At 40.3% G+C, this 72089-nt stretch overlaps 1 protein-coding gene and 1 pseudogene across 1 annotated transcript; one reads left to right on the forward strand and one right to left on the reverse strand.

Moving 5' to 3' along the window:
• Nucleotides 1–19916: 19916 nt before the first annotated feature.
• Cd200r1 (CD200 receptor 1) lies at nucleotides 19917–53463 on the reverse strand. The gene is made up of 7 exons (XM_045147614.1): nucleotides 53223–53463; nucleotides 34162–34227; nucleotides 31590–31904; nucleotides 31156–31404; nucleotides 23365–23464; nucleotides 22622–22667; nucleotides 19917–20926 (listed from the first exon to the last, which is right to left on the reverse strand). The coding sequence occupies exons 1-7, from the start codon at nucleotides 53287–53289 to the stop codon at nucleotides 20786–20788; spliced, it is 984 nt and encodes a 327-aa protein (XP_045003549.1). The 5' UTR covers nucleotides 53290–53463; the 3' UTR covers nucleotides 19917–20785.
• Nucleotides 53464–57461: 3998 nt separating this feature from the next.
• On the forward strand, nucleotides 57462–57966 carry LOC105945036 (annotated as a pseudogene).
• Nucleotides 57967–72089: the final 14123 nt, after the last annotated feature.

Raw genomic sequence — 72089 nt, forward strand, 5'->3', positions numbered from 1 at the left:
GAGGAACAGAACTGCTAGAATGAATTATTTTGAAAAGGGAATTTATTGGATCAGCTTACAGTAGTCCAATAGCAGTTGCAGGCCCGAGAATCACAGAACCTGGTAGCTGCTCAGTCCACGTGTTCAGAAGCCTCAGCAGTCCCGACCTGGCACTGCAGATGGTGCCGGAAAGCCTGGAGGCTTCCTGAGGAGCCGCTGGGTTTTGATCCACGCGGGTCTTCAGTTGATGTGGGTCTTTAGTCCACACTGGTCTTCAATCCATGCTGAAAGGTAGCGAGCAGCTCTGGCAGCCAAGTGGAAGGAAGGAAGGAAGGAAGAAAGGAGGAACTCTTTTTACCCAGAGCTTCCTTATATCAAGTCCCCCTCTGAGCGGGGTGCCCACTCTGGGGGAAGGACTTCCTCCTTTAGTTGATCCTTCCTAGAAGCAACCTCCGAGACTCACCCGAAAGGGATTTCTGTGGATTACTAAACAGATCAAGTTGGCAATACCTTAACTATCACAATGGTTAAAATTACGTGCTTGTAAAGCCTGACAAGTCCGGTTCGAGTCCCCAGCATTCACATGAAACTAGATGCTCAAAGTGGCACATTTGTCTGGAACTGGCTTGCAGTGGCAGGCAATCCTGGTGTGCCCATTCTCTCTTTTATTCTTTCTCTAAAATAAATAAATAAATAAATATTTAAAAAAAAAAACAGAAGAAAAAATTAAACAAACTACATGATGCGGACGTCAGAAAGAACCAACCCTCCTAACCCCTTGACTTGAGATGCCTAGCCTCCAGCACAGTTAGACAGTACCATTCTGTTCATGCCATTTACCTGTGATTCTTTGTTATGATAGCCTTAGTAAATTAATACACTCCCAAATTAGAATTGTGTATCAATGTATGTACATATTCATAGTTATTATAGCACACATGTTATATATACATAGTCACCCTTTCTAGCCACTGTAGCTCTTTCTTTCAGTTATTATTTACATAAATATATTTTCTCATCCTTCCATTTTCAACCTATTTGTATCTTTAGACTTAAAGTTATTCTCTTGCAAACAGCGTATAATCAGATCATGATTAGTTGCCTCTCATTCTGCTAACCTCTGACCATTACTTGGAGAGTTTAATCCATTGCACTTAAGATAATTGCAGGTCTACCTTCTGCTGCTTTTTCATTTATTCTCTTAGTCTATATATCATGTGGTTCTCAATGCCAGTGATTTCATCTTTTACACAATGATTGTCAGTGATTTCTTCTTTTACTCAGTTTCTTCTACTGTAATGTCTTGTTATCTGTCTCATTTCCTGTTTGCATATGTTGAGGTTTAGTTGTTATGCTAGAGATTAAAATCAAAATTAAATGTATAGCCGTATGGTTGCAATTAGCATTGACTTGGCTTCAATAGTAAAAGAAAGAAAAGCTCAGCTCCTACAAAGCATCCCCATTACCCCTTCCTGTTGTCTTTGTCACAGATCTTTTATGTGTGTGCTTATGTAGCATGCTTTTGTGATTGTTTCTATGCGCATTTTTCTTTTTACAAAATTTATGGGGAAAATTATAAATGAAAAGTTAATGAGTCATTTAAGTACACCTGAAGCTATCTTTACCAGTATTCCTCATTTCTTCATGCACCTATGGGTCTCTGGAAATGCCTTGATTTCTCCTTCATTTTGAAAGTTATCTTGCCAGGCGTGATGGCGCATGCCTTTAATCCCAGCACTCGGGAGGCAGAGAGGTAGGAGGATTGCCGTGAGTTCGAGGCCACCCTGAGACTCCATAGTGAATTCCAGGTCAGCCTGAGCTAGAGTGAGACCCTACCTCGAAAAACCAAAAAAAAAAAAAAGTATCTTCACCAACTGTGGGATATTGGTCTATAATTTGTTTCTCTCACCAGTCTACATATGTCACCCCACAGGTATGATCTCCACTTGGATATGATGAGGCGCTTCTCTTTTACTGATCTTAAGGCCTCTCTTTGTCGTGTTGCCCTTTGATAATATTATACATTAATGTGTATTTGAGGTCATCACACATGAAGTTCATTAAGATTATTTTATGTGAAAAATCACACCTTTAATCGAACTTGGGAAAATTTAAACCATTATTTCTTCAAATTTCTTTTCCCTTTTTTCTGTCTACTCCTTCTAGGACTGTCCTTGTGTGTGACGGGACACTTGATGACTTTCCACCACCAATTAGGTTTGGTTGTTTTCCTTCCCAGCTGGGGTGGGGCTGGCAGACAGGGGAGTTAAGATACCATTTCACTGTCTTACTGGACCTTAGCAGATACTTTATTCATTAAGCCCTTTCGTGATTGTGGCTTTTTTTTTTTAAACTAAATTTCAGAATTCCAAAGACTTCAATTCTGAATGGTTTCGCCAACTTAATTGCTACATGAGTGGAGAAAGGGAGTTTCAGAGCTTCCCACTCCATCATGTTTGCTGATGTCACTCAGTAGATTTGCTTTGAAACAGTTCCTGATCATTTCTCTATCATAGTTTCCAAACTCATAGATCCTGTCCTCCAAAAGCTAAGCGCTGCTGTTTATATTTTAGGTAACCTATTTCCTATGTGGAAAATGGGGTCCCTTTCAAAGCTACTTTTGGATGGCTGGGGAGATGGCTTAGCTGTTAAGGCACTTGCCTGCAAAGCCTACAGACCCATGTTTGACTCCCCAGATCCCCACGTTAGCCAGAGGCACAAAGGAGAGGCAAGCGCAAGGTCACGCATGCCCACTAGGGGGTGGAAGCATACAGACTTCAATTGCAGTGGCTGAAGCCCTGGTGCTCCAATTCATTCCCCCCCCCCCACTCTCTCTTGCTTTCTCTAAAATAATAATTTTTTTAAAAGAGTTAAAGCTACTTTTGGAGATTTTACAGCTTTTCACTAATAGGCCTCTTCTGCTGGAGCATGTCAGGGTCTCCAGGTTCTCCGTCGCCCTTTGCCATCAACATCTTTCTCCATCCTGCGCTGCTCTGGTCAGCCCTGTTGCTCTTCCCCTTCCCCTCCCCTTCTACAATGCAGATTTAACACCTAAATAGTTACCCACACGGATTTCCTGCTCAGGTTGATGTTACCACAGATATTTCCATCACTAATAAAAAAAAACCATCTCATAAAATGCCAGTCATTGCACAAATGCAAATATTACATGTACGTGCAAGGCAAATATTAAATTCTCACAGTGTGGTCACTTGTGGTTATACGACTCAGGTTAACTTTGAATTACTAACCTTTGTATGCTTCCCGTCTGAACCACAAAGAAGCTTGTTCAAATGGTACAGATTCTATATCTGCACAACAGGTGACCAAAAAATTGTTGAATTGATTGTCTCCAAATGACTTTTGTAATAAGTCAGAAGTTGGCTTGCTCCTGAGGGCTTGGAGGATTTTATTTTGTTTTGTTCCTTAGGATCAAAACTAGCTCTGTGATCACTCTATGATTATATTGTCAGTTCTTACCACATCAGAATCATATCCAAATAATGAATTCAATCTCCAATGTCCAGCTCCCACCAATCTTGGACTGCAAGAGAGCCTAAACCTATTAAATTCTCTCTAAACTAACAATGGTTATCCCATTTAACCAGTGCTGACTTCACTCTCCATTGGAGAATCTGTTTCTCTTTTCAGATGGACGCAGAACCTGAGGAGAGAATCAGCCCATTGCATCTCACCAGGGGCCCAGCTGAAACCATAGAGGAATTGGGGAAATGAGTAAGAGTGCTGCTTTCTTGGTGAACCTGGTACCAGCACAAGGGTGAAGGAGACAGACACAGAGAACACTCAACTCCTACCAAGCCAGAGATCCAGAGACACAGAGGCTCCCAAGACCTCATCACTGAAGTAGACCTAAAACAAATCAAACATGGCTCAGGGAAATTTGCGGAAGAGTGGGCAGAAAGATTGTTAGAGCCATGTGTTGGGACATTATGCACAAAGATATTGCTTCTTACCCATAACTGATGGCTACCCCCACAATATACAACCTATAATCCCCATGGGGATAACTGGTATCCCCAACAAGGAGGGTTCCTTAAGAGGGGGACAGGGATGAGGTTAAGGACGATTCCAACATGTACTGCCTACAACTATGTCCATAACTAATATGTATGTGTATATATGTGTGTGTGTGTGTAAAATTTTTTAAAAGACACAGATATAAGCCCTAAAAATATAATGATGGGTCTTACTTTATCTTCCCTGTAGGTGTGTAACAAATAACACACAATTTTTAAAAAAGAAAAACATTTTCTTTCTTTTAAGCTTCTACTTTTTTCTTATATTCCTCTGAATCAAACAAAAATCTACTAGCTATGTCCCTTTGATCAAAGATAAATTAAAATAAGAAACTGTGATTGATGATTAATAATATATTTAATATAATTTGATAAATATCTAAATCTACTTCAGACTAAACATTTAAAGAAATTATGACTAATGAGCTGAATACAAATGCTTTAAATCTTCAATATGCAAAATTATTTTAAAAAATCAGAAAGTGGAAGAAAAGGGCATTTGAATAAATGTAAGGTTTGCTAAGGTAACTTTTATGGCATGAAATCCATAGACATTGTGACAGTGAAAAGATAAAAATGTACGCTTACTTAATCCTTTTAATGTAGCTCGCAATCTCTTTTTTCATTTCAAGAACTCCTTTAAGAAAATAAAAAGAAAATAAGAAATTATCCTACCTGTTAATTCTTTTTTCTCAGCATGTAAAGGGCAGTTATCCAAACTCATTGAATACATGTTTATGCAGGTATCTACCTCTGTTTAACGTGTGTGTGTGTGTGTGTGTGTGTGTGTGTGTGTGTGTGTTGACTATCTTACCATCATTTTGATAGGCCAGAAAATGCTACTGAAAAGAAGCTTACTCTTTATATATTTATACAGACATTTTGTTTTTAGGTTCACGGCAAAATTAAATGGAAAGTGAAAATCATTTCCAAGACCTCTGCCTCACACACAAGCCTTGACTCCCCTACCATTGCTGCTGTATAGAGGACAGACATGAGCAGTGGAACCTGGAGAAACAGATCCCAAATGTCAGCCCAAGCCCCATTCTTGTCCATATGGCCTGATACGCTGCTCTAAAACCAGACCACAGCTTTCATGATAAAGCCTCAGTTTTTAAAATAATGAACTCTGTTGAGCCCAGGGAAGCAAAATGTCTTAACTGACAGTCATAAAATCAATCATGGGACCTGAGGATTTAGATAGGAAGCAATCAAAAAAAAAAAAAAAAAAGAGCCACAGCCGCCTCTTGCTAGCTAGCTGTGTCTCCTGAGGATCCAGATATCCCTCATGGTTTAAGGTCCCTGAGGCTGCAGAAAGTTTGTTCCCAGTGCATCAAAAACAAAGACACCAGGCCATCTCTCCCACACATCTACACAATGAAGGGGCTGCATCCTCAAAAGACCTCAGCTTCATTCTAATAGCATATACCTGGGCTGGAGAGATGGCTTAGCTGTTAAGGCGTTTGCCTGAAAAGCCAAAGGATCCAGGTTCGATTCTATAATACCCATGTAAGCCAGATGCACAAGGTGGCACATGTGTCTGGAATTCATTTGCAGTGGCTGGAGACCCTGGCATGCCCATTCTCTCTCTCACCCTCTCTTTCTCCCTCCTAAATAAATAAAAAAATATTTTTTTCAAAAAAATTAAATTTTAAAAAGTAATTCATATACCTTGTAGTAAATGTTTTTCTATATTGCTTGAATTTCATACAATAAGCGTTTTTCATTTTCACAAAACTAAAATGTCATTTTATAGACAATGGTTATCAGGAGAGGAAGTCATGTTCTTCTGTGTCATAGCCACTGGTTGTGGTGTTAAGAAGGGGTACAAGGAACTGAAGAGCATAAAGAAGGTAAGGTGGGGTGCATATGGTCAAAATGTAATATATATGTATGAAAGTAAAATAAAATAAATTCAGAAAAACGTTTGACATTTTAAAAGAATCTACATTCTACAAAGCAATAATCTGTGATCAGCAAACAAACTTCAGGTCATGAGAAAAAAATTTCCCAGTTGACACTATAATTAAATTGTATTACAAATAAAAATAAGATAAAATAAAATGTCATTTTTTCAAAAAACAAAGTTGAAAAAAATAGTCTGTAAAATGATCGCCACATGAGGACCTGAGTTCAGATTTGCAGCACACGTTAAAATAGAACGTCAGCCAGGACTTGAACTCAGTGATGGAGAGGCCGAGATGGGGATCCCTGAGGCTGGCTGGTCACTAATCTAGCTGAATTGGTAAACTCAGGGTTCATTGAAAGACCTTCTCTCAAAAAATAAGGCAGAGAGTGACTGAAAAAGATGCCAACCTCCAGTCTACACACACACACACACACACACACACACACACACACACACACACCGCGCGCGCGTGCGCGTCATCACTCAGTGGTTAAAACGTTTGTATTAGTCAGGGTTCTCTAGAGGAACAGAATTGCTAGAATGAATTATTTTGAAAAGGGGATTTATTGGATCAGCTTACAGTAGTCCAATAGCAGTTGCAGGCCCGAGAATCACCGAACCTGCTCAGTCCACGTGGCTGGATGCCTCAGCAGTCCCAACCGGGCACTGCAGATGGTGCCGGAAAACCTGGAGGCTTCCTGAGGAGCCGCTGGGTTTCAATCCACGTGGGTCTTCAGTTGATGTTGGTCTTTAGTCTGCACTGGTCTTCAATCCACGCTAGAAAGTAGCGAGCAGCTCCGGCAGCCAAGCGGAAGGAAGGAAGGAAAAAGGGAACTCTTCTACCCAGAGCTTCCTTATATCAAGTCCCTCTCTGAGCGGAGCCGCCCACTCTGGGGGAAGGGCTCACCCTGGGAGAAAGACCTCCTCCTTTAGTTGATCCTTCCTAGAAGCAGCCTGTGGATTACTAAGCAGATCAAGTTGACAACACCTTAACTATCACAACGTTATTCTGCAAAGCCAAAGGACACAGGTTCAATTCCCCAGGACCCATGTAAGCCAGATGTACAAGGTGACGCATGCATCTGGAATTCGCTTGCAGTGCTAGAGGCCCTGGTGTGACCATTCTCTCTCTCTCCCTCTAATAAATGAATAAAAGTAAATAAAAAATTTAATATATATGCATATATAAATATAAATAAAAGTACCATATAATCTTGGTGGTTTAAGCACACCACGATTATGTGGAAAGCAGGTTGCTGAGGTTGGAGTATGTGTAAGTTAATATTCAGAAAACAAGTACTACTTATTGTCATTTTACAGAAGTCACCTTATTTGTAAGACAAGACAAAAACAGGAAGAAAAGCACCACAGGTACAGACATCTAAGTCATCACCATGGGAATTGCATGTCTCCATAATTATAAAAATAGTGACAAACAAGCAGGACCATATGCATAAAATAAACTCCGTGCATTGTCATTAATTTCTCACATTTGATAATGTTTAAATTTATATAATGGTTGAATCAATGTTTCCTAAAGCTAAGAGATTAACTCAAGTTAAGTAGTCATGATAGACTTTTTTGGTTTGTTGGCAGTACTAGGAATGGACTCTGAGGCCTTGGTATACTAGGCAACTATACCACTGAACCTAACCCCAAGGCCACCCCCACCACCTTTTTTGAGACAAGATCTTGTTGAGTTGTCCAGGCATGTCAAAAATTACGATCCTCCTGCCTCTGCCTCCTGAGTAGCTGGGATCATAAGCCTTTGCCACCACGTCCAGCATGATGATACATTTATCAACTGTAAGTGCTAATAAAATTCTCAGACCTTTTTTGTTTGTTTGTTTTATTTTGTATTTGGTTTCAGGATCCTTTACATCTTTAAAATTTATTTAGTATCCCAAATAATACACCTTAGAGAACATATCTAGAATACACCTAGAGAGTGATCTCTGAGCATGTGGAAAGCACCGTCTGAGTTCACAAGGGAACGCCAGTGCAGACATCAAATAACATCTTAGCATACTTATAAAAGTAGAAACAACCTGAGTCCTTCTTTAAGGGGACCACATTTGGTTACCGGACCTCATTGTAACTACAGTTAAAACAAGCCTAAAAGCCTAAAGACTATTTTTATAAGAGAGAGAGGGAGAGAGAGAGAGACTGAGAACTGACACACCAGGGCCTCCGGCCGCTGCAGCGGAATTCCGAATGAGTGCACCACCTTGTGGCATGTGCAAACTTGTCCACTTGCGTCACCTTGTGCATCAGGCTTATGAGGGATCTGGAGAGTGGAACACGGGTCCTTAGCCTTCACGGGCAAGCACCTTAACCATTAAGCCATCTCTCCAGCTCAAGGCTATTTTTTTTTTCATATCTTCTTCTGTCAAAAATATTAGGAGAGCCAGGTGTGGTGGCGCATGCCTTTAATCCCAGCACTCCAGAAGCAGAGGTAGGAGGGTCACCATGAGTCCAAGTCCACCCCGACACTACATAGTGAATTCCAGGTCAGCCTGAACTAGAGTGAGAGGCTACCTCATAAAACCAAATACGTGTGTGTGTGTGTGTGTGTGTATTAGGAAACATGAAAATAAAAACAAACAAGCAATCTGGTTTGGTGCTAATTATTTTTTGCCAAATAATTGTTGTGGTGGTGCATGCCTTTAATCCCAGCACTCAGGGGGCAGAGGTAGGAGGATCACTCTGAGTTCAAGGCCACCCTGAGACTACATAGTGAATTCCAGGTCAGCCTGGGCCAGAGTGAGACCTTACCTCAAAAAACAAACAAACAAACACAAAACTAATTCCATGGATAAAAAGAAGCATGTTTCACTTTTATTTTGCTCCTTTTCAAAGATCATTGGGAATTGTAAATGAAAAAATATTTCCAGTTATTCAGGAAAATCTGTTCCTTTCTATTATTCCCCTCCCCAACAAAGATCAGTGCTGCAGTGACGTGTTTAAGAATCATACATATAAGGCATGAAAATGTCCACACCGATAGTCACTTATCCTTTAAATGAGAGGCATTAGAACTTCGCAGCTCCAAAACAAAGCACTTAAGTAGAGCACAGTTCTCGGGAAAAGAGAGTCTATCTTGTGATTCTTGTGCAATGAAGTATTAATTTCCTGATACACTGAGCACCCAGGAGGAGCCCAAAGATAAATGAAGGTAAACACATGAAATAGCTACAAGCGCCCCGTATCCACAGGAAATCCAAGGTTAATGCCAGTCCAAGCAGATCAGACTGAGGATCTGTCTAATCCGCTTTTTCTGCTCGTGATCCACTCACATAGCTTTGGCTAAGACATTGTAGAGCACCTCTCTCACTGCACTTAGTGCTCCAATGAAATTTTGTCCCTGTAATTGACAAATGTGTTAGTTTCCGATCACATAACTCTACGTCTGAACAGCAAAGAAACTAGGCTACTCATCATTGTTTCCATTGCTCTCTATAAGAATGCATGTTTACATGCACACAGACAAGGTTGCTCACAAAATCTGTTCATACAAGCTTTGAGAGCAAGCAGGAAACTCAAGCAAGCTTAACCTGGAAGAGACAACCAAAGCTGGTAGACCTTAATGTGCTTTACATGGGAATTATTATAGATTAACCATTATCTATTTGTGATCCAAATAAAGTCTTATGAGAAAATAAAAGAATATACCAGAAAACAGTATACATAAAAAGAAATTCATTCTCTGTTCACCTTACATACACATGGAAGTTCATGTAAAAGTCTCAAGAATGAGAGTATATACTTCGTGACGATATAAATCACTCAAAACATTTTTAAAGTATTTATTTGTGTGTGTGTGTGTGTGTTTGTGTACATGTGTGAGAGAGAGGAAGAGGGAGAGGGGGAGAATGAGCACACCAGGGCCTCCAGACACATGTGCCACTTTGTGCATCTGGCTTACGTGGGTACTGGGGAATTAAACATGAGTCCTTAGGGTTCGCATGCAACCATCTGTCCAGCACTCAAAACATTTCCTTAACTTATTATTTTGACATTTGAAGAAGGTTTCCAGTGTTTTTGTAATTTACTAGCCCTATGAAGAGATTAAAACTAAATCAGAGTAGCAAAAACATTGTATTGTAAACTATTCGTTATGCCATACACATATTATGGATGAAAATATCTAGTTCAATTTCAGGTAACTTTTAAATGAGTTATTTGACAAGTAAATGAATGGATCTGAGTGTGCTTCACAAGGAGAAAGCAGTCAAGGGCTGGGGAGATGACTCAGTGGTTAAAATGCCTGCTTGTCATTTGTAGTGGTGCATATGGGTTAGACATCACTAAGCAGGCGTAGGCAGGAGGAGCAGGATTTCAAGGCCGGCCTGGGCTACACATTTAAAAAGAAAAAGAGAAACAATGCTTGTTTACAGACTTCTGGCCAGGTACAATCCCCCAGAATGCACGGAAAGTCAGGTGCACAATGGAACACATGTCTAGAGTTCATGTGGTATGCCCATGGTCTCATTCTCTCTCTTTTTCTCTCTCTCTTTTCTTTCTTCCTCTCTCTATCTCTGTTTCAAAAAAAAAAAAAACTTTAAAAAATCTAAAAAAAAGAACTACTTAATAATACCAGTAAAAAAAAAAAAAGTGGAAAGCTGGGCATGGTGGCACACACCTTTAATCCCAGCAGAGGTAGGATGATCGCCATAAGTTCAAGGCCACCCTGAGACAACAGAGTGAATTCCAGGTCATCAGCCTCAGCTAGAGTGAGACCCTACCTCGAAAAAAATAAGAGAAGGTGGAGATGGAGGTTAAGTGGTGAGATAGGTAACAGCTTAAAAATTGTTAGTCAGGCTAGACTTCACCAAAACGTCCATTTGACTAAAATTTTGAAAAAGGTGAGGAAATCAGCTATGTAGTATCTGGAAAAAATAAAAGAGAGACAGAGTAAGAGGGAAAAGGGGTATGATGGAGAGTGGAGTTGTAAAAGGCACAGTGGAGGAGGGAGGGAAATATCATGGTTTATTGTCTATAATTATAGAAGTTGTCAATACTAAAAAAGAAAAAAAAAAACAGCACTCCAAAATCCAGAAAAGAAGGGTGCTGGCAAAATTTAGGGCAAGAAGAAAATGCCAGAGTGGCCAAGCAAGAATGCAATGGGCAGACTGGCAGGGGTGAGGAGAGGTCAGAAAGGTAGTAGATGCCAGGGTGAGTGGATAACAGATCACATAAAGCCACAGAGAGCATCCTAAGATGTGTAGAACAAGAGGGTAGCCCCCAGGATGTTGAAAGAAGTGACGTCCTAACAGGATCACTTAGGCTACTGTGTTAAGAACAGATTTAGTGCAGGAAGAAAAGCAGTTACAAAGGCTAATTAGATACAGCTGTCCAAGCCTGGCCATGGCTTAGGAAAGGATTTAACTCGTCAAAAGAGTAAGAAGTAGAAATCTGGAAACATTGTGAAACTAGAGAAGGAAAGAGTTTCTGGCAGATTACATATAGACTGTGACGCAGACCATTTAAGATTTTTCCAGGTGTTTAGTCTCAGTAGCTAAAAGCGTGGAATTGCAATCAATAGACAGGAGAAAGATTGGAAATGAATTGTGTTTGGAAAGGTTACAAGAGTTGCATTTGGGAAAGGTTGAACTTGAGATGTTAGATGTTGAATCATGTCAAGCAGGTAGAAGGTTTGGGGATGGAGATATAAATGTCAGCTTTTGTTAGCATGTATTTATTTGACATGTTAGACTATGATATACAAGTCACTCTTTTAAAATATATTTTATTTATTTGACAGAGAGAAAGAGGCAGAGGTTGAGAGAGAGATAGAGAGAATGGGCACATCAGGGCCTCCAGCCACTGCAAACAAATTCCAGATGCATGAGCCCCCTTGTGCACCTGGCTTACACAGGTCCTGGAGAATTGAACTAGGATTCTTTGGCTTTGAGGCAAATACCTTACCGCTAAGCCATCTCTATCGACCCTATACTATGATACACAAAAGAGCCTCAATGATACAGTTTGGAATTTTTCCTGATACCTTTCATAATAACTTAGAAAAGGAAACAAAGATACTGCCATTCCTACATGGTGCCTCTATTCTTTTCAACACCTTATTGAAATTACCCTTGTGATGATCATTAATGACTCTTAGTCAAACCAAAGGACATTTTAAATAATTTTCTTTATTAAATTTTATTAATTTTGAGAGAAAGTAGCAGAGAGAGAGAGAGAATAGGCACACCAGGGCCTTCAGCCTCTACAAATGGACTCCAGATGCATGCACCACCTTGTGCATCTGGCTTACATGGGTTCTGGGGAATCGAACCTAGGTCTTTTGGCTTCACAAGCGAACACCTTAGCCACTAAGCCATCTCTCTACCCTCCAAAGACAGTTTAAATTCTCATTCTACGTAATCTCTTGAAGGAACTGGAAACTTGTACTGCTTCCTTGCTTAAACTCTTCTTTTGATTTTCTGCCTCTTGGATTAATTTCTCTTCTTCAGCCCACACCCTAACAATGAGATGGTCTTCAGAGGCCAGTCTATCCACTTCTCTATTTAACTCAAGCTCCTTCTCTGAAAAAAATGCCATCTACTCCAGTGGTTTATCCACCACGTGAGGGAAAATTATTCCAAATTATTCTTTTTGATTTTTGGTGTGTGTAGTGTGTGGTATGTATGTGTGTGTGTCTGTGTGTTGTACACACACGTGTGCAGATTGCACACCCTGTGCACTCTCATGTGGTGACCAGAGCAGAACATGAGGCACCTTACCCTATCACTCCTCTGGGTTGTTTTCCTTGAGACAGCATTTCTCATGAACTTGAAGCCCTCTGTGTTTTGTTTTGCTTGTTTTCAACTTGACTGGCTGACCAGTGTACCCCAGTGCTCCTCCTGCTTCACCCCCTCTTGGTGCTTGGGTTACAGGTTTGCATGCCCATATGGGGCTTCTTACTCAGGTGGTGGGGATTGAACTCAGATCCCCATGCTTGTCAGCAAGTGCTCTTCCCCACTGAGCCATCTCCCCTACCCTCTTCCAGAATTTAAATCTCCTTCATGCTTTTTTGTGCTTCAAGCCTGTATTTCCAACTCATCCCAAAAGCATATTAATGGGGGGGGGGGCTGAACAGATGGCTTAGAGGTTGTGGCACTTGCCTATGAAGCCAAAGGATCCAGGTTTGATTCCCCAGGACCCATGTAGGCCAGATACACAAGGTGGTGCATGTGTCTGGAGTTCATTTGCAGTGACTGAACGACCTGGTGTGCCCATTAACTCTCCCTCTATCTGCCTCCCCCACTCTCAAATATAAGTAAAGTTCCTTTAAAAATTAGAAAAAAAAAACATTAATGGGAACAAGTAACTTCTACTTCCTTCATTATGTTCCCTGTGGAATCAATGGCAACTTTGCCCACTTTGAGTAAAATCCCAGTCAGCAACAACTTTTACAGAACCCCCATACTTAATTGACATCAAAGTTTCATAACTCCTGCAACTAAAATCTATGTATTTTAACTTTTTATGTAAGTCCAACCCTTACTATATCTCTCCCAGACTACTAGGTTAGCCTTCAAATGAATCTCTCTGGCTCCAGCTTGGGTTAACTGCAGTCTACTAAAAGCATGCAAAACGATCCTGAGGCTGGAGTTCCCTTACCTGGGCTCCTCTCCCGCCTTTCTTTCTGTCCCCTTCTGAGTAAAACCTGCACTCTAGAAGGATGAGAAGCTCCTGGAAAAGTGAGCCTCTGCTTATTTTCAAGCTTTATCTCTAGTCCAGAGCTGTCAAACATTAGCATATAAGCTGTGGATATTTGCATTGTGTTAGTATTCTTTTAAGATAGTTTTACCTAAAAATCTAGACTTGAGCTGTCTTGAGAAACAGAAATCTGACAGGGTGCTGAGCTCTCGACCTCAAATGGACACCAGGGATGGGTGTTGGAGAATTAGATACTTTCTCTTACCTTGTTGTCGTGTTTTGCATTTCACCACGGTCCCCACAGCCCACTTGGCCTCATGTATGTGGTCTCTCACTGGAAATGCCTTAGCAGCTCTCTTCTACCGTCAGCTCCCTACACTGCTTTTTGCTTTTTTTTTTTTTTTTCTCTAGACAACAGGAAACAGACACCTTTACTTAAAATGTCCTCTTCTTAACCAGGTGTGGTGGTGCATGCCTTTAATCCCAGCACTTGGGAGGCAGAGGTAGAATGATCACTGTGAGTTCAAGGCCACCCTGAGGCTTCATAGTGAATTCCAGGTCAGCCTGGGCTAAAGTGAGACTCTACCTTGAAAAACAAAAACAAACAAACAAAAAAAGCCTCTTTTTAGTGTATCAGATCAATTCACTTTTTAACTTCTTACCCATCCTACACATTTGTACCCTAACTCAAGTTTCACACTCTTTCCAAAGGACTCTCTGGATTCCTCCCACTCACATCGACCTTACAACAGTCCCATGGGAGAATTGGCGATACTGTGTTCCTGGCAATGTCTGATAATTAGAAATAGGCAGAGTGTGGAATCCATACTCAAATACGATAAGGTTAAGGTGATTAAGAAAGCAAAGAACTGGGCGTGGTGGCGCACACCTTTAATCCCAGCACTCGGGAGGCAGAGGTAGGAGGATCACTGTGAGTTTGAGGCCACCCTGAGACTACAGAGTGAATTCCAGGTCAGCCTGAGCTAGAGTGAGACCCTACCTTGAAAAACAAAAACAAAAAAAAAGAAAGCAAAGAAGCAGAAAACTAAGTGAAAAGCAAAGCTTTAAGAAACATCAAGTATCATCACTAAAATTCAATAGCAATGACAAATTCACAACAGAATGCCAATATTTGAAAGGAAAGCCACAAGGTTTGTATAAAATGGAAATACATGAATAATCGTCTGTTGGTATTTCAAGATAAATGCAAAAGTAAAAGAAGTTAGAAATGCATTTTTAACCAAGAGATTTAAGTCAACTGACAGCAGTCATGACATAATACCTTGTACTCCCGTTCTTTTTTTTTTTTTTTGTATTCCAATTCTTTAATAATTCTACTTAGACTGACTTTCTTGAAAAAAGGAGAGAGAGGTGGAGAGAGAAGGAAAGAAAGGTAGCGCAGAAAACTGATCAGAGAAAACCAACTCAGTGCAACAGTGTCATTCACAAAAAAGGAAAATAGGAGCCAGGCATTGGTGGCGCACGCCTTTAGTACCAGCACTTGGGAGACAGAGGTAGGAGGATTGCCATGAGTTCGAGGCCACCCTGAGACTACATAGTGAATTCCAGGTCAGCCTGGGCCAAAGAGAGAACCTTTCTCAGAAAAAAAAAGCAAAAAAAAAAAAAAAAAGGAAAATATGAAAAAATAAAATAAATGGAAGGTAGAATGAGAAAATCCTATCTAAGGCAGGTCCTGAGAAGGCAATTCAGTGAAGGGAGACCCTTGTAAAATTGGGTGGATGAATACAAGCCCACTTATCCATGGTCAGTCTCCTGTTCCCAACGGTACACAACAAAGCAGGTCACCTAAGATACACTGTTGCCTGCCCACTGACATGTGTCCTCACATCCTGTTAAGGTGAGTTTCACACGCAGTGACCCAATTTCCTTCTGGCTTCTCTATGGCTAGTTTCCAAAAACTGGTTTTGTACACTGTCATGCTAGTCTTTCTTGAAGGAGGGGTCACCTCCAAGGACACTGTGAATGAACACAGAAAATGATTTCCAGTTTAATTTTTGAAAAACACAAGAGAAGGCTAGAGAGATGACTCAGGAGTTAAAGGCTCTTGCTTGAAAAGCCTGACCGTCCCAGGTTGACTCCCTAATTCCCAAATAAAGACAGATGCATCGAGTGGGACACGTGCTTCCTGCTTGATTTGGCATGCCTATACTGCTTCTCCTTTCTCCCGTTTTCCCTCTCCCTCCCTCTCTCCCTCTCTTTCCTTCCCCTCACAAATAAATAAGTTAATTACTTAAAATTAGTTTTAAACAGCAAAAGTTTATGAACAGTCAATGAGAGCTACTAGTTGACATGAGTTAAAGACCTGAGCTCTTGAATAAGGCTGTCTGGCTTCAAATTCTGACACGATTGCTTCCTAAACTGTGTGACTTGAAGAGTGTTATCAATTTTTATCATATTAACTATATGTAAATAAGGAACTGATAATATTTGCCAACTATTCATGGCATCTACATATGACGGTATTTCCTATAAGATGCATTCTGTGCTGGGATGGTCTCTTAGATCCATTCCACAACCTTTTCCAGTTGTCCCTGTGACCTGGGAGCCAGATTCACTGGAGTCCCTAGCAGTAAAAGTAGATAAGAAGGTAATAAAACAGAATGTGGTCACATTATTATTCCTGTGGTAATGTCATGTTCTATGTTACTACTATAAGCATAGTGTTATAACAAGACCTCTCAAAAGACAAAAACAAGGGCTGGTGAGATGGCTTAGAGAAGCCTAAAGACCCAGGTTTGGTTACCCAGGACCCACGTAAAGCCAGATGCATAAGGTGGTACATGTGTCTGGAATTTGTTTGCAGTGGCTGGAGGCTCTGACACCATTCTTTATTTCCCTCTCTCTCTCTCTCTCTCTCTCTCTCTCTCTCTCTCTCTCTCTCTCTCTCTCTCCATCTGTTCTATCTCTTCTTGCAAATAAATAAACAAATGTTTAAAAAAATCACCAAATATATAACATTATACAAATAAAACAAAAATATAGAAGCACACAGAAAATATACAATGCAAAATCAGAGAAGCCATCCATGAATAGAGTTTTTTTCTTTCCCGTTCTACTGGTAAGAGTAAAAATAAGCGGGCTGGAGAGATGGCTTAGCAGTTAAGGCACTTGCCGGCAAAGCCTAAGGACCCAGGTTTGATTTCCCAGAACCACCCACGTAAGCCAGATGCACAAGGTAGCACATGCATTTGGAGTTCATTTGCAGTTTCTGGAAGCACTGGTGGTCCTCTCTCTCTCTCTCTCATCTTCTCTCTCTCTTTCTCTATCCCTCCCTTTTTCTTTCAAATAAGTAAATAAATAAATAACACTTTTTCTTTTTTCAAGCTAGAGTCCCACTCTACCCCAGCTGACTTGGAACTCACTGTACAGTCTCAGGCTAGCCTTGAACTCACTGTGCTCCTCCTATTTTTGCCTCCCAAGTGCTGGGATTAAAGGTGTGTACCACCACACCCAGCTAAGTGTATTTTGCATTGAATATAGAAGTGTCTTTCATGTGACAGATGCTCAATACGTATTCTCTTGTCTTTGATAATTCATCTGTTGAAGAATGTATTTACTTATAAATAACTGCCAATTTTTACATCCAAATTCACTTTAAATTTTTTACGTTTATTATTTTCATATTTGTTCTGATAATGCATCAAAATCGTTCCTGTAATCAAGACCAATCAGCTTCATTTGTTTCACAAAAGTATTCCATAAATTCCTTTTCACTTAGCTGGATGTGATCTCCATTTCACTTAGTTTCAATGAATATGCTGGCTTAGGTGTAGAAATATGCAATTTTGAGACTTAGAGCTATCACTACTAATTTGGGGAAAGTTATTTTGCATCTTTTCCCTCACAATAAAATCAGATTATGTCATCTCTTATAGTGGAATAGAGTAAAAGGCAATGAGATAAGGGACTGGGGACATAGCTCAATGGCAGAGTGATTGACTAGCATGAACAAAGCCCTAGCACCACAAAAATGTGATATAATAGGGATCGGGGAAGATGGCTCAGTGGTCAAAGGTGCTTGCTTGCAAATCCTGTCAGTCCAGGTTCAATTTCCAACACCCACATAAAAGCCAGCTGCAAGGTCTGGAGGGATGGCTTAGCGGTTAAGGTGTTTGCCTGCAAAGCCAAAGTTCTATTCCCCAGGACCTATGTTAGCCAGATGCACAAGGGAGTGCACACATCTGGAGTTCATTTGCAGTGGCTGGAGGCCCTGGCATGCCCATTCTCTCTCCCTCTCTCTCTCTCTCTCTCTCTCTCTCTCTCTCTCTCTCTCTCTCATCCTCTTTCTCTCTGTCTGTCGCTCTAAAATAAATAAAAATAAACAAAAAGTAAAATAAAATAAATTATACAGTTGGAGAGATAGCTTAACAGTTAAGGTGCTTGCCTGTGAAGCCTAAGGACACATGTTCAACTCACCAGATCCCATGTAGCCAGATGCACAAAGGTGAGGCAAGTGCAAGGTCACACATACCCACTAGGTGGCACAAGTGTGGCTGAGGCCCAGGCCTGCCAAATCTCTCTCTCATTGTCTCTCTTTCTCCAAAAAAAAAAAAAAAAAAAAAAAATATATATATATATATATATATATATATATATATATCAACAAATCAGATAACCTAAAATAAATAAGTGAGTCCTATAAACATACTGCCTACAAGGATGAACACATAAATAGTTATAAGATTGAATCAGTAGTAAAATAACTTCTAATGAACAGAAAATAAGACCCAGGTAAACGGAAAGAGAGGGAGGGAGAAAAGGAAGGAAGGAAAGGAAGGATAGAAGAAAGAAGGTAGGTAGAGAAAAATGATCAGGACCTGTTGGCTGCACTAAAATTTCAAAGAATAATAATAAATGCTGGGCCTTCTCAAACTCTTTCCAAAATCTACAGAATAGGAAACTCCACCAGTCTCATTTTGAAAGCCAGAACCAGGTAACACAAGAAAAAACTTGACATGATGCTCACACAAATGCAGTAGTGGCGCACAGCCATGGTGAGGAATCAACTGCTCTTGGACTGGCTGCTCTTGGACTGGCTAACACATCTGCTCAGTGGAAAGGAAACCATATCGGGAACTGGAAAACAAGTCAGAATCATATCCAGATAATGATTCTGCTTTCCATTGTCAAGCTCCCACTAACCTTAGAATATAAAAATGTATAAACTTTTAAAATTCTCTCTACATTAGTAATGGTTATCCTATTTAACTGGCACTGACTTCACTCTTCATTGGAGAATCTGCTTCTCTTTTTCAGATGGGAACTGGACTTGAGATAAGACCCAGTGCACTCCGCCCTGGCCCCAGCTGAAACCACAGAAGAACTGGGGAAATGAGCAAGAATGCTGCTGAGTTAAACTGATATCAGCACAGGGGTGATGGAGAAAGATACTGCGGACACTCAACACCTAAGTGCCCATCACTGAAGTAGACCTAAAATGCTCCCAGCATGGCTCAGGGAGTTTTGCAGAAGAGGGTTTGGAAAGATTGTTAGAGCCGCAAGTTGGGACATTTTGCACAGAGACATTGCCTCTCCCCCATAACTGACTGCTGCCCCCATAATGCATGACCCACAATCCCCATGGGGTTGACCTGCATCCCCAACAAGGAAGCCTCTTCAGAATAGGGGCAGGGAGGAGGGAAAGGATGGTACCAACATGTGATGTTTACATACGAAATATGTCCATATCTAATAACAATGAAAAAAAGAAATCTGTAAGCCAATATCCATGAACAAAGTAAGATACAAAAATCCTTAACAAAACATTGGGAAACTGGATTCAACAGACACAAAAAGAATCATATACTATTTGAAATTCATCTCCATATAAATAGATACAAAGATCAACTGAAAACAATAACTAATTTTTGTTAATTTGATAAACCACATTAACTAAATTTTTTAAAAAATCACATAATCACCTCGATAGATGAGAAATATGTTTGATGTCCATGCATGATAAAATAAAAAGAACCTCTCTCAAAATTACGTATAGAAGGCATGCACCTCAACAGAATAGAGATGATATATGTAAAGCCCAGTTGTGTATGGATACTGCCCCCCTGTTTTCTGTCCACCTTAGTGTGAGCTGCTCTACTCACTATGTCTTCTTTGCAAGTGTCCATTCAAATTTTTTAGTAAATGGGTTGTTTTGTTACTTTTGCCTTTGAACAGCAAAACTGCTCAAGAACCTAATTGTTTCAGATCTGTAATCAACCATGTAGGTAGGAGTTTAGAGGAAACAAATGCCTTTGCACACACATTATGTCTCTGAGCAACAGCAAAAATATAAAACCAGGTTTATTAAATAATGTAATTGTCATTATAAACTTAAATCTTATCAGTCAACTGGTTAATAAAAAAGGAAAAGTGGTTGAGGATGTGAGGATCTTACACATATCAAAATAAAAATATAAGGAAAGGCACATTCAATATGACCTACTTACCAACCATAAAAATGCATACCAATTGACTGACAGCTCCACTTAAGGAAATGATCCTACAGATTCACCCAAACAATCAAAGAGATAGTCATGAGAAACATTCTATGTGGCATTGTTTTGATCACAAACAAAAACCTCTAAATCTCCTTTACTAGGATCAGGATTAATTAAGTTATTACATAATCATACAATGGAAGTTTATATATCAATTTAAAAAAAAAGAGTGAGGTAGCTTTGCTTATGCCAATGTGAAAAATAACATCCTAGACATTATTAATTCTTTATAACTAAGCATTACAGTATGGCCCCATTTGTGTCTTGATATGTGTGTATATACACTGCACAATGTAAATATACATATAAATACATACAGACAGCACAGGCACATTAGGCATAGAAATTTTCTAGAATGATACACAAGAAACTTCATGATTCTTCCTCCTGCAAGGTTATTTCTTGAGGAAACTCAGTTTTTGCTTCTCACCGTATTGCACAATTTGAATATTTTATCTTAGTCATGTGCTTCCTTTGCAATAAGTACATTAGCTCTTCAAGGAGCTAGCTGGAAGCAGCTAAGATTCTGAATATCCAATTGTAGAAGGATGTAAGTGCAAATCCATTAGCAGGTTCTAATAATGCTTGAAGAACTGATTTCAATGTAGTCCTTCCAGTCTAGAATTGCAAGAAAATCAAAATGGCCGAGTATAAGGTCTCTTAATGCATGTTTCTTGGTACTAATTTCTGGTAGGTGGTGAAGTTTTCAGGCCTGTCCTGTCCACTTCACTGTGTGACAACTGAGGCATCTTCACTTCATTTCCAGTGTCATAGAGTGGGTTGCATTTTTCTGTGTAGCTAGCATAAGGCTGCATCTCATCCTAGAAAAGAATTCAGGGGGAAGGAGGGAATTAACATGGGATTTTTTAAAAAATATTTTTGTTCATTTTTTATTTATTTATTTGAGAGTGACAGACAGAGAGAAAGACAGATAGAGGGAGAGAGACAGAATGGGTGAGCCAGGGCTTCCAGCCACTGCAAACGAACTCCAGAAGCGTGCGCCCCCTTGTGCATCTGGCTAACGTGGGACCTGGGTCCTTAGGCTTCACAGGCAAGCGCTTAACCGCTAAGCCATCTCTCCAGCCTGGGATATTTTTTATAATCATGGAAAATGCTAATAAAAATTTTTAAAAAAAGAAAAGAATTCAAAGTTTAAATTGATTCAAGAAAACTAGAAATCATTACAGAAAGTACCCATGTTTTTCTACCAGGTGCCACAGCTTTGAATATCTACCAACAGTGCTTGAAGTTGTGTCTCTGGTACACACGGTCATAGACGCAAGGCTTTGTCAAAGCAGTTTATCAAAATTACCTGGTGATTGTGTAAATCTGTATGAGAGATGATGGTTGTGTGAAAGTAGAAACGGAGGCAAATGCAATGATATGAGAAGAACACCAGAGTAGAGAATCTAATGCAGAAGCTGGAGAGATAGCTCAAAGTTTAAAGTCCTTGCCTATAAAAGCTAACAACCCAGGTTCAAGTCCCCAGGACCCACATAAAGCCAGATGCACAAAGTGGCATATGCATCTGGAGTTTGTTTGCAGTGGCTAGAAGTCCTGCTGTGCCCGTTCTCTCCCTCCTTCTCTCCCTCTCTCTCTCTCTCTCTCTCTCCCTGGAAAAAATAAATACTATGCATATATATATATATATATATATATATATATATATATATATTGGTTTTTTGAGGTAGGGTCTCATTCTAGCCCAGGCTGACCTGGAATTCACTGTGGAGTCTCAGGGTGGCCTTGAACTCTCAGCTATCCTCCTACCTCTGCCTTCCAAGAACTGGGATTAAAGGAATGCGCCACCATGCCTGGCTAAATGAAATATTTTTAAAACTACTTTTTAAAGAGTCAAAAGCAGTAGGCTACTGGTTATAAGAGATTAAGGAGCAGATTGCTCAGTTAGGTAAAAGGAAAATGATAAAGGTACTAAGAGGAAGTGAAGAATTAGTCACATTTTCATGGGAAAGGAAATATCTGTTTGGTTTCTCTAATCTGTTTGGTACCATCCAAATGAGTCAAACATGTATTTATCTGATGATGCATTTATCTGAGGTGATGTATAAATATTGTTTATAGATAGTTTTAAAAATTAACTATGCTTTGACTATTAGCATTGTAAAGTCAGAAGTGTTTTTTAACTAAACCAAATATGGATGCAAATTACAGGTTGTATAGCTAGATCTAAGACTAGTGAGAATGAAAATACTTGGTAGCAGAGGCCAGTAAGTTAAAAAGGAGACATAAAGGGAAGAGAAAGGAAGGGAGGAGGGTACTTAATAGGTTGATATTGTATATATGTAAGTACAATGATTGTGATGGGGAGGTAATATGATGGAGAATGGAATTTCAAAGGAGAAAGTGTGGGGGGGAGGGAGGGAATTAAAAGGGGATTTTTTTTATAATCATGGAAAATGCTAATAAAAATTTAAAAATAAGATAAAATAAAATAAATAAAATGAAAAAAAAGTCTATGTGACTTCAAATTATGCAAATTATTTATCTTCTCTTACCTCCTCAACAACTGGAGTAGCTTCTGGTTTTTCCGATTTACATTTTCTAAAAAATATAAAATAATTTAGAGTGAATGCAAGGTACACCAGTGTTTAGACTGAAGATGGACAAAAATACTATCCTGTTGAAAATGTTGGTTTGTTTTGGTAGAAGACTTGATAAGATTAGAAATTAACTACATTGATTTGTGGTTATTGCACTAAATAAAAATATTTGGGGTTTTGGAAAATGAAGTAAAATTTTGAAACAGAGCGCGGTGCACGCCTTTAATCCCAGCACTCGGAAGGCAGAGGTAGGAGGACTGCTATGAGTTCAAGGCTAACCTGAGACTACATAGTAAATTCCAAGTCAGCCTGGGATAGAGCAAGACCCTACTTCGAAAAATGAAACAAAAAATTTTTTTGAAACAGGAGTTTGATGCAATGTGATATATGTGACACCTTCTCTTTGGTGCATTCAAAGGATCATAATTATTTTCCCAAATAAAAATAATTAGCATGCACTGCCTCTCACAAAGTCCTGCCTCGACTGTCCTAATTCCCCATGTGTGCATAGCTGAACAACCTATTAAACACAGCCATCACCTAAAGTAGTCCAAGGTTAATATCTTCAAGGTATTCTTTTTGCTCATTACAGCATTGCCATTCCTGCCCTGTTTTGCCCAGTTAGTCAATGCCATATTCTGACTCTTTTCTGGTCCAGTGACACTGAAAAAAAATAAAAGACATTATTGGATCATTACCTGCAGCCAATGATTTTCAGAAGCCATAGGGATCCCATTATGATCAAAATAACAACAGGTGGGATGATGTATTGAACATAGGATTCCAAGTTTTTGTCAGCTGTAATGATAAACACAAAAATATATGGTTCAAACATGGTAAAACCAGATAGTAGGATAGTATTCAGTGCTAAAAAAAGAAATGCATGTTTTGGCTGGGGAGATGGCTTAGCAGTTAAGGCACTTGCCTGCAAAACCTAAGGACCCAGGTTTGATTTCCCAGTACCCACGTAAGCCAGATGCACAAGGGGACACATGCATCTAGAGCTCATTTGCAATGGTTAGAGGACCTGGCACACCATATTCATTCTCTCACTCTCTCTCTCTCTCCCCATCTCTCTCTTAAATAAAAAATAAGAAATACACTATCAAGCCTTGACAAGATGTGGAAGAAAGTTAAATGCATAGAATAACTTGAATCAAACACATCTCAAAAGGTTACAGACCATTTGATTCTAAGTACATAACATTCTGAGGAAGGAAAAAAGTCAAAGGTTACCACGGGTGGAAGGGAGGGCAAGATAACCAGGTGGCCCTTAGAGGACTTATGCTGCAGTGAAACTCTTCCGTCTGAACCACAATGGGGAACACACAGCACTGTGCACTCACCAGTCCCATGGAACATGTCTGCTTAGAGTGAACCCTAACTACCCTGTGGATCTTTGCACAATGACACGTCCATGCAGGCTGATCATGCATAATAAGTCATGCAAGTTGTGCTCAGTGGGAGAGGGGTCACAGGTTAGGTAAGAGCTTTCTGTATTTTGCATTCACTTTTGCTGTGAACCTAAAACTAATCTAAAAAGTAAAATTTGTTCCAAAAAAAACCTTACAAATAAATGTGGTTTCAAGGTTCTCAATACATGAAATTCACTTCTGCGATTATATTTTAAACATACAAAGAAGTTAATCATGGCTGGAGAGATGGCTTAGTGGTTAAAGCATTTACCAACGAAGCCTGAGGACCCAGATTTGATTCCCCAGGACCCACATAAGCTAGATACACAAGGTGGTGCATGCATCTGGAGTTTTTCTGCAGTGGCTAAAGGCCCTGGCGCACCCATTCTCTCTCTCTCTCTCTCTCTCTCTCTCTCTCTCTCTCTCTCTCTCTCTCTCTTCCTCTTTCTCTCTCAAATAAATAAATAAAATATTTTAATAAAAGAAGTTGATCATTCAAAAATGTACTAATAAAATGCTTTATCAATTCACTCTTAAAGAGTTTCCAGCAAGATCTCATCTTAGGATTTTATATATTGATATAATTTGGATGTTATAATTTATATATTTATACAGCTTTACAGTCTAGTATGGATGAAGAGTTCCTTTAAGAGAGGCACAAAATTCAGGTCTCGCCATCACAGTAAGAATGGTATCTCTCACCCCAACATTCAAAAGGAAATGGGTTATTATAAGTCAGGTACTTGGAAAAGTGACTGATAATTCTGAAGTTACTTTCTGTGTAGGAAATAAAACTAAACTACGCGGCAGTGACCTTAAATGCTCTGGGAGCCACTGTTCCCAAGAAAGCTCTGTGTATGTGCACATGTCAGCAAGGAGTCACCAGCTCAAGAGCTGTGGCTTTGGAGCTGTGTTTCTGGGGTCTCATATACAACCGTAGGGCGCCAGAAGGTGAAGGGGTGACTGGAGGCTGATGTCCAGTCTCCCTCCTCCCTCAACAACTCAGGACTTTATCTATGGGGTTTATTGAGAACTTGTGTTAAAACAGCACCTTTTGAACTCTTTAAAACCGATGAGCCTCCCGCCCTGGTGTGCAAAAGAGATCATTGCACTAAAATGAATGGGGACCACATGATGTCTTCCATGCTGGTGTTCTGTGGGTATGACAGCACATTGCGATACTGGGTGGAGAGACTGCATTGCATCACCAAGGCACGAACTGCCCTTCTCAGTGAGTACTGCTTTCAAAGGGAAGACGGGTGGACAAATACTGAAACACTGAAGAAACGGTGGCTTTAGAACATTAATTTTTTTTTCGTCATTCTTCAAACTTAGCAAATAAAAGTAAGAATAGTTGTGAAGCATAAAGTTGAAAAGACAAAGAGATGAAAACGGCTGATGACAAGAATGGATGAAAGAGCTCAGCCTATTTTTAGGTAAAAAAATAAGAGAATTGCAGATGTGTGTGTGTGTGTGTGTGTGTGTGTGTGTGTATGTGCAAGTGTGTGTGCCCTTGAGCGTCCCATTCCATCATTCTTCTGCCCACCCTTTTTTCGAGGCAAAGTCTCACTTTAGCCCAGACTAACCTGAAATTCACTATCTCGTTTCAGAGTGGCCTTGAACTCGTGATCCTCCTACCTCTGCCTCCAAGGGCTGGGATTAAAGCTGAGCACCACCACACCAGCTTCTGCCCGTTCTGGTGTAAACCAGAGTCTCTTTCTGATCCTGGAGCTTACCAGTTTGTCATCCCTCCCCGCCCTACTGCCCCACCCCACGTGATTCTGAGATCTCTTCTCCCCTCTGAAAGGGGAATTACAGGTGCAAGTAGCTGTGCCTTGTTGTTTAATGTGGGTTGTGAGGATTCAAACTTGGGAGGTCTCCCTCCTGTGCTTGCCCTCTCCCGCCCCAGTAATGGCAAACAATTTAAAAGAGGAGCAAATACAAAACTTAGCTCTCCACAGGATGCAAGAGAGAAGAAAGCCATCATGAATTTCAAAATAGCTAAAAGAGAGAATTTTAAATGTTCCTAGTATAAAGAGATGATAAATATTGAAGGTGATAGATATGTTAATCACTCTAAATGAACATTTCACAATGTACAAAATGCTTCAAAATATAACTTTTACCCCTAAAATATATAAAATAATGATTCATCAACTTAAGTTATGCTTCTAAGCTGGGCATGGTGGTGCACGCCTTTAATACCAGCACTCAGGAGGCAGAGGTAGGAGGATCGCAGTGAGTTCGAGGCCACCCTGAGACTACATAGTGAATTCCAGGTCATCCTGAGCTAGAGTGACACCATACCTCGAAAAAAAAAAAAAAAGTTTCTAAATAAGTTTTTTTTTGAAGTCATCAAAGAAAATGTCATCAAAACTGTATGTGGTGGGGTGGGGGGCTGGAGAGATGGCTTTGAGATTAAGGTGCTTGCCTGTGAAGCCTAAGGACCCAGGTTTGATTCCCCAGTACCCATATAAGCCCAATGTACAAGGTGGCACAAGCATCGGGAGTGACTAGAGGCCCTAGTATGCCCGTTACCCCCGCTTTTCTCTCATATAAATAAATAAAATATTTTTAAGAGAAAAACCATACATGGGGGTAAAGTGTGGGGCCAAAGATGAGAGCTTCTTGGGAAGTTCGTGATAGGCTACCAACTCCCCTGAGCCCACTGGGAGCCGTGGAGTCTGATCTCCAGACGATGAAGTAGACGGACCCAGAGTCAAGGATCCTGACTTATGGGGGGGGGGGGGGCTGGAGAACAAGGGCCAGAACGATCAGCTGTATTAAACAGGAATCGACGCTCTGATCGGTGGAGCAAGCACACACACACTTCACTCTTCCTTTCCAGAACCCAGGAGTCGAGGCTTACAGCTCCAAGGCAAAAGACTGGAGAGTCATTTCCTAAAAAGCCCAAACAATCCCAGAGGGGAAAAAAAAAGAAAGAAAGAAAAGAAAACCTTCATATACTAAAGGGCTCCCCAGTATTTTTAAAGAAAATAATAGCAATTGGCCTCTTTTTCCTACCTCAGTGATGACTAGTTGACAAGCCCCAGCAAAGAATAGAGCTCCTAGTGTGGGCTTTTCAGTGCTTACTTTGAAGTGAACTGATACCCAAGGGTTACCAAAGAGTCAAGGGGCGGGGCAGCCTTGAAAATGAATGTCTAGAAAGCAGAAGGAGCTCAAATTGATTAAGTAGACACCAGATCAAGGCGGTGAGCAGAATGTGTACTCAAGGGACCAGATGGTACTGATGCGTTCAGGAGCATGGGAAAACTTGAGAAGGGTGTCTTTAGGCCAAAAAAATAAATAAATAAAAAAAGAGCTGGAAGGATGGCTTAGTAGTTAAGGCACTTGCCTACAAAGCCTAAGGACCTAGGTTCGATTCCCCAGGACCCACATTAGCCAGATACACTAGGGGGCACACGCATCTGGAGTTCGTTTGCAGTGGCTGGAAGCCCTGGCATGCCCATTCTCTCAATCTCTCTCTTTCTCTCTCTCTCTCTCTCTCTCTCTCTCTCTCTCTCTTTCACTGTCAAATTAATTAATTAATTAAAAATTGAGGTAGGTGGTTCTTCTATTATTGCTATGCCCACTGTTCTCTTTGCAGTATACTGAACAACCCTGTTTGTAAGAAGGAGAGGGAAGGGAAAGGAAGGGGAGGGAAAGAGGAAAGTGGAGAGGTAAAGAGGGAAGAGGAGGGGAGAGCAGGAGAGGAAATGGAAGGAAAGGGAACAGTGGAGAGAGGAAAGTGAAAACAGGAAATGAAAGGAAAATTGAAGGGAAGAGAAGTGAAGGAAAGGGAAAACGAGTGAAGGGAAGGAGAGCAGGGAAAAGAAGAGAGGGAGCGAAGAGAGGAAAGGGACGTGAAGCCATGTCTCAGCAAAGGCTTTGCCCTCCTAACCACCTGATTGCACACCCCAAAGCCGCGTTAAAACTGGGGTCTTGTGTTTTTACCTTTGCATGACCAGCTTCAAGCGCACAGAGAGAACCCAGGACGCGTCAGGGAGTGCGCTGGAGGCGGGGGGGGGGGGGGGGGGTTCAGACCATAAACTGGACTGAACAGGAAAAAAAACCATTTCATACTCCAGGCAACCAGTGGAGTGGTACGCATGACAAGGAACAAAAACTCAGGAACAGAATAAATGCCATTCTTGGCTGGTTACTGAGTACAGATTGTTCAAACATCATAAACGTCTTGATGTTATACAAATAATCTCAAAGTGAATCCCCACTTTACCAAAACAATCTATGGTCATTCTAATAAAAGGCATTGACAGAACTGCAAAAGTACAGAAGAAATTATTAAGTACTAGCAGCTCTCTTCAACAAAGAAGTGTCAAATATTTCTCTGGTGCGACAATGCATTTCCTAGTTTTAGGGGAAAAAAATTAAACAAGAAGCTCAAATATCCTTACCCAGTGTTGTTATTCATTATCTTCTATGGAAGAATAAATTGAATCAACTAAAATCAATTCTATCTTCTGCAAGAAATGGGTACTCTATAATACCAGCATTCAAGAGACTGAGTCAGCAGGAGCATGAATTTGAGACCCGGCTTAGTTACACTGAGAAACACTCTTTAAAAAAGAAAGAAAGATTCCCACTCATACTTTTCTATAAGTTTGTCTTTCAGCGTGGTACTGGCACAAAAACAGACAGGTAGATCAGTGGAACAGAATAGAGGACCCAGATGTAAGCCCAAGTAGCTATAGCCACCTGATATTCGATAAACATGCCAAAAATACTCATTGGAGAAAAGACACCCTCTTCAGCAAATGGTGTTGGGAAAACTGGATATATATCTGCAGAAGGATGAAAATAGATTCTTCTCTTTCGCCATGCACAAGAATTAAGTCCAAATGGATTAAAGACCCTAACATCAGACCTGAAACTCTGAAACTGCTAGAGGAAAAAGTAGGGGAAACCCTCCAACATATTGGTCTTGGCAAAGACTTTCTGAATACAACCCCAATTGCTCAGGCAATAAAACCACAGATTAATCACTGGGACCTCATGAAATTACAAACATTTTGCACTGCAAAGGACACAATGAAAAAAGCAAAGAGGCAGCCTACAGAATGGGAAAAAATCTTCGCCAGCTATATATCTGATAGAGGATTAATATCTAGGATATACAAAGAACTCAAAAAGTTAAATAATAAGGAATCAAACAAGCCAATCAAAAAATGGGCTATGGAGCTAAATAGAGCATTCTCAAAGGAAGAAATACGAATGGCATGTAAGCATCTAAAAAATGTTCTACATCACTAGTCATCAGGGAAATGCAGATTAAAACTACATTGAGATTCCATCTCACTTCTGTCAGATTGGCCACCATCATGAAAACAAATGATCATAAATGTTGGCAGGGATGTGGAAAAAGAGGAACCCTTCTACACTGCTGGTGGGAATGCAATCTGGTCCAGCCATTGTGGAAATCAGTGTGGAGGTTCCTAAAACAGCTAAAGATTGATCTACCATATGACCCAGCTATAGCACTCCTAAGCATATATCTGAAGGAATCATCTCAGTTCCTTAGAAGTATGTGCTCAACCATGTTTACTGCTGCTCAATTTATGATAGCTGGGAAATGGAACCAGCCTAGATGTCCCTCAACTGATGAGTGGATAATGAAGATGTGGCACATTTATACAATGGAGTTCTACTCAGCAGTAAAGAAAAATGAAATTATGAAATTTGCAGAAAAATGGATGGACCTGGAAAGTATTATACTAAGTGAGGTAACCCAGGCCCAGAAAGCCAAGCATCACATGTTCTCTTTCATATGTGGATCCTAGCTACAGATGACTGGGCTTCTGCATGAGAATGAAAATACTTAGTAGCAGAGGCCAGCCAGTAAGTTAAAAAAGAGACATAAAGGGAAGAGAAAGGAAGGGAGGAGGGTACTTAATAGGTTGATGTTGTATATATGCAAGTACAATGATTGTATGGGGAGGTAATATGATGGAGAATGGAATTTCAAAGGAGAAAGTGTGGGGGGAGGGAGGGAATTAACAGGGGATTTTTTTTTATAATCATGGAAAATGCTAATAAAAAATTTAAAAAAAAAACTGCATAACAGGGCTGGAGATATGGCTTAGTGGTTAAGGTGCGTGCCTGAGAAGCCTAAGGACCTGGGTTCAATTCCCCAGTATCCATGTAAGCCAGATGCACAAGGTGGCATCTGGAATGAGTTGGCAATAGCTGGAGGCCCTATAGTACCCACCCATTCTCTCTCTCTCTCTCTCTCTCTCTCTCTCTCTCTCTCTGCCTCTCTCTTAAAAAATAAATAAATAATAAAATATTGAAAATATTGTTTTAAAAAAAGTTGACCAGCCAGGCCAAATGAGCCAATGGGTGCAACAGTGGCACGTCTGTCCTGGTGGAAACCAACCACCCTCTAATTGGACAGGATGCCCACTCCATGGGAGGGAATACATCCCTGATACTGAAAACTTAAAATGGGGTAGTCATGAGCTTTAGGGGTGTAATGTCTACTGCTGTCTGGCTAAATGTATATACTATGTTTATCAAACTGCCCAGTAAGCATTTCTCTTAATGTTCATACCCTTATATTAATGCTACTCTCACTTTTGGTAGAGAATCTTCTCTTTTCAGATGACAGTGACCTTGAAATGACTCAGAAGGCAACATGGTGCTAGGAAGAAGTGACCACAGTACTCAGTACTCCAATATCTCTATCATACCTTCCAAGGCTCAGGATAGATTCTAGAAGAGGTGGAAGAAAGAATGTAAGAGCCAAAGGAAGTGTAGGACTCCTTACAATGTGCTCCCCCCAGACACAAAATGGCCTGGGTATCCATGACCTCACAGTGCCTGATACTACCTACATAAGATCATCATAAGAGGAGGAAAAGATGATGACATCAAAATAAAAGAGAGACTGATTGAGATGGGGAGGGGATATGATGGAGAATGGAGTTTCAAAGGGGAAAGTGGGGGGAAGGAGGGTATTATCATGGGATATTTTTTATAATCATGGAAGTTGTTAATAAAAAAATTTGTAAAGAAAAAAAAAGAAAGAAAGAAAAAGTAAAAGAAAGATGCACTCACCTTGATTCAGTTCTGTGGACAGACTCTTGTTGCCAGTCAAGTGAGAGACCAGGCAGGTCACAACAGACACACTGTGCACTGCCCAGTGGCACGTGCTCCTGACGGTCACTGTGTCATTGACATCTGATTCATTCTTAGTGTCACAGTCCCCATCTGGAGTCCAGGAGATCTGTGCAGCGGGCTTGCCCGTAGCCGCCTCACACACTACAGTGGCATTCTTCTCTAGAGACAGAGTTACTGCAGGGGGCACTGCAGACATGGAAGAGAAACATCACTCTTAAACTGGACATGGTGGTGCATGCGGTTAATCCCAGCACTCGGGAGGCAGAGGTAGGAGGATCACCGTGAGTTCGAGGCCCCCCTGAGACTCTGAGAGTTAGACATTTGTTCCCATCTCAAATCTGGTGGTTTCAAGCGTGACCATAACTGCTTACCTAACACTTGGAGGTCGTGTCCACGTTGGAAATTCCCATCGGGTGTTGCTATTTCACACAGGTAATGCCCGTCAAGATCGGGGGTCACGGCGCCGATGTGAAGATGGGGCCTCAGGCCAGGGGCGGAGACCCAGGTTATCCTCCTGTCTGTGCAGGTCTCATTGGTCTCCTGTGTCTCTGCTCTGTAGGACAGGACGCAGGAAGGCTTGCCTCTGCGGAGTATTTTCCATGTCACCAAGACCACCTCTGCCAAGGAGACGAGAGGGCAGCAGAGCACAGCCTCTTTGCCCCTCTGTAACATTACTGTAGTGTTAACTGGGCAAACACACAAAACAAGAATGAGGAAAGAAAAGAAAACCTTGTGTGTTAAATTGACCCATAGCAGGTTACATGAAGTTTTAGTAGAACATTGCTTGGCTGGTGCATGTATTCCAAAAATACTATATTTACATAAGAAATTAACATTCACTATATACATATAAAATGGTATGAAAAATAACTCCACAACTAACCAATTGTGCATTACTAAGGAAATGACATATACTATAAAGTATATGGAAAGTAAAACTGGAGGGGTTTTTTAATGGGGGGAGGTTTCAAGATAATCTCTCACTCTAGCTCAGGCTGACCTGGAATGCACAGTCTCAGGGTGGCCTTGAACTCACTGAGATCCACCTACCTCTGCCTCCCAGGTGCTAGGATTAAAGGCGTGTACCACCATGCCCAGATACAAAACTAAAGTTTTAATGTGTACAAACAGAAAATAGAATTCTAGGGCTGGAGAAATTGCTTAGTGGTTAAGGCTCTGGCCTCAGAGATCTAAGGACCCAGGTTCAATTCCCCAGGACCCACATAAACCATATGCACAAGATGCCACATGCTTCTAGAGTTCATTTGCAATGCCTCTTTCTCTATCTCTCTTAAGTTAAAAAAAAAAGTAGAAACCAAGAAAAAAATAGAATTCTAAATTACATTTCAAACATATCATTCTAAATCAAATTTTTGAATGTGTACAACATTGGATTTATCATACAATTCATGTTTCCCAGGATTGAAAATACAGTGATTTTTTCATGTGGGTTTTATCCTCCCAATTTCTGTTAAGTGCAAAAAAAATCAATAACATGAAAACTAAATCTCTATTACTAAGAATAGTTCAGACAAATATTCATGCAGAAAGTACATGGTGCTATCATTAATGATAACTGATATGGGAGACCAGGAATATAACTCAGTTGACAGGGTAACTGTCCAGCATGCACAAAGCTCTGTATTCAATTCCCAGCCCAACCTATACCAAGCATAATAGTGCATACTTATAATCCTAGCACAACAGAATTGGAGACAGGAGGGTCAGGTGTTCAAGGTTATTCTCAGCTACGTAGTGAGTTCAAGGCCATGCTGTAGTAAATAAGACCTCATCTCAAATATAAAAGTCAGACAGGAAGTAGTAATATAGCAAAATGGCATTCAATTTGAATGAGTTGGTAATGTTTGTTTACTTTTTTTTTTTTCAAGGTAGCATCTCACTCTAGCTCAGGCTGACCTGAAATTCACTATGTAGTCTCAGGGTGGCCAGGTGATCCTCCTACCTCCCAAGTGCTGGGATAAAAGGTGTGCGCCACCACGCCTGGCTATATTTTGGTTTTTGTATGTGAATCTAATTATCAGAATTAAATTCAGAAGTTGATTCCTTTCATCCATCTTCTAGAGTAAAAATGTGTGGTGGTTTGAATCAGATGTCCCCCACGAAGTCATGTGTTTTGCATGGTCGGTCCTCTGCTGGTGGCAACCAGGAGGTGGAGCCTTGCTGAAGGAGATGTGTTGCTGAGGTCAGGCTTTGGAGTGTTGAAGCCAGCTTCCCCTTGGCAGGGATGGAATCACTCTCCTGAAGTTATTTTCCAGCTGCTGTGGCATTGTTGGTGTCCAGCTACTGCTCATGCCCTGCCATCATGGTGCTTTCCATTGAGAACATAAGTCAAAATATAAACCTTCCCATCCATTGGCCTCTTTTGGTTGGGTGCTCTATCCCAGCAATGAGAAGGTAACTACAACAAAATTCAAGGCCTGTGGTCTACACACATCTTCCCACCAGAACCTCACACTTTCTGTACAGAGACCCGAAGCACCCTTGGTTGTCGGGAGTTTGCTGAGTGGTAATTCTCCACAGAAGCATCTGCTATAACTCACCTGTGGCCAAGGTGTCATGGCACCTCTTAACATGAGCAGAAACCACTATGGTGGTAAAACTTCTTGCTGTTGTATAGCTGACTCTACTCCTCACAATTCACAACCAAATAAGGCCACATAACTACATGAAGGAAATGATGGGACATGAACATAAGAGGTAGTAAAACTCGGGATTCTTTCCATTGCTCCAAGCTGCCAAAGATTTAGTGGTAAGCTTGAAGTTGGGGGTACTTCGAATCTCTCAGGCCACAGCACTCACATCACCAGCTCCCCCTGCTGACCTCAGGCTGGTTTGTTGCAGACAGGGCATCAGCTACTGTTCTGACAAAAGGCATTATCTCCCTCCTGTCAGGGCTGGCCCCTGGATATCGAAGCATCTTACCTTCTGCAAGAGGTAGTGATGTGTTCTGAATTGTCTGCTTCTCATTCATACAAGTACTTCTGTAATCTAGGAAATATTGTTGAAAGAGTGAGAACTGGAAGGCAAGCAGTAACAAACAGTAAAGTGCTTGCTGTGACAGGAGGAACTGAGTTCAGATACCCAGCACCCATGTAAAAGTCAGACATGGTGGCAGATGTCTGTAGCATGGGGGATGATGGAGACAGGAGAATCCCTGGGGCTTTCTGGCTAGCTAATCTACTAGAATCAGTGAGGTCTAGGTTCAACAAGAGACCCTGTGTCAAAAATAATAATAAAGCTGGGCGTGGTGGCGCATGCCTTTAATCCCAGCACTCGGGAGGCAGAAATAGGAGGATCGCTATGAGTTCGAGGCCACCCTGAGACTCCATAGTGAATTCCAGGTCAGCCTGGGCTAGAGTGAGACCCTACCTTGAAAACCAAAATTAATAATATAATAATAACAATAATAATAACAACTGAGGGCTGCAGAGATAGCTTTCAGCAAAGTGGCAGGATATAAAATCAACACAGAAAAATCACTAGCCTTCATATATATCAGTGACAACAATATAGAAAAGGAAATCAGAGACTCTGTCTCATTTACAATAGCCACGAAACAAAATCAAATACACTGGACTCTCCTAACCAAGGAACAAAAAGACCTATGCAATGAAAACATAAAAACACTGAAGTGGAGAAAGACAGGAGAAGATGGGATGACCTCCCATGCTCACGGATTAGAATTCATATTGTCAAAATGGCCAACCTGCCAAAAGCAATATACAGATTGTATGCAATTCCAATTAAAATCCTAGCAATACCTTTCACGGAGTTAGGAAAAAAAAAAAACAGTCTCAAAATTCATATGGAAGCACAAAAGCCCTCGGAGAATAATAAAAAAAAAAAGTGCTCAACAAAATGAACACCCCTGGGGGTATCAACATATCCAATTTCCAGTCATACTATGCAGCCGTAGTAATAGAAGCTGCATGGCACTGACATAAAAACAGGCTCATAGATCACTGGAACAGAACTGAAGATCCAGGGCTGAAGGGATAGCTTAGCAATTAAGACACTTCCTGCAAAGCCAAAGGACTCAGGTTCAATTCCCCAGGACCCACATAAGCCAGATGCACAAGATGATGCATGCATCTGAAGTTTTTGCAGTGGCTGAAGGCCTTAGTATGCCCATTCTCTCACTGTCTGTCTGTCTGTCTGTCTGTCTGTCTGTCTGTCTGTCTATCTGTCTCTCTCTCTCTCTCCCTCATCCTCACTGACTATTTCTCTCTTTCAAGTAAATAAATAAAAATATTTAAAAAGATAAAATGAGATATATAAGCTGGGCGTGGTGGCTCGTGCCTTTAATCCCAGCACTTGGGAGCAGAGGTAGGAGGATTGCTGTGAGATCAAGGCCACCCTGAGATGACACAGTGAATTCCAGGTCAGCCTGGGCTAGAGTGAGACCCTACCTCATAAAACCAAAAAAAAAAAGAAAGAAAGAAAGAAAGAAAGAAAGGAAGGAAGGAAGGAAGGAAGGAAGGAAGGAAGGAAGGAAGGAAGGAAGAAAGAAAGAAAAAAAGAAAGAAAGAAAGAAAAGAAAAGAAAAAATGAAAGATAGAGAGATATAACTTATAAATATAATGTGTATTTCTGATGAAAATGGTAAATGAAAGATCAAGATCATTGGAATTTTGGTTAAGGTATATTTGAGAGTAAAACTTTAAAAAATGACATGGTTATAACTAATTAGATTATTTTTAAAGTTTATCAAATTTCTAAGGTCAGAATTTCAATACTCAGGCTGGAGAGATTGCTTAGTGGTTAAATACTTGCCTGTGAAGCCTAAGGACCCTGGTTTGAGGCTTGATTCTCCAGGACCCACGTTAGCCAGATGCACAAGGGGGCACATGCAACTGGAGTTTGTCTGCAGTGGCTGGAGGCCCTGGTGTGCCCAGTCTCTGTCTCTGTCTCTCAAATAAATAAATAAAAATTTTTAAAAAATTCAATACTCTAATACTGATTCTCTGTTTATAAAAATAAGGTTTCCTTGAATTATGTTCTGCTCTTAGTGATGTTTACAAAATGACCTATGATCCTTAGTCCTCTAGACCAGTGGTTAAACAAACAACTGGCACACATTCTTAAATTAACCAAAGAAATGAGCTTTTTCAGCCTGACACACTTTTAAAAGATCTTATAAATCTAAGACTCCCTCTGGAGAACATCCATATGCTATACCAAGTAAGTAATAATTATACTATAAAAATTACTTTCAGGACTACAGAGAGATGGCTCGGCATTTAAAGGCACTTGCTTGGAAAGTCTGACAGCCAGGTTCAATTCCCCATACCCATGTAAAGCCAGATGCACAAAGTGATGCATGTGTCTGGAGTTCATATGCAGTGGCAAGAAACTCTAGCATGCCCATATTTTCTCTCTCATAAATAAATAACTCATATTTTAAATATTTTTTATTCCGGACATATGAGCCACCTTGGGTATATGGCTTATGTGGGTACTGAGGAATTGCATCTGGGACCTTTGGCAAGCAAACACCTTAACCACTAAGCCATCTCTCCAGCCTAAAATCATATTTTAAAAGATGATTTTGAAATCTGACTGCTAAGCCATCTCTCCAGCCCTAAATCATATTTTAAATAACTACTTTTAAACCTGATAGCTAAAATTTTTTAAATGGATTAATTTTTAAACTCTTTCATGTTTAAATAATACTCTCACTTTTGGTTAGAGAAGCTTCTCTTTTCAGATGGCAGTGACCTTGGGATGTCTCAGAAGGCACCATAGTGCTAAGATGTGAAAGAGGAGTACTCAGCACTAAAATATCCCTATCACACCTTCAAAAGCTCAGGGTCCAATGTAGAAGAGGTGGCAAAAAGAATGTAAGAGCCAAAGGAAAGGTAGGACTCCTTACAATGTGCTCCTCCAGACACAAAATGGCCTGGATATTCATGACCTCACAGTGCCTGACACTACCTACACAAGACCATCATAACAGGAAGAAAAGATCATGACATCAAAATAAAAGAGATACTCATTGAGGGGGGAGATATGATGGAGAGTGGAGTTTCATAGGGGAAAGTAGGGGGAGGGAGGGAATTGCCATGGGATATTGTTTACAATCATGGATGTTGTCACTAAAAATAAACAAAGAAAAAGAAAAAAACCTGATAGCTAATTTTTTTTTGATGCTTTAGTAATTTATTTATTTAAAAAGCACTTATCAAAAGCTTTCAGCATGTCAAGCACTGTTAGTTGTCTGGAAAAGAGTTCTATAAATTAGATGTCAGCTAAGCATAAATTTTTCTTATCCAAAAACAGCACAAAGAATACAGGGCCATTGGCTTAGCAGTTAATGTGCTTGCCTCGGAAGCCTAAGGACCCAGGTCTGATTCCCTAGATCAGCGTAAGCCACATGCACAAGGTGGTGCATATATGTGGAGTTTGTTTGCAGTGGCTGGAGGCCCTGGCATGCCTATTCTCCCCCCCCCCATCTGCCTTTCTCTCTCAAATAAATAAATTAAATATTTAAAAACATAAGAGTACATGTCTGCAAAGGACACAGGAGCCAAAAGGCAGGGGCTCCTTGTAGCCAAATGGGGGCAACTTAAGAATAACATGATAGCTAAAATTTTTTAAATGGGTTAATTTTTTAAACTTTCATGTTTAAATAATTTTAGACTGTCTAAGGTATTTCAAATGTTGCTTGATATATTCCTAAATGATGTATCACAGATATATGTCATGTCACATTCAGAAAAAAACTATTATTAAGATTCAGATCTTAATTGCTAATAAATTAATATGACCCAAGAATTACTTTTATAATTGCTTTTAAGTCATCTCTCTTTTTTATTAGAGGCAAGCGTAGCAGACTAGACTTTGTTATGAGAAAGAGACAGACAGAGAGAGACAGAGAGAACTGGCACACCAAGTAAGTAGTCCAGCCTCTGTACTGGGACTCCTGATGTGTGCACTATCTTGTGCACATGTGTAACTCTGAATGTATGTCACCTTGTGCATCTGGTTTATGTGGGATCTGGGGAGTCAAACATGGGTCCTTAGGCTTTGCAGGCAAACACTTTAACCACTAAGCCATCTCCCTAGCCCCATCTTTCTGTTTTGAAGAGCTATACCAGACCCTAGGACTAAGCCTTCTAGTAACCTGGAACACTAACAACAGTTGCCAAGTACACAAAATGTGATGTAGTACTTGGCCAAAAAGGAACCAAAAGCTGAGGCTCAGAAGAAAACAAACCTGTATTACTAAAACCTCACTGGTGGGCTCTAGTGCTTGAGGAGAGTTAAATGTAACAAGTACAAATCCAAAATTATTTGGGCTATATTAGCTTTTTGAAAAATAGCCAACCTACTTTTTGTCAGACATCGTCTTAGCAAAGCTACGATGGTCAGTATGGCTCTCCAAGCTTGCCATGCCATCCAAGGACAAGAAGAAGAATGATGCCAGAAAACTGGCTAAGACAGACAAGGACCCAGTAAACAAGTCTGGGGGCAAGGCCAAAAAGAAGTGGTCCAAAGGCAAAACTTTGGGATGAGCTCAACAATTTTTCCTGTTTGACAAAGCTACTTACAATAAACTCTGCAGGGAAGCTCCCCAACTAGAAGCTTATTACCCCAGCTGTGGTCTCTGAGAGACCAAAGATCTGCCATTCCCTGGCCAGGGCATTCCTTCACAGGTTCCTGAATAAAGGACTCATCAAACTGATTTCAAAGCACAGAGCTCAAGTGATTTACACCAGATGTCCCTGCTGTTGGCAAGGACGCATGAACAGGCTCAACCAACTGTACATTTGGAAAAATAAAAGTTTATTAAGTCAAAGACAGGCGTGGTTGCACATGCCTTTAATCCCAGCACTCAGGAGGCAGAGGTAGGAGGATCGCCATGAGTTCGAGGCCACCCTGAGATGACACAGTGAATTCCAGGTCAGCCTGGGCTAGAGTGAGACTCTACCTCGAAAAAAAAAAAAAAAAAAAGGAAACAAATAAAAAAAACTTACTAAGTCAAAAAGACATAGCCAACCTATTATCTTCCTCTCTGTATAGTTCACATTTTTGTGACAAGTTGAAACACTCCTTGTTTTCGATTATAGTTCTACACATACTTTTTTTTTTTTTTTTTTTTGGTTTTTCGAGGTAGGGTCTCACTCTGGTCCAGGCTGACCTGGAATTAACTTTGTCATCTCAGGGTGGCCTTGAACTCATGGCAATACTCCTACCTCTGCCTCCCGAGTGCTGGGATTAAAGGCGTGCGCCACCACGCCCGGCTCTCTACACATACTTCTTTTAACTTACTCTTTTCAGCAGATTCAAGTAGCTTCAAAATGACATGTTTTACCCTCTCAACCATTTTGATTCTTATACCTATAGGCCTCTCTCTAGTCTGTCTGCTAACTCTTCATGTAAACCAATCCTGACCATACCCCACAGACTTCCTCATCCTCCTGATGCAACAAACACAGATACCAGCCTGTGACCCAGACACCGAGATGGTGCGGTGGGGCCTCCTGACCCCATAATGTACCATGCTAGCATTCAGCAACTAAAGATCCCCTTTTCTATAAAGTTTTGTCTCTTTGTTCTCTTCCAAGTAAACAAAACGGCTGGATTAGAAGAGTCCCAAAGCTGTCTCCTCCTCTTGTCTCCCTCCTCTCATCTTGCCATAATCAGGGTCTGGGATCTTGGAAACATCTCCTATTATGACAACAGATCACCTCTGGGCAGAGAGAAGAGAATTGCACCTTCTTTGCAGTGCCCCCACCTCAGCCCTATCAAGCAAAACCTCCTACCTCACAGTGCAATTATCCACTCCTCTCCCCAATAACCCTACAACCTCCTCTCACTTTTTACCTGGGGTTCTGGATCCTCAGACCCTGCCAGTTCCTCCTGAATTTAAACAAAAGTCAAGGTTCAAGAAATAGTGATCCTTTCCACTTTGTCTTTTTTATTTTTTTAAATTCCCTCCCATGGAGCCGGCCTGCAGTCCAATTAGAGGGCAATTGGTTTCCACCATGACAGACAGGCCACTATTGCACCCGTTGGCTTTCCCCTTTGTCTTGAACCCAGATCCTGATCGTAACCTGTAGATGGGTAGGGATGGGCTACAGAGGAATATTTTGAAAAGACTCAAATGTTTATTTTACTTTGTTCATGATAATGACTTACAGGTATGCTCAGCAGACAGTGCAGTTTGCATTATATGCAGTTAACTAAATTATACTTCAATGAAGTTGAAAGGGTGATTTAAAGTAGTAGCAGAAACATCAGGCTTTTAAACACATGAAATTACAATGTGCACCCACATAAATAAGCATGAAACAAAATATGAAAACACTTGGCACTAAAAGCCATGCTTAAATAAAACTTAAAAAAAAACAAAAAACTTGAGGACTCTCTGATGGTGCTGTCTGCAGGCTGTGCAGTGGGCCCCAGAGATGAAGTTCAGTGCATCCTCACCTATGCTGAGGTGGGAATTCTGGTGCTGCAGCGGAGCCTTTGAGTAGAAGCAGTTCCATCCTGGGCCGGATGAGACTTGGCGTAGCGCAGCTGCATTTGAATCGTCAATTGTTCCTATAAGTCCGCCTCACCCTGCTCTGTCAGTAACCCCAATGAACTCATTGGTTCACCAGATAAAAGGAAAAACTTTTCCATCTACATCAAAATCAACAGTTAAGTTTTTTTTTCTTTTTTTTAATTTTACTACTTGATGAAACTTCTTAGTAACTTCAAAGACCAGACGTTTCCTTTCCCAAACTGTCATAGGGCTGAACAAGCAAATACCACCCACACGGTACATGCTGCACAGGCATGACTGTGCAAACCCAGGCTCCACACAGGCTTCTTCCACTGACAAAAAAAGGGGCTCTCAGCAGCAGCACATGACTTCCTCGTGATATTGAACAATTTTTATCTGTCATAAAACGCTGCACTGTATGTGCAGACTCAAAAAAAAAAAAAAAACAGCTCATTTCTGAAATTCCAACATTTCCAAGAACAACCTCAGATTCTGGGACTGTTGTTTACTAAAATGGAATACAGGTCATGGTATTCTTAAAGGCTGATCCTGCTGTTAAAATTCACATGTCATCTCCCTAGACATGGGGATGAGAAACAAAAACATGTAAGATTCCCTAAACTTTTATTCATTTGCAGGTCCTTTGGAGGAATGCAAACTATAGGCTTAGAGGTCTGAAAAATGAACTTCAAGCTAATATCTTTAAAAGTTGCTAAAACATTTACATCAGGGCAATACTGTAGACTTTGAAAAAATGAAGTAATGACATTATAAGATTTAGCTACAAAAGATAAAAGTATAAAAAGCTTCACTTTTACATTCTTGTCTACATTTATTTATAAAACATGGAGCTTCAATATAGTTACTGAAAGTTGGGTGTGGTGGTGCACACCTTTAATCCCATACTTGGGAGGCAGAGGTAGGGGGATCACCATGAGTTGGAGGCCATTGTGAGACTACATAGTAAATTCCAGGTCAGCCTGGACTACAGTGAGATCCTACCTCAAAAAAAAAAAAAAAAAAAAAAAAGTACATATATAATGAGCTTCGTCAAGTTAATTCTTTTTTTTTTTTTTTTTTTTTGGTTTTTCGAGGTAGGGTCTCACTCTGGTCCAGGCTGACCTGGAATTAACTCTGTCATCTCAGGGTGACCTTGAACTCATGGCAATCCTCCTACCTCTGCCTCCCGAGTGCTGGGATTAAAGGCGTGCGCCACCACGCCCGGCTTCAAGTTAATTCTTATTGTTAATTCTTATGCATCTTATTATGATCTTTACAACTTGTTTTTATTGATATTTAACATAACATGAGCATACAATGAAATTTCTTAAAATATACTGGAATTAGGGAAAACTAAATAAAAGTATTTCTTCTAAATTTGGTAGTTCTAGCTCTCAAGCATCATAACTTCTTTCTTTCAGACTTTAATAACTCTTCCAAGCTATTGTAACACATTCAGAGCTGAATCTCTGTGTATTAAGCATTAAGCCATTTCTAATGGCCAGAAAATATGATAGGAGTATTATTTCTTCCTTTGTTCCTTCTTTTTCCTCTGAATGTTTTTAGATAATTAAATAAATTGCTATGCCACTGTTTTCCAGCTTGTAAAACATGGACTACTGTTTTATGTGCTTAGCAAGAAAGAAGTAAAATATCAAAGCACATTGCAAACTGCTAAGATATTCAATGCACTGTAATCAAGCACACATCACTCCTAATGATTCAAGGTTTTGTTTAAATGAAAGCGACTTACTGACTCATGTTACCAATCTTACAAGGCCCCCAGAAATGCAAATGACATTGGCAGAAAATTTATTTAGCTATACTAAGAACTTTGTAAGTGATACTGCATGCATGGCTTTTTTAGTCAACTGTACTGTGAAGCCAGTGCAGTAAAGAAATCTGGCTCACAAAAATCCTAACGCAGCAACTTTAACATTTTAGATAGTGAGTATTTCTCTCCATTTTCTAGCCTACTGACTGTAATTGTAAATTAAACAGAAAAATGTTATTTCCCAAGAGAAGATGGAGTTGTAGAGGGAGTGGTATTAATTGTGACATTAAATTAACTCTTTCACTAGAAATCCTAAAACTATTGCCATCTAAAGAGTTAATTATATTTTTGCTCTAACACAAAGGTTTCCATAGTATTATATGGGACTAGTGGGAGTCATTGATAGTGGGATGGAAAAAAATCCAGGAACTTCTAACCTTAGGGAGAAAAGGAGACTTAATTATAATTTTATTTCTTATATAGAATTAAAAAGTAGTAACCCCCTGAAGGTATAACTGAGAGTAAGAACAATTTTCTACAAATTATGTTATTTCTAAGTGTCAAAAAGCAACAATTAGAATATGAAACCTATGTGATTTCTTTCTCTACTAAAGCTACACAAGAGTAATTATTAATTTATGAGAAATTTTAGAAGTAAAGGAGATTACTAAAATAAATTACCAGGTAGAGGAGACTATTAATATATATTGTTAAGAAACTATTCTAAGATAATAATCAGTTTCTCATCAGCATTGTTCATAGAGAAGACACCCCATGACTACCTACCAGGTACATTAAAGCTTTTGGACTGATGGAGAGAACCTGGAAGCTTTATTACTATTCATCAAATCAACTTTAGTAGCTATACACACTCAGAATCTATTCATCAAGGGGCTTTTAGTCTAATGGAAGAACTACACATAAATAAGCCAATTACATAGTAAAATAAAAATAAAATAGTAAAAATAAAGGGAAAATGTGGAAAAGGTCCTTTGAACTACTCATCCCAGTCCTGAGCTATGCAATAGCTCAAGTGTTCCTATCTAACATTCATATATCTTTGGAAAATCCTCTTCTTTTGAGTATGGACCAGGCCTGCTAAGTCACTCATAGCTAATAGACTAAAACACAATTGATGAGATGTCAGCAGTAAGATCAGACAATACAAAGATTTTGGCTCTTGTCTTCACATTTTCTCCTTCATTCATCTTAAATCCTGGGTTGGCAGGATCAACTTTATGAAAGTGGCTGTATTACCAAAGGCAATCCACAGATTCAGTGCAATTACCATTAAAGTTCCAATGACATTCTCCTTCTAAACAGCGAAAAACAAGTCAATGATACATATGGAAGCAACACAAAAGACCATGCATAGCCAAAGCAAACCTAAGTAGAAAAAAAAAATCACTGCTGGAGGTATCACAATTCCTGATCTATATTTATACTATAGATCTATAGTGACAAATGAACAGGTACTGGCACACAGACAAGTGGAATATTATACAGGACTTAAAAACATCTATACAACTATAGGTATCTAATTTTTGACAAAGACATAAAAAGATACTATGTGGGGAAATGACAGCCTAGTCAACAGATAGTGCTGGCAAAACTGATTGTAGAAGAATGAAGTTAGATCCACATCTCTTACCCTGCACAAAGATATAGATCAAAGCTCTTTATGTAAAGCCAGAAATACAGAAACTACTAGAGGAAACATGGGCAATACACTGGAAGTTGTAGGTAATAACTTTCTGCACAGAACTCTAATAACACACTAAATACTCTCAATAATCAATAAATCAACATAAAATTAAAACATTTCTTCAGAGCAAAGGAAACTAACAGCAGAGTAAACAGAAAGCCTACAAAATGGAGAAAGTCTCTGCTAACCAATCCTCTGATGGGAGATTAATACCTAGAATATATAAAGAACTACAAAAAATAAACACCAAAAAAATCCCTGCCAATCAATGAATGAGCTAATGAAATGAAGATAATTCTCAAAAGAAGAAACACAAATGGCTAACAGATGTTTAAAAAAATGTTCCTTGTGGCTGGAAAGATGCTTATCAATTAAGGCACTTGCCTGTGAAGCTTAAGGACCCAAGTTCAACTCTCCAGATCCCACATAAGCCAGATGCATAGTGATACAGTGTGCAAGGTTGCATGTGTGAACAAGAGGGTGCATGCATCTGGCATTTGATTATAGTGGCTGGAGGCAATCTAAGCTCAGAAAGACAAAAACCACATGTTTTCTCTCATATAACTTTTAATGTTTATATGTATGTTAAGCAATTGTCTGTTCCCTAACTTGCATAGCTTCTTGTTATACAATTATTTCTTAACATTTCTGTAGATCATGTATCCTTAAATATATGTTATTATGGAATAAAATTAAAATAATTATATAGAAATATAAAAAGTAAAATCAGTGCTTTCATTTTTAATATTTTAACTTAAGTGGAACAACTGATTATTTTATGGCATATGTTTCATATTCTTAGACTTTATGAAACTGAGTTTCTATTTTAAAGATATCAATTGAGTAGCAAACAACACCTAATTATGTGTTAAGTAAATAAAATTTGGGTTGGGAGCTCAAAGTTTGAGCAAAGACAAATAAAGAAAAGACATCAAAATTAAATTTAGAAAATATAGTAACATTTAATACCCCTCTAATCTTGCATAAGTTTCCAAAACCTCAGTTATTTTCATCTACACATGTGATAACTTAGTATCCAGTATCACTTAAACACCCAAAGTGATGGAAGTTTATTCATATTATTGATAAATGATATCAGAACAAACTAGCAACATGAAAAAAATAAAGTCAGAATCCAATCTCACTTCTCAGAAAAAAATAAAATAAATCCAAGATTTAAATATAACAAGCAAAAATAAAAATAGTGAAAGGGGGCATAGGTAATTTGGGTCTTTTAATCTTGAACAGGATATAGGGATGAATAAAAGTTTGCCTGGCTGGAACTAAGGGATCTTCTTGGTACAGAAGGTTTACTGTTAAAACCAGGAAAAAAGTTCCAGGGAAATTGGAATAATTTACCTAAATGACAAAAAAGTTTTCTACGCCCTAATATAAACTGAAACCACAGTTTTAAAAAATGAGATATTTGCTGCTGGGCTTGGTGGTGTACACCTTTGATCACAGCACTCAGGAGGCAGAGGTAGGAGGATTGCTGTGAGTTCGAGGCCACCCTGAGACTCCATAGTGAATCCCAGGTCAACCTGGGCTAGAGTGAGACCCTACCTTGAAAAATAAAAAAAATGAAAAAAAAAATGAGATATTTGCTCTAGAATTTGAAACTTCTGTATGACAAAAATATCATAAAATAATGTCACTAAGAGAAAATGTCCATGTTTATCATGAAAAGAAACTACTTTTCTTCCAAAGATACAAGCCAATAAAAAGCATACAAACGAGTTAGAAAAAAAAAAAACCTGAAAATCCACTAGAAAGAAACGTGAGCAAAAGTAATGAATATTTGGGCAAAAGATTCAGCAATTTGTTGAAAAATATAGTTAGTAACTACAGTTCTGCTGTTCAGATACAACACTGATAAAAAAATAAAAGATGGTTTATAAAATGAAAATATGAGAACCATTTAAGAAAAGGAACAAGTTCTAAAACATAAAGATTCAAATAATGGATTCAATGTTAGGGGAAAAAAAGACTGGTGGTGAATAATAAATTGTATTCCAGTTTCCAAAGGAATATGAACTGTCTGTCTCAGTGAGGTGGGGTACACTGTTAACAAAAACCATCTTGCTATGCCTTTTGCTTGAGACATTTACTGTCATATTGTCCAAAACTTAATGGAGAAAAACCTGCTTCCTAGCCTAAAACATGGATGTTGTACAAATGTGTATCTGTACTCATAAGGGAAAATATTTAGTGAAATGTTGAATATATGCAGATTCACATATGCAAATGTATATAACAAAGTCTTAACTCCGGCATTGTTCTTACTTCCCAAAAATCCTGAAAATAACCAGTGTCAATCTGTAAAGAACCAATTAGATTTTGTAAAATAATGTATGTAAAAAAAGTTTTGAAGTACAAAATAATGATCACTATTTTTTAAAATTTTTGTTAATTCTTATTTATTTATTTGAGAGCAACAGACAAAGAGAGAGAGAGAATAGGTGTGCCAGGGCTTCCAGCCACCGAACTTCAGATGCCTGCTCCCCCTTGTGCATCTGGCTAACGTGGGTCCTGGGGAATCAAGCCTCAAACCGGGGTCCTTAGGCTTCACAGGCAAATGCTTAACCGCTAAGCCATCTCTCCAGCCCAGTGATCACTATTTTAAACCATTTCTAAATGTAAACACAGTGCTAAGTACTTCATAGATATCATATGACCTCATCCTCCCAGAAACTCTAGACACTAGGATTGTAAGTAACATCTTCTAATTTTATTAACTGGCAGCTAATTTGAATTTTAAAAAGGATTCTATGAGTCAACTGAAAGTGTCTGCAAGCCAGCCAGGCAGCTCCAGCCCATAGGCTGCCAACTTGCTCTGTAGTGTGAAAAGTAGAGAGAAGGTCAACCCCAAAGCCCAGACAACATCTGTAACCAGGAAGGCATGGCTCTGTCCTGGGCAGTGCAGTAGAAAAGAAGGGAAGAATGCAAGCTCAGCGCCATGAAGTCAGGGAGAAAGAGGATTTCACAACATGGAGGATGGGGCACAAACCAAGTGGAGGAAAAAGCCAAAGCAAGAAGTTTTATGATTTGGTAACGAAAATGTCACTGGTGACCTTTAAGATCTGTAAGGGAGAAGCTTGGGTAAAAGAGCGGAAACTAGAGCAAAAGGAGCCTAAAGAGCAGAGACGCCTGAATCCACCAGTACAGTGTCTTAAGGATTCTGCCCTAGAAGCATGGGGAAAAGGGGACTGTGTCAAACCTGGGAGAGAGAGACAGGGTAACACCTAGAGCTGTGAGGACTGGGGGGCATTTAAGGATAGAGGGAGACCCAGCGTGTCTGTAGATAGGGAGAGGTAGAAGTTATAAGAATGAAGGAGGACTGAGGAGGTATTTAAGAACAGAGGAAGCCGGGCGTGGTGGCACAGGCCTTCGATGCCAGCATTTGGGAGGCAGAGGTAGGAGGATCACTGTGAGTTCAAGGCCACCCTGAGACGACATAGTGAATTCTAAGTCAGCTTGGGCGAGAGTGAGAGCTCTGGACTAGTATCAATGAAGCAAGGCCCCAGTGTTCAGAAGCCTTACCACTGAGATGGTGGAGGCCATATCGCATGGTAAGTAGACCACAGATTAGCTACCATCTGCAAGTGTGAGGGCAACAAGGATAACTCAGGGAATATAGAACAATGCCAGACAGCATTCTCGAACCCGCTGTAAAGGTTCATGAAATTCCAGCTGCTTAGACCCTGGAATAGCCTGAGGAGGCTTGAGACAGAACCACAGTATGTCTGGAATTTTAGGCTCCATAGAAGATTCTGTCTGGCAACATCTTAAAATGAACTGGTTTGCAACAATTCCTGGGGAATATCTAGGAAAGAGACAATTAAGAATAGAATGCTTTCTTTGAAGAATAAAAATAACTAGATGGCTTAGTGGTTAAGCGCTTGTCTACGAAGCCTAAGGACCCCAGTTCGAGGCTCGATTCCCCAGGAACCACATAAGCTAGATCCACCCATTCCCCCCCCCTTCTCCCTCTTTCTCTGTCTGTCTCTATCAAATAAATAAATAAAAATAAACAAAGAATTTTTAAAAAAAATAACTAGACTTCTTTGAAATCTACCAATATTTACCATAGAGTATTTTTTTTCAAACAACACCTCAGAATTGTTCATATAACCAGATACCTTCATAGTATGCAATGGATAAAGTTTGGGGGAGAAAACAGCATTTCATGGAAGTTAAGGAGAAAACTCAAGAGAAAAAAAAAATTACTGAGCACATTAAATAAAACTATATGAACACACACAGATCAGAAATATACTTTTCTTAGTCACTGAATTTTCACATAATACCCTTGCTACATAACCAGTATTCTCCCGATGTTGACAGAAAACAACAACAAAAAATAGTTGATGTTGCTTTCTCTTCTAGCTATGACCCTTTCCCCTTTCTTTGCTGCCTAACTTCTAGAATGAGTGGGCTGGACCCTCAGTCTCAATTTTCTTCCCACTCACCTTCCCAGCAATGTGTCTGTGCCCATTTTCTACTCAAACTGCAATTCTGAATATCACAGCAGTATTGTAGTCAAACTTCTGGCTTCTCTGCAGCTTTTGTGTTGCTTGGCTGATTTTGATACTTTAAAGTTAGAATTAAAATGTAAATGTTTACAGTAAGATCCAGTTTGGGGCTGGAGAGATGGCTTAGCAGTTAAGGTGCTTAAGGACCCAGGTTCAATTCCCTATGACCCACGTAAGCCAGATGCACAAGGTAGCACAGGCATCTGGAGTTCAAGGAAACAGTGACCTACTGACTTCTCACTAGAGCTGATGAAACAAAAATTTTAAGGATCCAAAAGAAAAAATCAACCTCAAGCCAGAATTCTAAATATGTGCGGCCATATATGCTTTGAAAATGAAGCTAGAGATATTGCTTAGTGGTTTAGGTGTGAAACCTAAGGACCCATGTTCAACTCTCTTGATCCCATGTAAGCCGGACACACAAGATGATGCAAGTGCACTAGGTCACACATATGCACGTGGTGGCGCACGTATCTGGAGTTTGATTGCAGTGGATGGTGGCCCTGGCACACCAATTCTCTCTCTCTCATTAAAGAAAAAAAAAGGAAATGAAAGTGAAGCATTTTTCATATACAAGAAAAGTCTTCACCAGCAAACTTTTCCTACTAAAAGTGGTAAGAGAAATTATTCAGGCAAGAGGGAAATAAGACCAGGAAGAAGCATTCAAGCATTCAAGAAGGAAATGACAGATGTGGTGGAAACCTACTGCATGCTACCCAGAATCCCCTTGAAGAACTTCGCTCCTATTACTGGAAGCCCTGTGGGCAGAGCCTTCGGTTCTCCACATGTTTAAGCGCTGGCTCATTTACTCTGCTCACAGACAGACCCTTCCCAGGGCAGCCCATGTCTAATGACTGGACCAGTTGGCAGTATGAAGGACTAACCATTTTGATCAATGCATGTCTCTCAAAGGCCCTTCTAGCTCCAGATGAAGTTCCCATGGTGTCTGATGAGTGTGTCCATTGAGATTGCAAGTGGACTTCTTCCTCTGCCAAACTATTCTCCAAAAATATTGCTGTAGATGATTTTACTTTTCACAAATTGACACATAGCCCTCGCTAGCTGCTGTGCAATACCCAGGTTCTCTGTTTAGCTATCAAGGGCCCTTGAAATGCAACCTTATTTCCCAATATCATATGATATGCTCCCCGTTCCCTCAAACTACAGCCCATTCTCTCCCTGTACCACCTGGTGTTTGCTCTGTTTACACATCCTTTCCTCCAAATCCCCATCTCTCCCTTTCCCTATTGACCATCTGTCATTCCAGCTCATGACCCAACTCCTCTATGACAAGATCAACACCCCATAGTTTTACCTTTCCTCGGGTTTTTACTAGGTTCCTGGATAATTTTTAAATTTATTCATTTTGAGTACATTTTATATTTATTTGAAAGAGAGAAAGCGGAAGAGAGAAAGAACATGGGCAGAACATTCCAGGTCCCTGTGACCGCTGCAAATGAACTCCAGAAGCATACACCACTTCGTACATCTGGCTTAACCTGGGTACTGGGGAATTAAACCCAGGCCAGCAAGCTTTGCAAACAAGCACCTTCAACCACTGAGGAGATGTCCTCAGCCCGATTAAATGATTTTAGTTATTTCCCAGTGGTTTCATTTTAGCTTTGTCTTCCTAATTTATATTGCTGGCAACTCGTAGGGACTTTTACACACACATACAGAGAGAGAGAGAGAGAGAGACAGAAATAGAGAGAGAGGAGAAGGAGAAGAAAGAGGAGGAGGAGAAGAAGAAAAGGGGAAAAAGAAGGAGGAAGAAAATGAGGAGAAGGAAGAGACAGGTCTTAGTATGGATTTTTTGATTTATTTGTTAAACTGCTGAAGCACAGATGTTTAGAGGAGAATACACGTACCTACAAATTAGGATGTTATGCAAATTTACAACTGGAACAAAGTAAAAAAGAAATATGAGACCTAAATTAATGAGAGCAAATCCTTTCTTCCCCATGTTTGCTTCTAATATCTTTCTCCATCTTTTGCAACTTCACTGCAACTGCAAAACAGGTCTTGATTTTTCTTCCTCCTCTTGTTACTGTCTGCCCTCTACTGGAATATAATGAAAATGTGTAAAAATTAGACCAAAGAAGTGGGTTGGGTTGGTTCCTTTTTAGCAACTCATGTTGGCGAAATTGGTAGCCTTAATAGATGGTGGGTTATTTCATTTGGAACAGGAAGATAGAGCTTGAACATGAGAAAACTTGGACAGCAATAGGGCCAAGGGAAGAAAGAGACATGGCATAGGGTATAAAAGTGGAGGCAGGGGATCAGATGTGAGCTGGATCATTCAGATTTTGTCAGTTTCCCCCCCGCCCCGGGCATTTTCTTTTTTTATTATTAATTTATTTTATTTATTTGAGAGTGACAAAGAAAGACAAAGAGGCAGGTAGATCGAGAGAAAATGGGCGTGCCAGGGCCTCCAGCCACTGCAAATGAACTCCAGATGTGTGTGCCCCCTTGTGCCTCTGGCTTATGTGGGTCCTGGGGAATTGAACCTGAGTCCTTTAGCTTTGCAGGCAAGCGCCTTAACAGCTAAGCCATCTCTCCAGCCCACAGGCGTTTTCTTATTAGGTCTTGTCTACCAAACACCACATTGTTGAATGTTAACAGTAAGTAAACAAAAGGTAAATGGGCAAACCAAACACTAGGCTCCTTGATGAATGTACCTTGTATAGAGTGACCTGCGTCTGCTTGACTGTACTGACAAAAGCAGTATGGAAAACAGATCATTATTCCTAAGTTGTTTTCTTGGTGAACTTGCCATGCCAGACCATCACAGGAAGTAACTTACTTTTTACCTCCTATACACTTTATAATTTTATGATATAAAACACAGGCTTCAGAAATTAGATATAGTATCTCTTACTTGTGTTCAGAAATATTTTTAAAACTCACTCTTTCAACATTTAAAATTCAGATTTAAAATTATCATTCAAGTTTTTGTCTTGTTTTTTCTTTTCATGAAATTAATATTCACATGAGATCAAGTGCATAGACCCATGAAATTAATATGCAATTTAACATAAAAATCTCTTGCCTACCTGGCTTTCCCTGTCATGCTGAGTCACATGCAGGTTTCTAGAACTTTCTACAAGAACCCAGATATTTAAACATTTGGATCACTTAAGTTTCTTTTTAATGAACGTACTAAGTTCATAACTAAAGGTTAGCTTAGCTTTTTTCGTGCTGCCATGAGTTGTGGTGCTATTTAGTGGAAAGCATTTTGGTAAAATATTAGGGAAAACTGCCCTCTCAAATGTTTTGCAATGCATGCTGACATATATCAAAACTGACTGTGGTTCTCTCATACACTAGCCTTACCTAACCCTGGACAAATCATTTTACCTCTCTAAGCTTCAGTTTCCTTCTCTGTAAAAATAAAGATCTTGCCATGTCTGCCTCACTGAGTTGTTGTACAGATCAAAGGCGAAAAACATGTGAAAACTCTCAGCAGAAAGTCACAGTAATAGACAATATTTAATTTATGTATGCCAGTTGGACTAACATGAGATGCGTTTGTTTTTTGTATTTTTTTTTTTGCTATGATAGGCACAAATGATTTCAAAGTCATTCAGATGAAGGAAAAACATAAAATTATAAAATTTAAAACTAAAAATGTTTCTTTGCAGCTGCTCCAACGACTAAAAGTGAAACCTGAGAACCCCCTCCCACATTCACTCGTACCTGTACAGCGAAACCAGGACACCCCCACAGCACCCTGAGATCTATTCAACTCGAACAAGAACCCAGACAATTCAGAAAGTGTCACTTGTAGCCCACACATCCCCAAGACAAATACAGACAGACATCACAGAAATGCCACCATTTAACTGTATGCATACCATACACACACACACACACATACACACACACATATATATATATATATATATATTTTGGTTTTTCAAGGTAGGGTCTCACTCTGACCCAAGGTGACCTGGAATTAACTATGTAGTCTCAGGGTGGCCTCGAACTCATGGTGATCCTCCTACCTCTGCCTCCCGAGTGCTGGGATTGAAGGCGTGCGCCACCACGCCCAGCTCTGCATACCATATTTTAAAGGCACTTAGTCATGGAAAGTGACAGAAAGAAGCAAACATTCCTAACTTATACTATGATTAGATGAGATATGGTAGCTATTTAATTGTTTTATGGTGGGGAGGAAAAAAAAAAAAGATAACCCATGTGAGTTTGTTCACTCCTCATATGTGCTTATTTTATCCCGTCTGTCCCAAGGGGGAAAAGGGGCGTTAATGAAGTGGCAGTGGGGTATATTATAGAAGTCCATGCACTGTAGTAACACACAGCATAAAATAAGTGAGACCAAGTGAAAAGCAAAGGTGGTAGGTGAAGTCTGGGCATTCATACTGTCTCTAGGACTTTGCAAGGTCCGGGGAGAAAGGCAGCGCTCCTGCCCAGCTCAGAGCAGGTCACCCAGCACCCCTTCTCCCAGAGAAACCCCACACTCACCAAGCACAGAGAAGAGCAGCCACATCAGGAACAGCGCTGGATCAGACGTTCTCCAAGGGCAGAGCATGTCTCTTTCCTGGTTTTCTGCCCTTCACTTGGTACCTTTCCTCCTCACAGGTGAGGGAGCAGTGGTCAGCATGACCAGGCTCCCTCCGGTCTCTGATGGAAACCTGTGTGCTCGGGTTGCCCTGTGCCCATCAACAGCGGGCACGTCTTTCCTCCAGGCCCTTTCTTTCCACTCGTTGTGTTTTAGTCTGATTAATATGGAAGAGAAGAAACTCTTTCACTGGAACTTGACACAGCAAGAGATTTCCTGTACAAAGCGCTGAGGCAAAGACAAAGGAAGCAGATTGACTCAGTTATCTTTCAGCTCATTGGTTCTCTTCTCACTTCTGCTGCACACAGATAAAATGTACAGTGGTAAGGCTTTGAACGGCCTAAGATAAATGGATTTGTCTAAACTTCCATTAAATGGACAAACAGAAAAAAGCAAATAATTAAATCAGGATACTTAAGCTCACTGTGGTCCATGCTTGTTAATTTCCCAATCACATAAGGTCTAGAAGCATTATAAAGGTTTAAAAGGTATACAGTCCTCCTTAGTCTTCAAATCAGGTATAATGTATTTCCCCTTGAAAATTCTGTACTAGGAAAACATCTAGCCCCCTGCCCACATTTTCCATTGCCACTCTAACCATCACAAAATTGATGGCTTCACAAAACAAAATTTCATGTCTCACTGTTCTGGAAGTCAGAGGTGTGAAAGACATTGTAACGGGGCTAAAATTGAGGCGTAGGCACTTTTATTTGAGGTACATGGACAGGAGGCTTTTCCTTGACTTTTGCAGCTCCTAGAAGACATTCCAGGTTTTGGTTTGTTGTCACATCATTCTGACCTTTGCTCCACAATCATACGCACTTCTGGGATCATGATCTCTCAGCCTCCTTGTAAGATCTTCTATGACTATTTTGAGGCTACTCGGAAAATCTTGGATAATTTCTCCATCTAAAGATTTCATCTGCAAAGTCCATTTTCCTATACCAGGTCACTCTCACAGGCTTTAGGAATTAGGGCATGGCTTTTATTTGGTATTATTCTATGCCAGGACTCAGTTCTAATTGCTATTCCCATTGACTTTTGATCATCTTAACCAAAAATACCTATCTTTTACTTTCATATGTCTGGGGTTCTAACTTACCAAGAAAAAAAAAAAACCTCTTCATAATGTTGCTAGTTAATATGCATTAAAATTATGTTATATTTGAGAGGAAGAAAGAAATAAAAAAAGAGTACTTCTTTGTGGTAAGAATTTCCTACCCTAGGGCAAAACTTTCCAGGAAGAAAAGGGGAAGAAAATATTGAAAATAGAAAAAAAAAATCAATAACATGCACTTATTTTGAAGTTAGCAACTCCACCTTCCCTCTTGTCAAACATAAACTAGATAGATAGATAGATAGATAGATAGATAGATAGATAGATAGATAGATTTCTTTTCTTCTTCCTTCCCCTTCTCAAGTTTTCCTCGTGAATCAACTTGATTCAGACAATGAAATAATATTCTTAAGGGCAAGAAAGACTTAAGGACATGAGCTATAATGAGTGGGTAATACCAATCTTGTCTTCTGTATGATGTTAAACCAGGTCTCACCAAAATAAATAAATGGAAGAAATGTTATTTAAGTGACATTTCTGGTTCTCAGTGCTGTTAGACCATGGATAGTGACAACAGAAGGAGCTACTGTCCCAGTACTGGTCCAAGGCTCCTGGGTATTTTTTTTTAATCAAGTCTTCTCCACTTTACATCATATTAACATGGGCCTTTATTTCATGCATCAAAGATCCTTGGTGGCCATTTATGGTAATACTTTCTTGGTGACACCAGCAAAAGTAAAGCACATGAGGGCTTCCTGCCTAACATCTCAAAGAGCCCTGGTGGGAGAGTGGAGAGTCAAACAGTTTGTCTCTGCTAGCTCTGCGTTTTCCTGACTCAGGTCCTCTGGTGTGAGAGGCTTCAGGGGACTTTCACTGACTCACTCTTGTTAGGCCACCTGAGATTAGCTCACAGTCTGTAACCATCAGCTCAAGAGTCAGGCAAGGGGTAAGAGAAACCAAAGAAGCTGCACAAAATAGATTCAGAAAGATGACAGTTTTTCAGTGTCCACTCCCTTACCTCTTCTATCCTCAACCCCCCCAACCCCTCTTCCTCCAAACTCTCAATTCCCACCTTCACTCCTTAAAAAGAGCACAGGGCTGGACACATGACTCAGTGGTTGAGAGCACTTTCTGTGCAAGCATTTTAGAGCTGGGAAACTGATCCATGGTGAATCCTCAAGATCCAAATAGACATCTGGGCTTGACCCTGCATGTCTGTAACCGTGGGGAGTAGACACCAGAGAATCACTGGGGTACAAACAGGTGGAAAAACGATGGAGAGAACACGTGATGTTCTCCTCTGGCCACCACAGGTGAGGGCACCACCCCCTCCCTTGTACAGTTGAGTTCAATCTATACCACACGGACACATGCACTTACGTACACCAAACACACCCATGCACAATGTGCGTTAAAAATAATAAAGAAAACAAGCTTGTGGTAGCATAACCATCCACCAAAGATCCATTAGAATCCACATAATAAAAGAAGGGTCAGTGTATATGGTAAATGCATCTCTCTGAAAAATCTCAAAACCTTAGCTTCCTCTTGTGTGTGCCTTTGGGGTACATAGACCCAGGAAACAGAGCAAGGAATGAGAAAGGATGAAGAGAAAAGTAGTCCTCAAACAGAAATACATCAGGACAACTGACTACACATCTTCCAACACTCTTTTACTTATACCTATTTAGAATTTGAACATTTAACAAAAAGAAAGAGAGAGAGAGAGAGAAAAGAAAGAAGAGGAAGAAGAAGGATGATGAGCAGGAGGAGGACAGGGAGGGAAAGAGGAGGATAGGAAGGCAGGGAAGGGAGTGGGGAGGCTAGAGAAATGCCTCAGTGGTTAAAGGTGCTTCTTGAGCAAGCATGAAAGCTTCTGGGAGCCTGAGACGGCCATGGTTCAAATCTCCAGAGTTGGGCTGGAGGGAGGGCTTAGCAGTTAAGGCGTCAGCCTGCAAAGCCCAAGGACCCAGGTTCCATGCCCCAGGACCCAAGTTAGCCAGATGCACAAAGGAGGGCACAAGTGGCTAGAGGCCCTGGCGTGCCCATTCTCTCTGTTTTTATCTGTCTCTCTCTCTCAAATAAATAAATTAATTAAATTAAATAATTTGTTTTAATCTCCAAATCCCACATAAAAGGCAGCTGCAACTTCAGACATAAATGCATACACCACACTCATGAAAGAGAAAAATGAAATAGAAAATTAGTGACTATCTTCCTATCCATATCCATTTTCTGTTTCCCAGTTTGTCTCACTGCAGTGTCCACCAATCCAAGCTCTCAAGAGTCATCTGAAATCCTCAGTCAACCTTCATGCCCCGTCATTACATGCACTGATTGAGCTTGGAAGGGGCTCACAGGGGCTGGAGATGCCATTCAGTAGTAGAATGCTGGCCCAACATAAACAAGGTCAATACAGTGTAGGGAAAAAAATATCACCTCACAAAATGTATATTTCTAATTCTAATCCTACTGTTATGCTATTTGTCCTGAAATTTTTTCACTTCTACCTGATCTAGGTCACCTATATAAAAATTAGCCTTAGAGATGCACAAGGTGGCGCATGTGTCTGGAGCTCATTTGCAGTGGCTGGAGACCCTGGCATGCCCATTCTCTCTCTCTCTCTCTCTCTCAAATAAATAAATAAATAAATAAATAAATAAATAAATAAATAAATAAATAAAACAGCCGGGTATGGTGGTGCACACCTTTAATCCCAGCACTCAGGAGGCAGAGGTAGGAGGATCACCAGGAGTTCAAGGCTGACCTGGAATTCACTGTGTAGACTACACAGTGAATTCCAGGTCAGACTGGACTAGAGTGAGACCCTACCTCAAAAAACAAAAATAATAATAATAATTATAATGAAAAATCAAAACAAGAGCTGGGCATGGTGCCACAAGCCTGAAATCCCAGCACTTGGGAAGCAGAGGTAGGAGGATCGCCATGAGTCCAAAGCCACCATGAGACTACATAGTGCGTTCCAGGTCAGCCTGAGCTAGAGTGAGACCCTACCTCAAAAAAAAAAAAAAAAAAAAAAGAAAGCCTTTCGGCCGGAGCCGCCACCTTCCAGTAATTTGCCAAGATGACAAACACAAAGGGAAAGAGGAAAGGCACCCGGTACATGTTCTCCAGGCCTTTCAGAAAACATGGAGTTGTTCCGTTGGCCACAGATATGTGAATCTACAAGGAGGGTGACATTGTAGACATCAAGGGAATGGGTACTGTCCAAAAAGGAATGCCTCATAAATGTTACCATGGGAAGACTGGAAGAGTCTACAGTGTCACTCAGCATGCTGTTGGCATTGTTGTGAACAAGCAAGTCAAGGGCAAGATTCTTGCCAAGAGAATTAATGTGTGTATCGAGCATATTAAGCACTCTAAGAGCCGAGACAGCTTCCTGAAACGGGTGAAGGAAAATGACCAGAAGAAGTAGGAGGCCAAAGAGAAGGGAACCTGGGTGCAGCCGAAGTGGCAGCCCGCTCCGCCCAGAGAGGTGCACTTTGTGAGGACTAATGGAAAAGAGCCGGAGCTGCTGGAGCCTATTCCCTATGAGTTCATGGCTTAATAGATGTCCTAAATGAATCAGACCTAGATTGTCAAAATGCTTTTCTTCATTAAAGTTTGGAGTCCTCACTTACTCAAAAAAAAAAAATTAGCCTTAGAAAATTAGGAAAAATGTGTGCTATACAAGAGCTAATTATTTTTTAATGTATTTTATTTATTTGAGAGAGAAAGAGGCAGAGAGAAAGAGAGAAGGGAGACAGAATGGGCATGCTAGGGCCTCTAGCCACTGCAAAGGAACTCTAGATGTGTGCACCCCCTTGTGCATCTGGTTTATGTGGATCCAAGAGATTTGAACCAGGATCCTTTGGCATTGCAGGCAAACACCTTAACCACTAAGCCACCTCTCCAGCCCCAAGGTAATGATTTTTTTTTTTATATAATCTTACAGACTACACAAATGGAAAAATTTAGGAATATGTCTTCAAGACTTTGGCAATATCAATCAAGCAAGCACAAAACAGAACACAGACACTAGCCACCATATTTTATTTGTTGCTATATATCAATTCTAGATCTCACTGGTCATGTTCATAGTAAATGATACTTCCCAAAACCTAATTTCACATGTGGGATCTGTTCTAAGCACTGTGTAAATATTGCTTTATTTAATCCTCTCAACAACACTACACACTAAATATCACTATTATCCTCATTTTACATCTTACTTTTTAAAATATATTTTTAAATGTTTTATTTATTTATTTGACAGAATGAAGCAGAGAGAGAGAAAATGGGTGCCCCAGGGCCTCCAGCCACTGCAAACAAACTCCAGACACCTGGCATCTGGCTTACGTGGGTCCTGGGAATTGAACCTGGGTCTTTTGGCTTTGCAGGCAGGTGCCTTAATTGCTAAGCCATCCTTCCAGCCCACATTTTACTTTTCTTAACAAAAAGGTTTAGGAAAATCTCTGAGAGACACATATGACATGTGAAGGGCACAGGACAAGAGTCCAAGGCACCCCACAGCAGTGCGGATCTCATACCTACTTGCCTCCTTTCATTCGCAATTCTTCACAAGCAGCCTCTGTGTTGTCTCCAATACATCATCCATGCACAGGCTATTTGTCTGCTCACCCACATTGTCTTTTCTAATTGGGTACCCTTATTATTTTATTGTGTTTTTAACTTTATTTTTATTTATTTATTTATTTGAGAGACAGAAAGAGGCAGAGAGGAGAGAGAGAATGGGTGCACCAGGGCCTCCAGCCACTGGAGACAAACTCCATATACGTGTGCCACCCTGTGCATCTGGCTTACGTGGGTCCTGGAGAGTCAAACCGGAATCCTTTGGCTTTGCTGGCAAACACCTTAACTGCTAAGCCATCTCTCCAGCCCATTTTATTGTGGTTTTTGTCTGTGATGCTGAAACAAGCAAACTTTGTACTCAGCCTCTAATGGATTTTACTGACATTGACCTTACTCATTGCCCTTCTTGCATACTAGCTAGTGAAACCAGTACTGTTTTCATAAATTTATTTAGCAAGCTCAGTAACAGCTACACTTGGAGGGTGTGCGTGTGTGTGTGTGTGTGTCAGAGAGAGACAGACTAAAAGAGCTCACCAGGGCCTCTAGTTTGCTGCACACAGACCTCAGATGCATGCACCACATAGTGCATCTGGCTTTACATAGCTACTAGGGAATCGAATCAGAGGCATTAGTCTTTGTAGGCAAGTGTCCCAACCACTGAGCCATCTCTTCAGCCAATTTAAAGATTTTGATGGGTTGGAGGGATGGCTTAGTGGTTAAGGTGTTTGCCTACAAAGCCAAAGGACCCAGGTTTGTTTCCCCAGGACCCACGTTATCCAGATGCACAAGGGGGCACACGTGTCTGGAGTTCGTTTGCAGTGGCAGGAGGCCCTGGTGCACCCATTCTCTTTCTCTCTCTCTCTCTCCTTCTCTCTCTCTCTCCCTCTCTCCTCCTTCCTCCCTCTTTTTCTGTCAAATAAATAAATAAATAAAATATTAAGCCAGGTGTGGTGGTGCATGCCTTTAATCCCAGTCCATGGGAGGCAGAGGTAGGAGGATCTCCGTGACTTCAAGGCCAGCCTGAGACTACATAATGAATTCCAGGTCAGCCCAGGCCAGAGTGAGACCCTACCTTGAAAAACCAAAATAATAATAATAATAATAATAAATTAAAATAAAATATGAAAATATTTTGAACACAAATTATACTGACATACATAAATATTACATGCTTCACGTCTATCTTCTGGAAATTAAACATAACAAATGGCTGGGAGGCAGCTGCAATTCAGCTGGCAGAGCGCTTGCCTCTGGTATACATGAAGCCTGGGGTTTGCTCTCCAGCACTCAAAACACTGGGTGTGGTATTCCACACCTGTAAAACTTGGGAGGTGGAGGCAGAAGAATCAGTAGTTTAAGACCAACCTAGGCTACATGAGACCAAAAAGTGAAAACAAAATTATGGCAGGTGTGGTGGTGCACACCTTTGATCCCAGCTCTTGGGAGGTTGAGGTAGGAGGATTACAGTGAGTTTTAGGCCTTGAAAAAAAATTATCACCTAATGCAGAGTATTGGTGTTAAAACCAGAAGAAACATCAAAAACAACAACAATATAATGAGTCTTCTAAATTGCTGGGATGGTTTAATTAAGAAACAAAAAGAAAGAAAGTCTTGGGCTCGAGAGATGGCTTAGCAGTTAAGAGCTTGCCCGTGACGCTTAAGGACCCCAGTTTGAGGCTCAATTCTCCAGGACCCACATAAGCCAGATACACAAGGGGAAGCATGCATCTAGAGTTCATTTTCAGTGGCTGGAGGCCCTGGAACACCCATTTTCTATCAATCTGCCTCTTTCTCTCTCTGTCTGTCGCTCTCAAACAAATAAATAAAAATTTTTTAAAAACATTTTAAAAATAAATATTAAAAAAGTTTAAGTCTGAAATGGACACAAGATAGATTCTATGCCTCATTCCAGGAAAATTTGAAGATTACCATCCCTAGGTACTCAAGGAAACACTCTACGATGGAGTTTAGCATGAGGATGATTATTAAGGAGGAACTTCAGGTCTTCATTCACGGAACACAAGAAACAGAAACTCATGTGGATGGGGGGAAACTCAAATTGTAACGTAAGTCCACACTAGACTCTGCTAACCCCATGCAGTGCTCTGGGGCTGAAAGTGACATTAGGAGTTGTGCTCCACTGACCCCAAACAGCCAGGCACTTAGAGCTGTGCGCCTATCAGTCACTGGAATTGGCTACAGGAAGGCTCTTGAATGAGGCAATCCAGGCAGGGGTTGAACTGTGGGCAGTGTTATCAGCACTGGTGTAACCAAAGTCTTTCAGCATGGCACCTCTCAGCTTCTGTAATGCCGATAAATATTGCAAAATAACCTACTCTCATTCTGATCTCAAGTACAGGGCTATTTCATTCCACAACTGCAGTCACACCCAGGAAACCAAATTAATGGAAAATCTTGCTGAAAATCTAAACTTGAGGTTCTGCACTAAGATGTTTCCTATTTGAGGCAGCCATGTTATTTTTTCATGTATGAGTGGCAATTGGAAAGTCCAGAAAAATACAAAAATAAACTGAAAAAAAAATCTCAGTTATATATCTGGCTCAAAATTAATAGCACAGCAAAGCACTCTGAAGAAACACATTGTCATCTGATTCCTAAAGACCCCTAGTTACTAAAATCAGGAAGGGTAGAAAAGTTTAAGAAGGAATATTCCGGGTGAGATTACCTCAAATGTTTTAGACAGTATTAAATTAATAAATAACTGGGCTCCATGTGACCTTCTAGTAAAATAATGTGACAAATGCAAATCATTGCTTGCAATACATTTAAAGTTCACTGGGCCAACATCTCACAGGAAATGACAAATACTCTGCTGAACCATTATGGTTTTTATCAATGGCTTAAAATTTTGTCTACAAATTACATGTCTGACCACCCTGTCTTTTATAAGATGATATCTATTTTCTTTTCTTTTCTTTTCTTTTCTTTTTTCATTTTTCAATGTAGGGTCTCACTCTAGCTCAGGCTGACCTGGAATTCACTATGTAGTCTCAGGGTGGCCTTGAACTCATAGCGATTCTCCTACCTCTGCACCCTGAGTGCTGGGATGAAAGGTGTGCGCCACCACGCTCGGCTTGATGATATCTATTTTCAATGAATAACTGAAAGATAATTTTAAATGATTGAAGTCTGGTATACAGCTGGAGAGATGGCTCAGTGGCTAAAGGTATTTGCTATCAAAGCCTGATGGCCCAGAGTTGATTTCCCAATTCCTTCATAAAGCCACCCAAAGGCACATGCATTTGGAGTTCGTTTGCTATGGCAGAAGGCCTTGCTGCGCTCATTTCCTTCTCTCTCTCTTTTCTCCTTGCAAATGAATAAAATTCAATACCTCAAATTTATACACACTATTTTCTCCTAGCTTGGAGAGTAGCTGCCAAAACTCGATCCCTAAAGTTGAACTATCTCATGTGTTATGCACTGTTTTTTTTTTAATCATAAAAAATTTAGAATCAGTTTGAGCTCTATATGACTTTGCCTAAATCTCTAAAAGATTTTCATGCACTTCTTCCAGGAATCTGTGAACAGTAGGATTAAGGGCCTATGAGATGACTCAAAGCCAGAGGGAAACCCATGTGAGGAGACCCTTCATTGCCCACGCCACCCCACCTCAACCTAATCTTCCTCATCAAAGGGGCTGCTAAACACATTTCAAACCTTTCAACCAGCAACTGTAGATCAGTCAGCAAACATCCCCAGGACTAAAAGGGCTTCAGTGGCCCCTATGTTTCTTTCTCTCAGAGAACTCATCATTAGCTCTTTGACACCTTTAACAGATTATTATCATTATTATGTACGACTTTCTACTATCATCGACAAAAGAGCTGCTGTTCCTTCCAGTTTTATTTTACTCTCCCTCATCTCTTACAGTGCTTCAATAAGTTGTCTCTTGACCATTTATCTCTACTTGTATTAGATTAGAAATAAGGGGAGGGGGCTAAAACTACAAATTCAAAAGCATGTTTTTGGAAAAATGAATCACTGTGTCATTGAATTTATGGACAGCAGTGAAGCAATGATACCGGAAGCTGAGGAACCCTTCCTTGTCTCTTGTATTTGATAGCTAGGCTTCAGTCTGTTCTATCAAAATCTTTTAGCCTGGTGTGGTGGCACCCTATCTAGAAAAACCAAAACAAAAATATATATATACGGTCTACTTTTGGTAACTTGTAGCACACTGATTAGATTACTGAAACATAAAGGCTCAGATGGTCTGTACATGAAACATAAGAATGTTACCATATTTGTCTTTTGAGGTAGGGTCTCACTGTAGCCCAGGCTGACCTGGAATTCACTATGTAGTCTCAGGGTAGCCTTGAACTCAAAGTGATCCTCCTACCTCTGCCTCCCAAGTGCTGGGAATAAAGGCATGCACCACCACAGTTGGCAGAATTTTATTTAAAGTACTGTTATGTTTATCTCAGCTAGAGAAAAGAAGAAGTAAGGAATATGAGATTGTTGAAAATATTTAGATGTTGAACATTCTGTATCAAGAAAAGGAAGTAGATAACATCTTTCTGACAGTGTTTCTACATTTTATGTGGCTTAACATAGTAAAGTAACTAGATCTATAACAATTGATGTTCTGCTCCTGATGATTTTGTCATAAGCGTAAATAAATCTATTAAGACTGAGCTCCTGTTGGCAACATAGCAGCTTGGTGAAAACGAACCAGAGATGAAGTAGCACCAGTTCATTTGTAAACAGATTCTCCTAAACCAGAAGCCCAGATGGGACTGGAGAGACGGCTAAGGCACCTGCCTGCAGAGACTAACAACCTGGGCTCGATTCCCCAGTACCCACATAAAGCCAGATACACAAAGTGGTGCATGCATTTGGAGTTCGTTTGCAGAGGATAGAGGCGCTGGCATGCCTATTCTCTCTGTCTGTCTCTTTTTCTCTATATCTCTCCCTGCTTGCAAATAAATAAATAAAACTGAAAAGAAAAGAATCCCAGAAACAACAACAACAGAAGCATCCATGCCTCAGGCTTCAACAGCAAACCATTTGCATAGTACTAGCTTCTCCAGACAGTTCTATGCAGAAGGAAGACACCCCCATGCTTGAGAAGTTCTTGGAAAATACTTTTAAAAGAAAGATTATAGATTTGTAACACAAATATGAATGCTCAAGAGCATGACCCCAGGGATGGAGAGGTGGCTTAGTGGTTAAGGCACTTACCTGTGAAGCCTAAGGACTCATGGTTGACTCCCTAGATCCCACGTAAGCCAGACACACAAGGTGACACTTGTGCAAGATGTCACATATGTAACATATGTGGTACACACATCTGGAGTTCAATTTCAGTGCCTGGAAGCTCTGGCATCTCGCCTTAGCGTTTACCCTCATTAAAAAAAAAAAAGAAGAAGAAGAAGAAGAAGAAGAGAAAGACCAGTCTGTTGGGCTTGCCTCAAAAAAAAAAAAAAAAATGCATGATAGCAGCATTAGCTTCTGGTGGAGGGCTTAGAGCCATTAAAATTACACAGTAGAAGCACGAGAGAGAGAGAGAGAGAGAGAGAGAGAGAGAGAGAGAGAGAGAATCGCACAAGGCCTAACTTTTTTCTGTGAGATGGGTAGATACTGAATTTTTCCAAAAGTTGTCCTTGATGAACTTACTAAACTCCACCTCTTCAAGTCTCCACCACTTCCCAACACTGCCTCACTGGAGCCCCACCATGCAGCACATGAACTTTTTAGGATAAACCATGTGCAAACTGTAGCAGCTTTACTGAATAAATATGTTCTAATAAAGTGTGTGATGATTACTTATATTCAGTTCACCCACATGGCAGGATCAGGAAAAGAGGGAACTAAACTATTGCTATTGGTGGAAGAGATAAGATTCCCAAAAATATGCCAGCAGGTGTTTAACATAATATTGATCTTGGGAGCATTTTTATTTTATTTTATTTTATTTTATTTTATTTTATTTTATTTTATTTTATTTTATTTTATTTTATTTTATTTTATAAAAGGAGAGAGAGAAAGCAGACAGAGAAAGAATGGGCACTCCAGGGCCTCTAGCCACTGCAAACGAATTCCAGATTCATGTACCACCTTGTGCATCTGGCTTACATGGGTTCTAGGGAATCAAACCTTGGTCCTTAGGCTTCACAGGCAAGTGCCTTAACAGCTAAACCATCTCTCCAGTTCTCTTGGGCCCATTTAGAAACAAATAACAATTTCTTGGGAGGCTATTTTTTTTTCATCTTTTTTTTTTTCAAGGTAGGGTCTCACACTAGTCCAGGCTGACCTGGAATTCACTATGTAGTCTCAGGGTGGCCTTGAACTCATGGCGATCCTCCTACCTCTGCCTCCTGAGTGCTGGGATTAAAGGTGTGCGCCACCATGCCCGGCATCAGGAGGCTATTATTAATGAGACCTGACATGTGATTGGAACTGGTTTGAGGGAGTGACTTGATATATTTCTGAGCATCTGAGTTTTTGGTTTTGGTTTTGGAGATAGGGTCTTGCTGTAGCCTACGCTGACCTGGATGGAATTCACTATGTAGTCTCAGGGTGACCTTGAACTCTTAGCAACCCTCCTACCCCTGCTTCCCAAGTGCTGGGATTGAAGGTGTGTGCCACCACACCTGGTTTGGGATTTTTTAATTTGTTTTTACCACTTTATTTGTTTTGCTTTGCTTAATTTATAGTCTTCCCCATTTTTATCCCTTCTATTCAAGAAAGCATATTAGAAGCCAGTCATGGTGGCATATGCCTTTAATCCCAGCACTCAGCTGGCAGAGGTAGGAGGATCACTGAGTTCGAGGCCACCCTGAGACTTCATAGTAAATTCAAAAAAAAAAAAAAAAGCTTATTAGGTAATTCAAGACTTTGGGAGGTAGAACCTTTCTAGAGGAAGTGTGCCACTGGGGAAGGCTTGAAGTATCATAGTCTAACCCTTCTTGCTGACCTCAGCTTATGCTATCTATCTCCTCCATGTTGCTGTGAAGATATGACTCCTGTCTGCCTGCTTCTGCCATGCTTTCCCACCATGAGGAAAGTTCTCCTCAAAACCACAAGCTGGAAATTAACCTTTTCCTTTCATGAGTTGTTTCTGGTTGGTTGTTTTGTTTCCCCTCCCCCCCCCAACAAAAAATAAGTGCTAGAACATGTGTACATATTGTAAAGTTACAAATTGCACCTGGGAAGATTGCTAAGCAGTTAAAGCCACTTGCTTACAAAGACTGCTGGTCTGGGTTCAATTCTCTATCTACCAACACATGGGCATTTTTGAGTGCCATACACACATAGGCAAATAAATAAATAATGAAATTATAATTCAAAGTAACAGTTGTTAAATAAAATGTGTTCTAAGCCAGGTGTGGTGGCACATGCTTTCAATCCCAGCACTTAGGAGGCAGAGGTAGGAGGACTGCTGTGAGTTCAGGACCACCCTGAGACTACATAGTGAATTCCAGGTCAGCCTGGGCTAGAGTGAGACTCTACCTAGAAAAAAATAAATAAATAAATAAATAAAAATAAAATAAATGTGATCTGTCCTCTACCTTATCATATATAATTTTAAACTTTTTTTAAAAAAAATTGCAAACCTATGCTGGAGAGATGACTTAGCAGTTAAGGCATTTGCCTGCAAAGCCCAAGGACTTTGGTTCAATTCACCAGGACCCATATAAGCCAGATGCACATGTGTCTGGAGTTTGTTTGCAGTGGCTGGAGGCCCTGGTGTGCCCATTCTCTCTCTCTCTCTCTCTCTCTCTCTCTCTCTCTCTCTCAGTCTCCCTCTTTCCCTCTCTCAAATAAATAAATAATGTTTTTTTAAATTGCAAACCTATGGCTTGTATATAAGCCTAAATGTGAGAAAAATATTAAAGATGCTATAATACTGTAGGTGTTGTCCTGCTAGGTCATCTATGTTTGAAGAGTCATAAACTATATTATTCATACATCTTTATGTAATTGTGTTATAAATTTTTGGCTTGACATAGTTCACTTTCTGCCCCTCAGTGTCATGACTGCTCATGTGCTCTGCCTGATATTTTCTCTGCTTGGGTTATGTGTTGGTTGATTCTGTGTCAGTTTCCCTGGACTGAAGGATACCCAGGTGGTAAAATGGTGAAAATGTTACCTATGAGTATGTCAGTAGAGGTATATTCTAGATGTTAGCATTTGAATTGAGAGACTGAATTAAGAAAAGCATTGTGGTTGGAGAACATCCAATCTATTTAAGGCCCGAATAGAGTAAAAAGTTTGAGGAAAAATTAATTTGCTCACATTCATATTTTTCCCTCCTTCTTTCTCTCTCTTTCTCTTTTTTTTTTCTTTCTCTCTCTCTGCCATTTTTTATATCCAGCTCCTCTTGCCCTTAGAAATGGGGTGTCTAAGCCTCTATAAACACATGAGTCAATCCCTAATAAAAAGTTTTTCCTATCTAATTCTATTAGCTCTCTGGAGAATCGTAACACAAAGTATGGTAGTTAATCACCATTGTCAACTTGACTGAATCTAGCATCATCTAGGAAACAAATCTCTGGGCATGTCTGTGAGGGATTTTCTAGATTCGGTTAAGTGAGATGGGAGGACCCACTCTGTGGGTGGCACCCTCCTATGAGCTGGGGTCCTGAACTGAATAAAAAGGAGAGAACAAGCTGAGCATTGGCATTCATCATTCTCTGCTTCCTGGCCACAGACATAAAGTAGCCAGCTGCCTCAAGCTCCCACCACCACGACCTCCCCACCATGGTGGGCTGTGCCCTCAGGTCATGAGCCAGAACACACCTTCCTACCCTAACTTGCATTTTTCAAAGGATCCATTACAGCATGACAAAACTAAGGAAGGCAGAAGCTGCCTTTATTTCTGGTGACATAGTCTGTATATAAATCCCCTCAGCTGCTCCCCTAAAGCCCTTCTCTTCATGTCTGCTTCCAAGAAATATTTTGTAAGAGGAAGTTGAAAGACCACATGGTTTTATTTTAAACTTTGTCTAAAAGATAGCCTATAGAAGTGACTTGTCGTCTTTTTTTAAAATAATTTGAAAGCTATTACTTGTTGATTAGACTCCTTGTATTTTACAGTGTTACTGTCTTATTTCAATCACCTTTTTTTTTTTGTTTTTTTTTTGAGGTAGGGTCTCCTCACTCTAGCCCAGCCCAGGCTGCCCTGGAATTCACTATGGAGTCTCAGGGTGGCCTCGAACTCATGACACTCCTCCTACCTCTGCCTCCCAAGTGCTGGGATTAAAGGCATGCGCCACCACACCCGGCTTCAATCATCTTTTTTCTTATTGTGTATTGATCATACTTTATTCAAAATTAACTGCTTTGGGGATGGAGGAATAGCTTAGTGGTTAAGGCACTTGCCTGTGAAGCCACAGGACCCAGCCAGGTTCAATTACCCAGGACCCACGTAAGCCAGATGCACAAGGTGGCACATGCATCTGGAGTTTATGTGCAGCAGCTGAAGGCCCTGGCTCATCCATTCTCTCTCTTTCTCTCAAACAAATATATAAAAATTAAAAATAAAATTACTTTCTGATTAATTCAAATTCTATTTTAAAAGGTCTACATATTATTTTACCTCATGGTAGCTAGTACCTTAAAACATTTATCTTAATGTTTTTCTCTTATACTTTGTCAATATCTAATTATTTCCCTTTATTGTAAAACAAAGGCACAACACAACTGCATGCTGCAATGGTGCTACATACTTCCACCTACACCTGTCCCTCCATGCTACATTTAGAGCAGTATTACTACAAATGTGTAGCATGAACTGGAACTGGTCTATAAACTACTCGCCCTCAGTTTGTGACCTCCACCTCAAGAACAACAAAGGCACCGTGAGCCAGTGTGAATTCACTGTATCAGTAACTGTTGATTCCATCTGGCTTTTGGGCATAATTTGCTTCTTTGTTTTTTTCTTTTTCTTCTTTTTTCCTAAGAAAACTTTCTCAATAAGCTCAGAACCATTTTGATTTACATTCCTATGCAAGCTCCTTTCATCATCTAGACGAGGGAACAAACCATTTATGGATGAGCACAGTCTATGCCAAGTTCAGTTCTGGATTGTGAAAATTTGCTTTTGTGTCACTGGTTACTAGGTCAACAATGCATTTTACTATTTCACCTTTATTTCCCAGATCTCATTGTTCCTTTCTGAATTTTACCGTTTCTCTATTTCCTTCATAAAATTCTATTAAAATTATCTCTATAGCTGGGAGTGGTGGCATATGTCCTTAATTAATCCCAGCACTCAGGAGGCAGAGGTAGGAGGATTGGTGTGTGCTCAAGGCCACCCTGAGACTACATAGTGAAGTCCAAGTCAACCTGGGCTAGAGCAAAATCTTACCTTGAATGATAATGATAATAATAACCATCATCATCATCTTTTCTTTTTTAAAAACTTTTTTTGTTATTTTTATTTATTTATTTGAGAGCAACAGAGAGAGAAAGAGGCAGGTAGAGAGAGAGAGAATGGGTGTGCCAGGGCCTCCAGCCACTGCAAACGAATTCCAGATGTGTACACCCACTTGTGCATCTGGCTAAAGTGGGTGCTGGGGAGTTGAGCCTTGAACCGGGGTCTTTAAGCTTCACAGGCCAGTGACTAACCGCTAAGCCATCTCTCCAGCCCGATCATCTTTTCTTTTTTTTTTTAAATTTTTTTTCATTTTTATTTATTTATTTGAGAGTGACAGAGAGAGAAGGAGGCAGAGAGAGAGAGAGAGAGAGAGAGAGAATGGGCGCGCCAGGGCTTCCAGCCACTGCAAACGAACTACAGACACGTGTACCCCCTTGTGCATCTGGCTAACGTGGGTTCTGGAGAATCGAGCCTCGAACCAGGGTCCTTAGGCATCATAGGCAAGCGCTTTACCACTAAGCCATCTCACCAGCCCATCTTTTCTTTTTTTAAAAAAATTGTTTTGTTCATTTTTATTTATTTATTTGAGAGCGACAGACAGAGTGAGAAAGAGGCAGATAGAGAGAGAGAATGGGCATGCCAGGGCTTCCAGCCACTGCAAACAAACTCCAGATGCGTGTGCCTCCTTGTGCATCTGGCTAACGTGGGTTCTGGGGAATGGAGCCTTGAACCTGGGTCCTTAGGCTTCACAGCCAAGCGCTTAACCTCTAAGCCATCTCTACAGTCCCATCATCATCTTTTCTAGGTGGCAACTGTACCACAGCTTTAAATGCTTGTGGATCTGGTTAACCTTCATAATAAAATGATATCTTAAATCTTATCTAAGTTTGGCAGCTATTGTTTTTCTAACTTTAAAAATACCACTTTTAGCCAGGAGTGGTGGTGCACACCTTTCATCCCAGCACTCAGGAGGCAGAGGTAGGAGGATTGTCATGAGTTTGAGGCCACCCTGAGACTACATAGTTAATTCCAAGTCAGCCTGAATTTTGTGGAAGGGGGGGCAGAAAGGTTTTAAGAACCATAGGTGGAGACATCATGGCCAGAGGCATCCCCTCCCCCCCAAAACAACTGACTGCTGCTCCCACAATACATAACCCGCAACCCCATGGGGAATACCTGTGATCCCACAGAGGAGTGTCACCAACGGAATGGGGGCAGGGAGGAGAGTAAAGAGGGCACTAACACATTATGTGTTGTCCCTAAAAAATATGTTGTTGGTAATAATCATCATCATTAAAAAATAAAAATAAAATATTTATTTGCAAGCAGAGAGAAGATAGCAAACACACCAAACACAGAGAGAGAGAGAGAGAGAGAGAGAGAGAGAGAGAGAGAGAGAGAGAAAGAAAGAAAGAAAGAAAGAAAGAAAGAAAGAAAGAAAGAAAGAAAGAAAGGGCGCTCCAGTCGCTGTAATCAAACTCCAGATGCATGCACCACTTTGTGCATCTGACTATGTGCGCGCTGAGAAATTGAACCCCAGTTGTTAGGAATTGCAGGCAGGTGACTTAACCACTGAGTCATCTCTCCAGCCCTGTTTTTTTTTTTTTTTTCATTTTTTAAAATTCTACCTGATTCTTTCTTGGAATATTCCTAACAAAATCGTCCAGCTCACTATTAAGCTCTTTGGCTAAATTCACCCTCCTTTCCAACTTCTAAATCCATCCATTGAGATGTTTACATCAATAGTAGTATACTTTATTTACAATGCATACAATTCCTGGAAGCTTCCTATTTCACGTTTGCCATGTCTTTCCTTGTTTCTCTGAAGATATTTACTGTCTTGTTTTAAATCCTTTGTTCTCCATGTCTATTCATTCTGATTACTATTCAAATTTTCCTTACAGCCCTGTAGTTCTATTTATTTCTTCATCTGCAAACAGAGAGATGGAAGAAAGACAGAGAGAAAAAGAATGGGTGCACCAGGGCCTCCAATCACAGCAAAGTCCAGATGCATGCACCACTTTGTGCTGGAGTGGATCTGGCTTATCTGGAAAGCAGCAAGAAGGGACTATGGCTAGAATAATGTAAACAAAGGGAAGGGAGAATCATAAATCCTTGATGAACTCAGACAAGACTGTGGAGAGGAGAATGACGATCATGTAAGGGTCTGGTATTTACTTCAAGAACTCTGGCTTTTCTTTGTGTTACATGGGAAGATTTTTAGCTTATAAACAGGCTCGTGGTTGTTGTGTTGAGAATATACTGGGGTGGGGGGATTGGTATCCAGTTTGGAAGCTGCTGCAATACTCTAGGTAAGAGATGATAGGGACTGAGAATAGGACAGTAATAATGGATTGCTAAAAAAGTATCAAATTTAAAACGATTTTGAAGATTAAATCAATATGATTGCTAACACATCAAATGTGGGGGGGTGGGTAAGAAAGAAGTCAAGACTTGCTTGCCAGAATTTTGCAGCCAATGCTTGACCCCTGAGCTACATCCATTCCCAGAAATTTTGGCTGGACCAATTGGAAGAGTAGAATTGCTATTTACTGTGATAGGAACAATTACAAAAAGATGAGCAAAAATTGGGGACCATTAGGAATTCTATTTTTTGTTTTGTTTTTTGAGGTAGGGTCTCACTCTGGCCCAGGCTGACCTGGAATTCACTATGTATTCTCAGGGTGGCCTCAAACTCACAGCGATCCTCCTCCTTCTGCCTCCCAAGTGCTGGGATTAAAGGCGTGCACCACCATGCCCCACAGGAATTCTATTTTG

Source organism: Jaculus jaculus, chromosome 4, assembly GCF_020740685.1.
Source record: "Jaculus jaculus isolate mJacJac1 chromosome 4, mJacJac1.mat.Y.cur, whole genome shotgun sequence".
NCBI classification, from domain to species: Eukaryota; Metazoa; Chordata; class Mammalia; order Rodentia; family Dipodidae; genus Jaculus; species Jaculus jaculus.

Coding starts and splice junctions, on each gene's coding strand:
- Cd200r1 (XM_045147614.1), bottom strand. CDS start 53,289: ATGCTCTGCCCTTGGAGAACGTCTGATCCAGCGCTGTTCCTGATGTGG. Junction 23,465..31,155: donor GTCCACAGAACTGAATCAAG/GTGAGTGCATCT, acceptor TTATCATTACAG/CTGACAAAAACTTGGAATCC. Junction 20,927..22,621: donor CTACTCCAGTTGTTGAGGAG/GTAAGAGAAGAT, acceptor ATTCTTTTCTAG/GATGAGATGCAGCCTTATGC.